We start from the raw sequence: 72,089 nt of genomic DNA, 5'->3' as shown, positions 1-72,089 counted from the left end.
GAATGGGGCTGTGACTCCACATTTTTTGGAATCACATCAAGCTGAATTTGAGAAGGCACAGATACAGGTGGATGTATATGTGCTGTGTGTGCCCCTTGTGTGGAAACTAGGGTCTTGGCCTTCTTCTTCCTTGAAAAGGCTTTAATTGGTGAATGTGTGGCTTCAGTGTCCCTCCCCCTTTTGTTCTGTGTCCTTGGTTGGGGACTATTTTCAATAGTTACATCCTTTTGGGAGGATGCAACTAGGGATGTGTTAGACTCCTTTTGAACCACCACAGTCTTTTGAGAGACTGTGGCTTGGCTGGCTTGGGTACCACTCACCTCTCCCACCTTATCCTGGGGGGTTTCTTGATGTTCACCCCTCCCCTCACCACTCACACCCTGTTCACTCCCTTCAGGGTTTATGGTAGTTGTTACAACTGTTGTCTTTTGAGAAACAACAGAGGTAGTTTTCTTTGACTTGAGTTTTGAAACTTCAGTTTTGGTGGCTTTGGTAGGAACCTGTTTGGACAAAGACACAGATTCCATTGCCACACTGGAAGACAAAGAAACAATGGGGTTGGAAATAGTAGGAGTTATAGAAGTGTTTACCTCACTTACCCGTGGTGTATTCATGATTGGTAAATATACCAATGGCACCTGGCTGTTGAGGTTCATTCTCAAAAGGTCTGCAAGGACCCTTTTCTCTTGTGCCCAGCATTTGAGTTTATTATTCTCATTTGATATGACCAATCCTTCAGCAACATGGTTAGCCAATAACATAAAGAATCTAGCATAGTAGATGTTATGTGGTCTATTAGCTTTGTTACCTAATCTGGAACCTAATTCTAGCATGACACAGTTGCTAAAATTAAAGTACCTATCAGAAACTAGCATATAGAGCATATTAACAAGAGATGAAGTTATGGCATCAAAATTGCTAATCTTCCCAGAGAAAACCTTAATAAAGGCATCTCCAAGAAAACTCCATTCTTTCCTAAGGCCTTTCCTTCTAATGCTACCTAAACTAGCAGAATCAAAAGCATAGCCTATGGAATCTAACATAGCAGATACATCTTTATCAATGTGTGGTGTTATGGCATTATTCTCAGGCAACTTAAAGCAAGACTGTATATCATCACAGTTAATGCAATAATCCTTACCTTTGAGAGAGAAGGCAATAGTCATATCTGTGGAGTTGAACTCTGCAGTTGTCCAAATCTCCTCAATCACCTCACAGTAGATGGTTAGTGCTTCCAGCATTGAATAGCTCAGTTTGCAGTTTTTGATGAAGTCCATCATCTTGTGATAATCAGAATGGGCTTCATTCTTTTCAACCAAGGCTACGAAATTATTCTTTTCATAAACAAATCCTGTTTGAGACATAATTTTGACTACTGGTGCCATTGTTGTGAGTAGAGGTTGCAGAGAAAAACTTGAGAATTTTGGGAGAGAAGGAGAATGAAAATTGCAAGAAAGCGTAAAGTGAAAATAAGAGTTCAATAGGCTTTTATACTTTCTTGAATTAAAACGTAAATACAATGATACTTTTAAGTAAATTACAGCCGTTCAAGAATAAATAAAACTGTAGAAATTCTAAACTGCCTTTAAAATAAATATATACAACAGTGTATATCTGTATCAACGGTTAAGTAAAGAAATCAACGGCTGTGACTTACTGAAAGTAACTGATGTGACACTTCAACGGATAAGGTAAATAGTTATCCGTTGATGACCAACACTATTTTATCCGTTGAGGGATAAAATTACCAGAAATGTATTTGTCTTTCAACGGATAATGAACATCCGTTGATAGAACAATTTTGGCTTTCAACGGATAGGGAATATCCGTTGATAGGATAGGTATTTCTTAAAGCCAACTTTGTTCTTGCAGCAAATTCATTTCAGGCTTCAATGCAGATTATATAGAGGACATAAATTTATGAATAATTAAGCATACCTAGCTCACTTACTAATCTTGTGAATATTGATTCATCAAGTGGCTTGGTAAATATGTCTGCAATCTGCTTTTCACTTGGAACAAAATGAATTTCCACTGTACCTTTCATCACATGTTCCCTAATGAAGTGGTACTTGATATCAATGTGCTTGGTTCTTGAGTGCTGCACTGGATTTTCAGTAATGGCAATGGCACTTGTGTTGTCACAGAATATTGGAATTTTGTCAACAGTCAAACCATAGTCAAATAGTTGATTCCTCATCCATAGTATCTGTGCACAGCAACTACCAGCAGCAATGTACTCAGCTTCAGCTGTTGATGTAGAAATAAAATTTTGCTTCTTGTTGAACCATGACACAAGCTTGTTCCCTAGAAATTGACAGGTGCCAGTTGTGTTTTTCCTGTCTATTTTACAGTCTGCATAATCTATATCTGAGTAGCCAATTAGATCAAAACCAGACTCTCTAGGGTACCAAATTCCTAGATTTGGAGTCCCTTTGAGATATCTGAAGATTCTTTTAATAGCCACTAAGTGAGATTCTTTAGGGTCAGCTTGAAATCTAGCACAGAGACATGTAGGAAACATTATATCAGGTCTACTAGCAGTTAAATATAAAAGTGAGCCAACCATGCCTCTATAACTTGAAATATCCACAGACTTTTCAGCCTTGTTTAATTCAAGCTTGGTGGCAGTGGCCATGGGAGTTTTTGCAGATGAACAATCCATTAAGTCAAACTTCTTTAAAAGATCATAAATATATTTAGTTTGACTAATGAAAATTCCATCACTAACTTGTTTAACTTTTAAACCAAGAAAATAAGTTAGCTCTCCCATCATGCTCATTTCATATTTACTTTGCATTAACTTAGCAAACTTTTTACAAAGCTTATCATCTGTAGATCCAAATATAATATCATCTACATAAATTTGAACAAGTATTTTAGAGCCATTAACATTTCTAAAGAAGAGAGTTTTGTCAACAGTACCTCTTGTGAAGTGATTATCTAGAAGGAATTTTGACAAAGTCTCATACCAGGCTCTAGGTGCTTGCTTTAGTCCATAGAGTGCTTTCAACAGATAATACACATAGTCTGGAAAGTTTGGATCTTCAAATCCTGGAGGTTGGCTTACATAAACTTCTTCCTCCAATTCCCCATTTAGAAATGCACTCTTGACATCCATTTGATAGACTTTGAAATTGGCATGGGCTGCATAAGCTAGAAAGATTCTGATGGCCTCAAGTCTGGCAACTGGAGCAAATGTTTCATCAAAATCTATTCCTTCTTGTTGAGAATAGCCTTTAGCAACCAATCTGGCTTTATTCCTTATGACAATGCCATTTTCATCCATCTTGTTTATGAATACCCATTTTGTGTCAATAGAACTCTTGTTCTTTGGCTTGGGTACCAGCTTCCATACTTTGTTCCTTTCAAATTGGTTTAGCTCCTCTTGCATTGCTAAAATCCAATCTGGATCCAATAGAGCTTCTTCCACTCTCTTAGGTTCCTCCTGTGATAGAAAGCTACTATACAGACATTCATCTTGAGTAGCCCTTCTAGTTTGCACTTTAGATGTAGCATCACCAATGATCAGTTCAAAAGGGTGATTCTTGGTCCATTTCCTTTGAGGTGGTAGATTAGCTCTAGATGAGGTTGCCTCAGTATTGTCATGATGTGAGATAGAATGTTGATTGGTTGAAACTCCCCCTGAGTTGCTGATCCTTTGAAAGGAATTGGGAGCTCTATCAACTGATGAAGTGAATTGATTATCCATTGACAGACTGTGATCAACGGATGCTTCATTATGAACTTCAACGGATGATGCATTTTGTCTTTCAACGGATGCTGCATTGCTCCTTTTAACGGAAGCTGAATTATGACTTTCAACGGATGCAGCATTCTGTGTATTATCCAAAGGCAGATTCTGAATTTTTCTTGGGATGCCTTCTTCATCATTCTCATCTTCACTATCATCACAATATATCTCAATGTTGTCAAATTTGAGTCCTTCATGATGTCCCTCATCTGTTAGTCCATCAATCTTTTTATTATCAAACACAACATGCACAGATTCCATGACAATGTTGGTTCTTAGATTGTAGACCCTATATGATTTTCCAGCAGAATAACCAACAAATATTCCTTCATCAGCCTTTGCATCAAACTTTCCTTTGTGATCAGATTGATTTCTTAAGATGTAACATTTGCAACCAAAGACATGCAGAAAGTTTAAAGTTGGTTTTATTCTCTTGAATAATTGATAGGGAGTCATGTCTTTTGCCTGATTGATTAGAGAAATATTCTGAGTGTAACATGCACAGTTAACAGCCTCAGCCCAAAAGTAAGTTGGGAGTTTTGACTCTTCAAGCATTGTCCTTGCAGCTTCAATTAGTGATCTGTTCTTCCTTTCCACCACACCATTTTGTTGTGGAGTCCTTGGAGCTGAGAACTCATGCATGATCCCATTTTCTTCACAGAACAACTTCATGGTTAAATTCTTGAACTCAGTTCCATTGTCACTCCTAATATTCCTTACTTTGAAATCAGGATGATTGTTGACTTGCTTGATATGATTGATAATGATTTCACTAGCTTCATCCTTTGATCCAAGAAAATAGACCCATGAAAACTTAGAGAAATCATCAACAATCACTAGGCAATATCTTTTCCTTGAAATTGACAATACATTGACTGGTCCAAAAAGATCCATGTGTAGCAGTTGTAATGGTTCATCAATTGCAGATTCAAGCTTCTTACTGAATGATACTTTCTTTTGCTTTCCTTTCTGACAAGCATCACACAGTCCATCCCTTGTGAATTCCACTAGAGGCATTCCTCTAACTAAGTCCTTTTTGACTAGATCATTCATTGTCTTGAAATTCAAATGGGACAGCTTCTTGTGCCATAGCCAACTTTCAACTGCACTTGCTCTGCTGAAAAGACAAGTAATGGATTTTGCATCTGTAGAGTTGAAGTCAGCTAAGTACACATTCCCTTTTCTAACTCCAGTTAGAACCACTTTATTGTCCTTTTTACTTGTGACAATACAGGCTTCAGAATTGAAGGAAACAGTATTCCCTCTGTCACATAGTTGACTGATGCTCAATAAGTTGTGTTTGAGACCATCAACCAATGCAACTTCATCAATGATGACATTTTCTTTTGAAATCAAGCCATATCCCATAGTGAATCCTTTGCTGTCATCTCCAAAGGTTATGCTAGGGCCGGCTCTCTCCTTAAACTCTGTGAGCAGGGTGAAATCTCCTGTCATGTATCTTGAACAGCCACTGTCCAAGTACCATAGATTCCTTCTTTTTCCCTGCACACAACAAAATCAATCAAGTTGATTTTGGTACCCAAGTTTCCTTGGGTCCAGCCTTGTTAGTCTTTTTCCTAGACTTCATTCTTCCTGCATCTTTTGACTTAGGTAACTTTGGGTCAACCTTGATCTCAGATGTGGTTGGTTGAAGTGTAGGGTTACTCACAGAATCACTTAGCACATTTGATTGAATTTGATAAGGCATGGATTGTGCAAACATGTTATTCCACATAGGCATATTGTATGGCATTTGAGGCATACTAAATGCAGTAAAATAAGGATTATTAATATATGGCATGTTTACAAAATGTGCATGGGGATTCTGATGAGACATAACAGGCATAGCATGCAGAGGTGACATAGACATGTTAGGCATGGAGGGATTTGAAGGCATGGGAGCATTTTTAACGGATTTGCAATTATCAGATAGGTGATTAAAACTTTTACAATGCACACAGCTTTTTCTAGGAGCATACCTATCAAGTGTGTAATTGTTATGTTTAGTAATCCCTACCTTCCCATTTCTTTTAGATTTTCTTTTAATTTCCTTCTTATCCTCAACCAACTTAAGCCTATTTTTCAGCCGATCCAAAGTCATGTGTCCTATATTCACCTTACTGGCATCTTTGGATGTGCTAGCTCCTTCTTTGACAAAGTTCTTGAGAGTTGAATCATTCTTCTTATTGAGATTTTTATTTTTAAAATTACTTGCCTATTTTAATTGATGAGCCTTCAACAGATGCTCCTTTTCTTCCTTCAACGGATAACTTTCATCATCCGTTGATTCCATATCCGTTGACAATCCATCAATTAATTCTAACTCCTTTTTGTTTTTCTTCCAGGCATCCTCACAGAATGATTCAATTCCCTGAACCTTGGCAATCTGAACGCTAACATCCCTAGATGTTTTCCAGGCCTTGATTACCTCTTGCTCACTTTCTAACTGTTTAGAAAGAATTTCTACTTTTTTAACAGCTTCTTCTAGTTCACTTTCAACAGTCAAGCATTTAAGTTTAATCTTTTCAAGCTCAATTACCTGATTCTCTAACACAGCATTCCTATCACTTAAAAACACATTATTCTTTTTGATCCTAGTGTTTTCTTTAGCTAGTGATTTAAGGGAAACACGCAAATGATATAATTCATTGGACATATCATTTATGGCTTCATTGCATTCATGTTTAGAAAGCTGAGAGAGATCAGTAGTAATTACCTGGTTGCTTGATGAACTAGTTTCATTTTCATCAGAATTAGCCATCAGGGCTAGGTTGACATATTCCACATCATCATCTTCATTGACCCCATCTGCTGCCCAATCATCTTGAGTGAGAAAAGCTCTTTCCTTTTGTTTGAGCAAATCAAAATACTTCTTTTTGTAATCAACTTGCTCAAATTTCTTTTTATCAGAAGTTGGCTTCCTACACTCACTTGCAAAGTGTCCACTAATGCCACAGTTGTAACATTTGAACTTTGATTTGTCCACCATGTTTTTGTTTGGCTTAGTGAATTTTGTATTTTTCCTGAACTTCATCTTTGCAAACCTCCTGGACAGAAAGGCCAGATGTTCATCAATATCATCAGAGTCATCCTAACTGGAATTGTCTTCATCCTCAGCTACTTGCTCTTTACCCTTGCTTGATTCTGATTTGCTTGTGCCAATTTTGAGACTTGGCATTGTCTTTTCCTCATTCCTGGCTTCAACTTTTTCACTGTCAGCTACAAGTGCAACTGATCCTCCTTTTCTCTTTCCCTTTTCCAACAGCTCATCTTGCTCCTTCTCAAGTTCATAAGTCTTCAAAATTCCATATAATCTTTCAAGTGTGAAGTCCTTATAATCTTGAGAATTTCTTAGAGAAACAGTCATAGGCTTCCATTCCTTTGGTAGAGACCTTAGAAATTTTAAATTGGAATCCTTGACTTGGTACACTCTCCCATACAGCTTCAATCCATTCAACAGTTTCTGAAATCTGTTGAAGATATCATTCAATGATTCTCCTTCTTCAAAGTGAAAATATTCATACTGTTGAATGAGAAGCTGCATTTTGTTTTCTCTAACTTGCTCAGTGCCTTCACAGATAAGCTGCACAGTATCCCAAATTTCCTTAGCAGTTTGGCTGATGATGACATTGTCAAACATATCTTGATCCAGGCCATTAAACAGAATGTTCATGGCTTTTTTGTCCTTGTGGACTTCTTCAATATCTTCAACAGTCCATTCTGCCTTTGGCTTGGGAATAGACTGTCCAACAGCAACTGTTGCAGTAGCAGCTGTGGCTACCTAGTGTGGGATGTGAGGACCATTTTCAATGCAGTTGATGTAGCTTTCATCTTGAGAGAGAAGATGTAAATGCATCTTCACCTTCCAGTGATGATAGTTATCTCTTTCCAGGATTGGAATCTTTACACCAATATCCTTCTTACTCATGATGTTAGCAGAATAGATCTTTAAACTCTTTGTATGTTAAGAGCACGCTCTGATACCAATTGTTATTCCTAGTGGAGTAACAATGAGATTTACAGAAGGGGGGTTGAATGTAAATCTCAAAACTTTTTCAAGTTTTGAGTAGTTTCTAAGGCTGAGTGTTTAAGTGAACAAATGTGTGTGAATTGCTTGAAGCTAATACAGACATATATATATTCAAACACAAATGTAAAGAACACAAAGAACTTAAAAACTTTTCTAGTGGATTTGTTGTTCCACCAGAGATGTGTTATTTCAGAAAATCTGTGATTCAAAGAATTAAATCACAGCTGCTTCCTAGTACAAACTAGATGATTTTCTCTCTGGATATTTCTAAACAGCTCTGGAAAATTCATCTCTAATTACTAGCTGCTACTTGGTTTATATATCACCAAGTTTACAAGTGAAGACAAAACTGTAAAATACAATTAAAAAGATTCTTCACATGTTTCTTCTTCATTTCTCTATCAAATGCAATTTAGGCTTGGCTGTAGATCTTTGAATACTTCCTTGTTTGCATCAGAATGGAAATGCTGCATTTTCTTGATTCCTCCTAGAGGCTTCCACATTCCAGTTTGTCTCTGTCAACCAATGTGCCTCTATCAGCTTGTGAATTGTCACTATCAACTGCTAATGAACTAAGCATCCGTTGAAGCTTTCATCCATTGATGCCTTATCCGTTGAGGCTTTATCTGTTGAAGTTTTATCCGTTGATGCATTATCAGTTGAAGTCTTTATCCGTTGAAGCACTTATCCGTTGATGGATATTATCCGTTGAAGCATTAGAGACATCCGTTGAAGCTTTGTTTCTTATCCGTTGAAGGTCTTCAATATCCGTTGATACTTCTTCACTTATACAAAATTACAAGGCATGAAATATTTACAATTAGCCCTACTATTTGCATATCCACTAGTAGTCAACATGACTGATAATTTCCTACAACATCTAAGAATTACAACTTGAATTCAGATAATGAAATGTGCTATAATACTAAACTTATTGCTAAGTAAAGCTACTCCTTCAACGGATAGCCAAGATGGTCTTATCCGTTGAGGCTACAAACACTAGATTTCTACTTAAGTGTTTTGTTTAACTTATCATCAAACTAATACACATATTCCTAACAAATCATTTGTTTTCCCATTCATTATGCTTAGTTTTATTTAATGTAAATTAGAAACTCCTTTCTAATTTCATTCACTCTGACCAGAGATTCCTGAACTAGCATAAGTGGATCAGCATTGAACATTCTCTTCCTTCACTGGAAGGGGTAGATCCTTTATTGATCATACATTATCTTCGTGTACAAATTCCTATACCCAGTAGAGCCCTTATAATTGTCCCCGGAGACTAAGAACTAAACCAAAGCATAGTTCAGTGTACACAAGATGACTATGATGACCTCAAGTCTAAGGATACTTATACAACTATCACTATGTCAACAACTACTGACACGTGAGTGAACTCCATCAGTTGTTCAGTTGTGTGAGTCATGTTCAGTGAACTTATTCTATAATAAGCACCTTCATACTAGCTATAGTGTCACCACACAAATGTCTATGAGAACAGACATCCTTCATAATGAAGCAAACATAGTATGTACCGATCTTTGCGGATTACTAATTACCAGTTAGTAATCCTACGACCAGGAAATATTTAAGTTTAAAGTTATCATCTTTTAGGTCTCATTATCATGATCTCATCATAATCCATAAAAAGCTTTACTCTAAACTATGGTATATCTTATTTAAACACTTAAATAGATAAAGCCCGCAATAAAACCAAAACAAGTCTTTTATTAAAATCAATGAAATTAAAACAGATTACATAAAAGTTATTCCTAAATCATCATACATGATTGGACTTAGGACACATATTTTTCACAGTATGCTGGAGAGAAGGCAATTGCATGGAGAATACGTAGATTGCCCACAAACTCTTTGCAGCTTTGCTTAGGTGGACCAGAGTATGCAGATAGGATGTTGTTCGAGTTAGAAATATTCATAACTTTATGTAGAGGTTATGAGTAATAGTGTGAGATCCTGGAAAGTGTATTTGATGTGTAATAACAGATGTAATTGGTTATGTATTGTTTCTAAGATTATAACTTTTATGTGTGAAGGATTGGGGTCTATGATGTGGTTTTATTGGATCATGGGGATTAACACATGTGACAAAGGGTTGGATGGATATGTGATGACTTAGATTCCTAACCCCGAATTTGGGGGTGTTACACAGAATCTCCTACTTCGTATTCCCTATCCTTCCTGGTCTGGTCGGCGTACTTCTTTTGTCTGTCCTGAGCTACTACCAATCTTTTCCTGATGAGTCTCACCATTTCCCTGGTCTGTTGGACTAACTCTGGCCCTAATATCTTGTGTTCTCCAACTTCATCCCAACGTAGGGGAGAGCGACATCTCCTTCCGTAAAGAGCTTCATACGGAGGCATTCATATGCTCGCGTGATAGCTATTGTTGTAAGCAAATTCGATCAGGGGTAAGTGGTCATCCCAATTTCCTTTGAAATCAATGGCACACACTCGCAGCATATCTTCTAGGGTCTGAATAGTCCTTTCGTTTTGTCCATTAGTCTGGGGGTTGTAAGCGGTACTCATGTTTAGTCTGGTGCCTACACATTCCTGGAAGCTTCTCCAAAATCGAGAATTAAACCTTGGGTCTCTATCTGACACTATGGCTATAGGAACGCCGTGTCCCACTATAATTTCCTTCAAGTAAATATCCACCAACTTGTCTACGGTGTACCTTTCATTAATTGGTAGGAAGTGTGTGGACTTGGTCAATCTATCTATGATAACCCATATGGCGTCGTGATTGGTCTTTGTCCTTGGTAAGCCTGTCACAAAATCCATGGCTATATGCTCCCATTTCCATTCCGGAATTTCCAAAGGCCGTAATAGTCCACTAGGTCGCTGATGTTCAGCCTTCACTTTCTGGCATGTCAAGTACTTGCTGACCCACTCAGCTACTTCTCTCTTCATGTTAAGCCACCAATAATATTCCTTAAGGTCACGGTACATCTTCGTACTTCCTGGGTAGATTGAATATTTGTAGTTGTGCCCTTCGTGCAACAGCTCATCCTTTAACTCTTGCATATTTGGAATCCAAATTCGGGACGCATATCTCATGATCCCTTTCTCGTCCTTCTCGCATCTCACTTCTTCACCGGTCAATGTTCCTCTTTCTTCGCTCATCTTCTTTTTCTGACATACTCGTATCTTTTCAGTCAGTTCCGGCACTAGCTTAATCTCAAATAATCCTTCCGTTCCTTTACCGGTCATTCTCACGTCGATTTCCATTTTCTCAAATTCTTTATATAACTCCTCTGATGTCATTATCATCTTGAGTCTTTCCTTCCTACTAAGGGCGTTAGCCACCACATTGGTTTTACCCGGGTGATACAAAATTTCACAGTAGTAGTCCTTAATTAACTCTAACCATCTCCTATGTCTCATGTTCAGTTCTTTCTGAGTGAAAATATATTTGAGGCTTTTATGGTCAGTGTAGATCTCGCATTTCTCACCGTATAAGTAGTGTTTCCAAATTTTCAGGGCAAACACCATGGCTGCTAGTTCTAGATCGTGCATCGGGTATCTGCTCTCATACTCCTTCAATTGTCGAGAGGCATATGCTATAACTTTGCCGTGATGCATCAGTACACATCCTAATCCTTTAAGCGATGCATCACTGTATATCACAAACTCTCCCTTTCCATTGGGAAGAGCGAGCACCGGTGCTGACACCGGCCTCCTTTTCAGCTCTTGAAAACTCTCCTCACATTTCTCTGTCTATACAAACTTTTCTGTCTTCCGGGTAAGTCTAGTCAGTGGACCGGCTATCTTAGCAAAGTCTTGCACGAATCTTCGGTAATCTCCTGCTAAACCCACAAAACTCCTAACCTCTGTTGGGGTAGTTGGTCTTTCCCAATTGGATACCACCTCTATTTTGGCAGGGTCAACTAAAACTCCTTTGCTACTCACCACATGTCCTAAAAACTGAACTTCTCTCAACCAAAACTCGTACTTCGAGAACTTTGCATATAATTTCTTATTCCTCAAGATTTCTAAGACTATCCTCAAATGTTTTACATGTTCTTGTTCTGTCCTTGAGTAGATCAGAATATCATCTACAAAAACTATCACACATATATCCAGGTACTTTTTGAACACTCTGTTCATCAAATCCATAAAGGTTGCGGGTGCATTGGTTAACCCAAATGACATGACTAAGAACTCATAGTGCCCATAGTGCGAAAAGCAGTTTTCGGTATATCTTCCGGTTTGATTTTCAACTAGTGATATCCTGTTCTCAAATCTATTTTGGAAAAATGTACAGCTACCTTGAGTTGGTCGAATAGGTCATCAATCCTGGGGAGAGGGTACCTATTCTTAATAGTCAGCTTATTCAGCTCTCGATAGTCTATGCATAATCTCATGCTGCCGTCCTTTTTCTTTACGAACAGTACTGGTGCTCCCCATGGCGACACACTGGATCTTATCATTTCATTATCTAATAACTCTTGCAGTTGAGAAGCTAGCTCCTTCATCTCAACTGGGGCTAGCCTATATGGGGCCTTGGATACTAGTGTCGTTCCTGGTGCTATTTTTATAGCGAATTCTATTTCCCTGTCAGGTGGTAACCCTGGTAAGTTCTCTGGGAATACAACCTCGAATTCCTTTACTACGGGTATGTCCTGTATATTAGGGACCTTCTTCTTGGTATCTATCACATAAGCCAAATAGGTCTCGTTTCCCTTCCTTAACAATCTTTTTGCTTGTATCATGGTCAGAAATTTCTGTTTCTGTTGTTGACCTTTAAACACTACTTCTTTTTCATTCTGCACTCTTATCTTTACTCTCTTCCATTCACAATTTATTTGCGCTCCGTTACTGGATAACTAATCCATTCCTAAAATTACATCAAATTCTCCTAACGCAAATGGGATTAGGTCACCCTTGAAGACCTTCCCTTCTAATTTCAACTTGCACTTAGGGTGTACTTGATTTACAGGAATCATTTCTTTGTTTGCTATTTCCACTTGTAATATCTCGCGTAAGGGTATGGTGTTAAGTTTTAACTTTTTAGTAAAATCTTGAGATATAAATGATTTGGTTGCTCCAGAATCAAATAGGACATTTGCATGCTCGGAATTTAACAAAAGGGTACCTGCTATCACGACAGTATTTTAAACAGCATCCTGAACAATCATGTTGAAGGTCCTAGCAGCTAGGGGTCGGCTGGATGCATCTCTGCTCATACCTGAGACTGGGGGCTTCATTATCGGGCAATCCTTCCTCATATGTCCTACTTTCCCACATTGGAAACATGTCTTGCTATATTGGGGACAGTTGTTGGCAATGTGTACGGGTTGGTCGCACCTGCAACATTTCAGAGGGGCTCTTTCCTGGGTGCACATCCCAAGGTGTATTTTTCCGCATGTCTGACATTCTGGTATTGGGGCACATGGTTGGCTATGAAATGTTGCCCTAGATTGTCCCCCGCCCTGGCCAACACTCTCGCTTGGGGCCTTTCTGAATCCGGGGCCTCGCGCAGGTTGGGACACCACTCCCCTGACGAACCTGCTTGAAAGGCTTCTTTTCCCGGTTCCTATTCCCTGGCTTCCTATCTTCCTCTTCCTCTTTTCCTTTTCCTTCACACTCTGCTCACTGCCAGCTTCAACAATCGAGGCTTTCTGCATTAAGGTGGCATAGTCTGTCAGCTCTAACACCGCCACTCGGTTTTGGATCCATTGTTTCAGACCAAGCTGAAACCTTCGTGCTTTCTTTTCTTCGGTATTCACGAATTTAGGCAAAAATCTCGACAACTCAGTAAACTTGGCCTCATATCCTGCCACCGTCATCTTATCCTGTTTCAACTCCAGAAACTTAATCTCCATCTGGGTTTCCTTAAACCTAGGGAAGTACTTGTCTAAGAACAGTCGGGTAAATCTATCCCATGGGATTACAGCATCAGTCTCTAGGTTTCGTTTGGACTCCCACCAGTAGTTAGCTTCTCCTATCAGCATGTAAGAAGCAAAAATGGTCTTGTATCGTTCCTCAACACCTATTATCTCGAAGGACTTTTCTATCTCTTTGAGCCAGGCCCGTGCTTCAACGGGGTCGGCAGATCCTAGAAACTCAGGGGGTTTGAGAAATTTGAAGGCCCTAAAGGCAGTGGCTGCAGTCTGTTGGATAGCATGTGGCTGTGGTGGAATAGGCTGTTAGTTCAGATTTGCTCTTAGCAGTTCCATAAATTCATTCATGGGGTTCCCTCCCTGATGGGTATCCTCAGCCTCTTCTTCTACATATTCTCCTCATCATATTCATTATAGTCCAGGTCCTCTTCACTTTCTTCATTTACTACAAGGTCAGGTTCATTCCGTTGTTGGTTAACTGATTCTACGGGCTGTGCCCTGGTTCCTCTTCTACGGGGTGGCATTATTCTGATAATGAAGATTTGTCAACATAGTTGTAATTATAACAGTTAGATTAATTTATTCATGTGTAAGCATGTAATTTATTATCTAGCACGTTTTTATAAAGTGCAATAATATGGACATAAATTTCTTGATAACTGCTTAGATATATATTTCATAAGGTCACCCACTTATATCTTGGGGAACAAAACAACTAGCTGAGTTCATACATGCCTGTTATAATACATCACTACTTGTCCTCAATACTGAAATGTAAATACATAAGTCGTGTACCCTGAAGGGCTAGGAACGCTATCTACAACTAGCTATCCTATCAAAATTGGTGACAAGTCACCCAGCCTTCTTCAAGGTCTATATCTAGTCACTAGTCCCTCAGTCACTGTCACTGCGCGTGAGGTCACACACCCTCCTCATCGCTCCTGCCAACATCAGCTCTGCATTAACTACCAGGATGTATCCTCCAATCGCTGTCATCATCATCTGATCCCTGGTACGGAGCTCGATCCCATCAATCTCTCTGCGGGCTATGGTTGGGGAAGCAGCTCTGAAATCCCCTGGGTATCCTAGTCTGATGGCTCTCTCAGCTGTCAATGCCTGGCGTAACTCTGCAATGCGAGCAGATGCCGCAGTAATCTCAGCGTTAAGCTGAGCCACCATCCAGTCGTGTACAACTACATGTATGGTTGTCGGGGGGTGGTAGAGGTGAGTCTGGGTCGCTAGAGGATATGTCGTAAGCCTCGTAGACCTGTGCATATATCCCATCCTCGTCATCATCATCAGTATAGGGCATAGGGCTCTGAATCTCTGGGGGTGGGGTAGGAGAGCGATTAGTCGGGTGAGGGTACATCTCTACATCCCTCCAGCCTACGCCATCTCCCTGGGTCATCTCAACGTCATTAGCTATGGGGACAGGAAGGTCAGTCTCCTCCTCTGGACATCCTTAGTAAGGTCATCATTTGAATCATCAATGGGTGGGTTATCTGGCTCGGGATTAGGGTCACGCTCAGGAACCATAACATCCTCAACAGGGTCAACCTCCCTCATAGGCTCCACTGGTACCTAACACAATAGGCAAGGTGTTACTAACTTAGAGTCGGAATTCCCTTGATGGTAAAAATTGTCAAGACTACCCGTGTAGCCTGATGACGAACTCGACTTGAGCTCTAATAGATTATTTTATTATTCCTATGTCTACGTATTTTATATCCTATCGTTTCCAAGATTTGATAACCTAAGGCTCTGATACCATTTCTGTGGCGCCCCTAAATTCAGGGTCAGGAATCTCGGAGGCCACGCCATCTAAACTACTACAACCACATAACTCACACTACAATATATAAATACTCACGCTTCATGACCCCACACTTATCATACACACACACTTACAGGTTATTGTCTTGGAAACGAACCATTCATAACTAGAGTAATTCAACCATCAAGTGATAATTATTACAATCCAAAAGTGATTAAGTCTTACCGGGGAGTAATCTTTAAATAAGGCTAGTCCGTTGGACAAATATATGTTTCTTGTTTATTACCTTACATAAGTCATACTTATAAATAAGCCGAACTAAAAACAACTAAAAACTAATCCAGCTTATTCGGACTACCTGTGGTACAATACCAAACAATCTACGGAACAGCTGGCCATTTCCTACCTGTTTCCTGGCTGTCGTTCTCATGGCAGGCATCTTGATTCACTGTTGTGTTGTGTCAATTTAAGAAAACAAGTGTGACCAATAATGCCCAACATAATAATGTACAGTATGTAAATGACTATATGATAACTTACGTAAAGCATCATATATGATAATTATGTTTTATTCGAAAATAGTTTTCCTTGGTGATACACACCTTCTTATGAAAACAACTCTTTAGGGGATTTTATTATCCTGCGAATAGCTTAATAGTAAGCCCAGCACCTAGGCTTGGGTTACGGTATTGCATCACAATTCCAATTGGAAGAATTAGGACATTCGTTGGAGCCACCGCATACGATGATCAGTCATACTACGATAAAAGTAACATTTTCTACTAGTAGAAGGACGACACCTTCGTATCCCGGTTATCACCCTTTCCGCATACGGGCTATGTGTCCTCATTTCAGGTATACACACACTTCGCAGGTCCGTAGGTACATATTGTACCGTCTCCTACGGTACCAGTAGTATATCCAATACACGAAGTACTTGGATCCTACCCATTCCTTGTCCTTTAGGAGATCGTATCATATCTCGAGAACTCGAACCACATCGAAGTTCCCCCAAGCATTTTGCTTGTTGATAGGCATAACTTTACTTTATATATATATATATGTACTTCCGAAAGTTTTCGGAGGAAGTACTAAGGATGTGAGTTGACCGTTGTCAACAGATAATTAAATAAGGGGGAAAAGTTTCTCCTTGAAACTATATTCAAAATATTAAATTAGTCAGAATAATATTCTCCAACGATCTGAAATTATTCGAATGATTTTCGAAATTAGAAAGTAATTTAAATCCGGTTCTATGATTTCTAAATAATAAATAAACCCTTTAATAAATAATAATTAATTAAATGATAATCGATAAATATTTAAACCTCGAATGAGTTTACTCTTGTAAAAGAATATTTAAAATAATATTTCTCACCTAGTTTATGTCTATGAAATTAATAATCTTTAATGTTTAATCGGGTTTGAAATAAATAATCATTGGAGTATACTTCTCCCATAATAAAGGAATAGGTATATAATATTTATTATTTGAACAATAAAATATAGTTGAGGGAATATGATCGTTGCGAAGTCGTTTTAATAAAAGTTCGAGGTATTTTAATGTTTCATAAGTGGACGTTGAGTCCCTTTAAAATGTACTATTATGGACTTATAATCGTCCTATAATATCACCGGAATGATTCCCGGGTTTTTATCTTGAAATCCCGACCGACTCTCGGTCTTATTATAATACGTTACCATTATAGCGGAACTAAACATTTCACGATATATACTTATCGTACAACATTGCTATATCATGCAAAATTTAATAACTACGTATCATGGAAAACATGGTACTTATGCAATGATAATAAAACAATCCTTTCACAACACAACAGTAAATGGAGTTGGGTTCGTAAACTTGCTTGGGTATCTCGAGGTGGAGGATGCTCTAGGTTCCGCTCGGAAATCTATTAATCATAAACACAATTTGTTAGGACCCGTTCTAATTTACGGCGACTCGCATGCATGCGCTACTTATTATGTACCCTCTCAACTTGTACTAACATTATTAGTCCTTTAATTCCTTATTACATCATGGTCGCTTCATTTCTCTAAGTATCTTAGGTTCATTTTCATTATCGCCGTCGGCTCCGCTTATGGATTCTACGGTTTCTACGCGCGTAGTCTCAACTCCGATATTTTTATAAAATTGAAAAATCATTATTTTCACTTGATATTTTTATGGAAGTTAGGAAACTCAATATGTTACTCTCTGTAAAAATTTCATGATTTATGAACACTTTTAAGTCAATCCTTTATATTTTCAAAGTTCGTAATTCGTAGCAGTTTTTTTTGCGTAAATCACTTTTAGTAAAACGGCCATAACTTTTGATCCGTAAATCGGAATCAAGCGATTCAAGCGCCTAAACGATCCTTATAACATTCTATCATAATAAGGGGTTATTTTTCAAGAAACCACAGTTTACATCTTCGGGACTTTCTGCAGAAACTTAAAGTTATGATTTGTTCGTTTTAACGGAATTACGTTTACGATCGGGGTTTCATTTACGCCCTAACTCTTAACACAACTATCAACAATCATCATCTCATCATCAACACATAAACTACTCTCAATAACATCATGTTCTTGAGGCAACAACAATCGACCTCACATCTACTTAACTAAATATCAAGATTTCAACAATACCACTTCAAACTAGGTTTACAACTACATACTAAATGGATCTTGAAGATGAATCTTAAATAAAATTGGGCCCAGGATTTTTACCTTTCTTGAAAGCTTGAGATGTGTTCTTGAGGATGGTGGAGTCTTGGAAGTGCTTGGTATGATTTTTGGAACCTAAAACCACCATTGAAATCAAGAAACCAAAGAGTTACTATTCATATTATTCACTAGTAACTTTCTTTATTTTATTTCACCCATCAAACCTTAATAAAAAGAGATGAAAGAATTTTATTACCTTAGTTTGGTTGTTAGGAAGCTTTAGAATTAATGGGATGATTTTACCATGACTATATTTTGAGATTTTGATTTTGAATTCCTCCCTTTTCTTGAAATAGCCGAATGAAACAAGTGGGGAGAGAAGGAGGGTTTTTATGCTTGCTTCCTTGGTTGTTTCTAGGAAATGGGATTTGTGATATCTTATATTGGTTTGATATTCTCCTAGTTTGTATCCTAGGATTTTATTCTTGTTGCAAATCTTGGGGACAAATGCAAGTAGCTTGCTAGTTTACAAGCTAAACTACATGTGCTAGCTTCCTTAGCACACTATTTGGCTAGCTTTCTTGATCATCCTAAGTTTAGCTCACTATTTGATAAAGTAACCATGGTTACTTTCTTACCATGGTTAGTTAGTGCTTTATGTTTATTTAATCGTTTACGCGTTCGCTCGGTCGCTTAAGCATTTTCGTAATACTTACTCGTAAATGGTTCGCGGCGTAATTCATTTCGTATTTATTCCTTATAATTTGAATTATCATACTTGAATATAAATATGTAGGGTTTTAATCTTGTAATTATATTATGATTCCCGTAATCCTCGACGAGTCGTAAATACGGTAGTTTTTCAAAGTTCTTTTTCTTCGAAAACTAATAGCGTTTACATACACTAATTTGGTACGTATAATCATAATATCAACTCTGAAACTCATTTTCTCATGCACTATATAGTGTGGGCTCAAAAGTTTTTCCCGTCCGTCAGGGTTACTATTCATTAACGTTTTACAAGGTCTCAAAAATTCGAGTTATTACATGTATCTTGTGAACTCATCCACAATAACCATAGCATATTTCTTCGTTACAATAGACATGACATTGACTGGACCAAATAGATCAACATGCAGTAGGTGAAAAGGCTCAAGAATTGAAGATTCAGTTTTGCTCTTGAATGAAGACTTTCTTTATTTTACCTTTTGACATGAATCACAAAGGCCATCAGGGGCAAATACTGATTTTGGCAATCATCTCACAAGATCTTTCCTTGCAAGCTCATTTATGTTGTTGAAATTTAAATGAGAGAGCCTTTTATGCCAATTCCATCTTTCTTCAATTGATGCTCTAAATGTTACCATGCCTGTAACCTTTCAGAACCACTTTGGCTGTAGAATTGCTTACAACTTCACAGTGTTCTTCAAAGAAATCCACATGATAACCTCTGTCACAGATTTGACTCACACTTAGCAGATTGTGTTTAAGTCCTGAGACAAGAGCTACTGTTTCAATAATGACATTCCCAAGATTGATATTGCCATATCCCAGAGTTTTTCCCATGTTGCCATCTCCATAAGAAACTCCTGGGCCATCTTTCTCCACAAAGTCTGATAGAAGGGCTTTATTTCCGGTCATATGTCCTGAACATCCACTGTCCAGCACTAAGATATCTTTCCCGTTGCCCTGCAATCACAAAGACCACTAATGGTTAGTTTTAAGGACCCAGACTTGCTTGGATCCTTTGGCCTTTTTAAGTTTGTTAGCATTTGCAGCGGATTCAGTTTCAGAGTTTATGCTAACATGCTGTTTATCAGAACTTATATCAGACTTTGCATCAGACTTTACACTAGAAGGAATTAAAGTAACTTTCTTCAAAGAAGGTTTTATTTGATAATAATCATAATACAAACTATAATATTCCTTACAAGTATAAATGGAATGCCATAAACTACCACAATGAAAATAAGGATTTTGAGGCTTAAACCTAACAGACTGACTCTTAATTCCTGACTTACGAGGTAAAAAGTTTATATTCTTATTCTTCCTGCAAAAAGAAGCAAAATGGTTAGAGTTTCCACAGTTATAAAATTTCTTTCTAGGAGCATTAGGAATAGGCATATAATTATTGCTTTTGTTCACATCTTCCTTTCCATTCCTATTTTTCCTAGATGCCTTTACCTTGTTGACATTCCTAATTTCTTTCAGCTTATGCTTAAGCTGCTTCTTTGTCATTAAGCCTATGTTAACTTCAGCTGGTTTATCCTGTTCTAATTTGTCAGAAGTTGACTTTTCCTTAACTTCTGCTACAGACTCTTTCATCTTTTCAGAATCAGACTTTACAATTTTAGCTACAAACTTAACAGGATTCACCTTTCGCTTAACAGTCTGTTTAACAATAATTGGCTCAATTTGTTCAGTTCCTTTTTCACTTTTATCATCTCCATAACCTAAGCCCTCTTTCCAGTTTCCACTATTTAATAAATTCTGAGTTGTTCAACCAGAGTTAGTCCAAGTCCTGATAATCTCTCTTTCTTTTTCTAACTCAGTTTTTAGAGATTCATTCAATTTTAGCACTTCATCTCTAACATAAAAAGCATCATCTCTTTCTTTCTGAGTTTGATGGAACATAACTAACTCTTTTTCTAAATAGTCATTCCTTTTCTTATAAGCAAGATTTTTAGAATTTAATCTTTTGCATGTTAAAGTTTGATCTCTGTAACTAATAAACATGGTTTTAAGATATAATCTCAACTCAGTAATATCATCAGTATGAAAAGCATAAGTTGTTTGAAGTACCTTCAATTCAGCAGTTTCAGGGCTACCATCAGCATTTGCCATCAAGGCATAATTTACCTCATCTTCAGAATCTGAAGAGTCTGTCCAGCTTTTCTTCTTTGTGACAAGTTCCTTGCCTTTATCACTCTTTCCTTTCTTACAGACATGAGACATATGGCCTCTTTCACCACAATTGTAGCATTTGATATTTGTGTTGTCTCCTCTGTCAGACTTTGCACTTTTGCCTTCAGACTTTCTAAACCCTTTCTTATCAGTACTTACACCTTTCCTGGAAAACTTCTTTCCCTTTCTCAATTTCCTGTAGGCTATCTTTGTGATACCCTTCACCATAAGAGCACACAATTTCATCATCTCTGTATCAGCATCCATTTCAGGTAAGCTTTCGGTTTCCGAATCATCATCATCAGAATATGATGACTCTGAATCAGAATTTGTGATGAGAGCCTTTTCTTTGCCCTTCTTTGAGACAATAACTTAGGAGATTCCTCCTCAGCCTTAAGAGCAACTATCCTTGACTTTTTCCCATGTCTCTCGCTCCTTTGATCCATCTCAAGTTCATAAGTCTTGATAATACCATAAATTTCATCAAGAGTAGTTTCATCAAGAGCATAGTTGTCTCTTATGGTAGTAGACTTTAAATCCCAATTTGCAGGATGAGCTAAAAGGAATTTCAGATTTGAATCTTCAAGATCATATTCCTTGTCCACCAGTGACAGATCATTCAAGAGTTTGACAAACCTGTCATATAATTTAGTTAATGACTCACCAGCTTTTGAGTCAAAGTGCTCATACTCTTGCATCCTTGGAAATATATGAGATGTCTTCAGCCGTGTAATCACCTTTCTCCTTTGGTATGGACTTTGCTGGTTGATCTACAACTGCAACAGAGAGCTTGGTAGGCTTATATGGTCCTTCATTAATCCTATCAAGGTATTCTGGATCTGTAGCTTCCAGAAACATTGCCATCTTCACTTTCCATATGGGATACTCAGAAGGTCTCAGTATGGGAACCCTAATAGTCTCATGTCGACTTTGGATTTGAGTGTTTTTAGTTTCTTCAGTTTTGGTGGGCTTGGTTGGAGTTTGTGCTTCTTCAGACATGATTGTTTGGATCTTTACTGTATGTGTGTTAACAGATAAGCTCTTATACAGGTCACACAACACTGTAGAAGGGGGTTGAATATAGTGTTATTACAATCAAATCGATCTTGAACACAAGTAACAGAAAACAGATATATTCAATATAATAAACTCTGTTACAATGGAACTGTTCTCTCTCAGTGATGAACAAATATCACTAAGAGCTGCTAGGTTATAATGAATAATGTATCTCGATAATGATAACACATATAGTGTAAACCTATGTCTGTGTTTATATAGTACACAGTTACAAGATAACTTCTAATTGATATGGAATATAATTCTGTCTTCTAAAATATATCAATCAGATATCTTATACAAGTCTTCCAGTCTTCTAATTCTTTCCATGCATATCTTTTTTTGTTTTAGTATCGATCTTCTACTGTTAATCAGCTTCCTTCCTTAACTGTAAGTCCTCCCGTACTTAAGTTCTGACACGACCTTAAGTCCTGATATTATGTTCTGACTTCCAGTAAGTACTGATTCCAGTAAGTCCTGATATTTCTTGTTTGTTAAGATCTGAAAACTAAACATGAAACATATTAGACATGACATCTCAAATATATCTAACATGACCTTCTGAAGCGATACAAATATGATTATATCCCGAATGGCCATCCATAAGACAATAATAATCATGCCCAACCAATCTATCAAACATCTGATTAATGAAAGGAAGAGGGAAGTGATCTTTCCTTGTAGCTTTGTTCAGCTTCCTATAATCCATGCAAACTCTCCACCCCATGACTGTTCGTGTAGGAATAAGCTCATTCTTCTCATTTGCTACCACCGTGATACCACCTTTCTTTGGCACACATTGAACTGGGCTCACCCATGAACTGTCAGAAATATGATAGATGATCCCTGCATCTAGCCACTTAAGGATTTCCTTCTTCAAAACCTCTTTCATGATCGGATTTAGCCCTCTATGTTGCTCAACAGTAGGCTTTCTTCCTTCCTCTAGCAGAATTTTTTGCATACAATTAGAAGGGTTGATTCCTTTGATATATGCTATAGTCCAACCAATTGTCAATTTGAACTCTCTATGAATTCTCAAAAGCTTCTCCTCATCGGTACCTGAAAGATCATATGCAATAATAACAGGCAAAGTAGATGTATCACCTAAAAATGCATACCTCAAATGTTCAGGTAAAGGTTTAAGCTCAAGAGTAGGAGCTTCTTCAATAGATGGCTTGAGGCGCTTCGAAGAACTTTTCAACTCCTCCAAACAAAGAGATTCAAAAGGCATATCCATCTTTCGTATCCAGGGAGAAGCATTCAAATATTGCAAGTGCTCATCACCCTCGTCATCTTCACTATCAGAATTCCCCAACAAGACTTTTTCTAAGGCATCGGACCTTAGCAATCGATCGAATTCAGAATTAACCACAATATTGACCATTTCCACCTTAAAACACTCCTCATTTTATGCAGGGAATTTCATGGCATTGAACACATTAAAAGTTACATCCTGATCCATCACTCGCATGGTAAGCTCAGATTTCTGAACATCTATCAAGGTTCGACCAGTAGCCAAGAAAGGTCTTCCCAATATTATGGGAATTTTCTTATCCTCCTCGAAATCAAGAATTAAAAAATCAGCAGGGAAAATGAGTTTATCCACCTTGAACAAGACATCCTCCACAATACCTCGCGGATATGTAATAGAACGATCGGCCAACTGCAAAGTCATGTATGTAGGCTTTGGATCAGGCAAGTCCAACTTTTTGAAGATTGACAAGGGCATCAGATTGATGCTAGTTCCCAAATCACATAGACACTTATCAAATGACACTTTCCCAATGGTACAAGGAATAGTGAAGCTTACAGGATCTTTAAGCTTAGGAGGTAATTTCTGCTGCAGCACCGCACTGCATTCCTCCGTGAGAGCAACGGTCTCTAAGTCATCAAGCTTCACCTTTCTAGAGAGAATACCTTTCATGAACTTCGCGTAACTAGGCATTTGTTCAAGAGCTTCACTGAAAGGTATGTTGATGTAAAGTTTCTTGAACACCTCCAGAAACTTCGCAAACTGCTTATCCAGTTTCTTCTTCTGCAGCCTCTTAGGAAAAGGAGGTGGAGGATAGATCTGTTTCTCCCCTGTATTACCCTCAGGAGGAGTGTGCTCAACAGTAGTCTTCCTTGGCTCCACTTCGGCTTCCTTCAACACTTCTTCTTCAGCCTCTACTTTAGAATCTGGAGTCTTCGCTTTTTAGGATTCGCAACCTTACCAGACCTCAATATGATTGCTTTAACATGCTCCTTAGCTTCCTTCATGCCTGGAACTTCATTATCGCTCAGAAGCGTGCCAAGTTGTCGATTTAGTAATGCATTAGCAGTTTGCCTGATCTAATTCTCCAAGGTCTTGATAGACACATCTTGGCTCTTGCACATGAGCATCAACTCCTCCAATTCATATTTTTCATTAGCTTGAGGTAACTGCTAAAGTTGAAGGTGTTGCTTTGGGACATATTGCGTTTGCTGAAAACCAGGAGGGTTATACTGCCTTGCTGTATATGGCTGATAAAATTGTTGCACCGCATTCTGATTGTTGCTCCAGCTAAAGTTAGGATGATTTTGGTTGTTTGGATGATAAGTGGCTGGAGCTTGTTGTTGTGATCTCTGAAAGTTGCTCATAAATTGAGCTGATTCACTAGAAATAGCACACTGATCAGTCTCATGGGCACCAACACAAAGCTCACAGACACTAGTGATTTGATTAACTACATAATTAGTCAAAATGTCCACCTTCATCGTCAAAGCCTTAAGTTGGGCAGCTATAGCAGTTGCTGCATCCAACTCCAGAATTCCTGCTACTTTTCCCTGAGTCAGTCTCTGGGAAGGATTCTGGTATTCATTGGCAGCCATCAGTTCAATCAATTCATAAACTTCATTGTAGCTTTTAGCCCACAAGGCTCCTCCTGATGCTACATCGAGCATGGGTCTAGAAGTAGCACCCAATCCATTGTAGAAAGAGTTTATAATCATCCAATCAAGCATGCCGTGGTGTGGGCACTTCCTTAGCATCTCCTTATATCAATCCCAAGCGTCACACAGAGATTCACCAGTTTGCTGAGCAAACTGAGTAAGAGCATTCCTGATTGCAGCAGTCTTCGCCATAGGAAAGAATTTATTGAGAAACTTTTGAGAAAGATCATCCCAAGTGGTGATAGACCCTGGTGGTAGAGAATGTAACCAGAACTTCGCTTTATCCCTCAGAAATAATGGGAATAGTCGTAGCTTGGTAGCATCTTCAATCACACCATTGAACTTGAAAGTGTCACATATCTCAATGAAATCCCTGATTAGCATGTTAGGGTCTTCAGTAGGAGAACCCTCAAACTGAACTGAGTTTTGTATCATCTGAATCGTGCTCGAATTGATCTCAAAAGCGTTAGCCGAGATGGCTGTCCTGATGATGCTTGACTGAATATCATTGATCTTAGGCTGAGAATAGTCCATCAAAGCCTTAAGAATTTTTACTTGATCTCCCATCACTACTAAAACTAGTTCCTCTACTTTCTCTTCTTCTTCTTCTTCTATCTTCTCTTCTTCCTCAAAAACTTCGCTTCGTACCACTACAACTTCTTCCTCAACTTTATCCAGAGTTCTCTTACGAGACCGTGAACACGTATGCATACACGCTCGCTAGAGTACCTGAAATAAGACAAGGAAACCGATAAGTAACAATGTCCGAGTCAATGAACTTTAACGATCACTGATGACAGACACATAAACAAACAATTAACACTGCAGTCCCCCGGCAGCGATGCCAAAAACTTGTTAGTCGCTAAACAGGCGCTAATAATTTATGCAAGTATACGCGTTCACAAGTAATATATAATTATTTCTAATTCGTTCCCACAGGGCTTTGGTTAACTATGTAATTTATGCACTTATGCACCGATGATATGGTTATTTTCCAATGCTAAGACGATAACAAATTGGGTTGTTTATAACTACGAATTAAAATAACAATTATAACTAAGAGAGTAAAGAGAGTTGTATATTATATGAGACAAATATGGGATTCTAACTTCATTAAATACTTCATTTAATAGCCTTATTGTTCTTAACCTTAGCATGCAATGGCGATGACACTAATCAGATAACACGAAACTGTTAAACGCCAACTTTAATTGTAGAATAACATACCAACAAACATCCACAAAAGAGATAGAAGCTGAATAGATACCAATTATATTGAGACCCTATATGTCTATAGAATTTGACAACATAAAGGTTTAAAGCACAAGTTATCTATCGTGATTACATAGGGCAAGTAAGATGGTTAAAATTACCTATGAATCATGCATAACAATAACACATGAACCTATGCTAGCATGGCAAGTTCTAAATCCTTAAATTCACTGTCGCTTCATTAAAGATTAACACGCTATCTTATAAGTTCGCGATGCTCATAAGACGAATAAGCACAACCAATACTACGTTATTATACAATCACCACACACTAAGGTATTGAAACAAATTAACTAAAGAAATCCATAAATAAATCCGCTAGAACCTCATGATAACGATTAGCCCATAATCAGACTCATCATCAACGCGGGTTCTGATGAAAGCATGGTATAATAAACGTAGTCTTCATACTGAATAAATAATAAAACCAAGTACGAAACAAAAGTAAGGTTCATGAATAAGAAAACTAGCATCCAAGTTACAACTTAGAACAAAGATTCATAAGTAAAAACAATATCTTCTTCGTCTTCGTCGAATCGTGCTAACATGGTCTTCTTACGGCTCACCTTGTGCTCTGGTATATCCTTCTCTAGAAAATGTCCTTCATTTAAGTATATATAGCAGCCCATGCAAGATAGAAGTCCTCCAATTGTAAATCAACTATAATCAGGATTCTGGGATCCCGACCCGGCGCGGCCGCGCTGGCTCTCTGACAAATTGGCGCGGCCGCGCGCTAGACCAGCGCGGGCGCGCCGAGCTTCTGGAAAAACTTCTGATTTTCTTTAATTTCTGCTGCAATCAAGTTGGCTTCCCGAGCTTTATTCTTTGGATACCATCCTAACACCATATTAGCACCAAAATAATGCTAATTCACCTGATTCTTAGAATAATGCCTGAAATGCAAAAACACTAGAAAACACATTAAAACACCAACGACTTGAGTACAAATGCATCAATTCAAAGTTTAATAGAGAATTATTTATTATTATTTATTAAATAAATTGCTTCTGATTAATACTCCGATTAATCAATCCGATTAATCACCGATTATCCGATTAATCACTGAAAGGTCCCTCCACTGAACAATCCCGATTTCCAATTTTTTAGAACACTGGTTACCTATGATAAAAAAATATTTAATATTATAAAAATATAAATCATAACAATCAACAAAATAATTGATATACATATATATAAATAATATACATATATATAAATGAGATACACACATATACATACATACATACACACACACATTTATTTATATATATATAAGTGCACGTGTGCGTATTTTTTATTTAAATAACAAAATTCTGGCATTTTTAAAATTTCATAGTAAAACTATAATAACTAAATTAAAAAAACGGAGTGACATCAATAAATAATATAAATCAGTATTTTATTTACTCAAAAAAATCAATTTATAAAAGGAGAATTTGATAAAAAGAGAATGTAGCTTATCTAATAAGAATATTATAATGAACTCAAAATGTTATATAGCACATATGGTAGCAACATAGAATTGATACCTAGGAGGTAAGGGGTTCGATTCCTGGTGCATACACTAATTCTACTGAATATTTAACTAAAATTGTATAATAATGACATTTTTATAATTTTTTAATATAAAAGGGAAAAATCATAATTTCATAGCCATTAAAATGGCTCAAAATTTAAAAAAAAATGAGTGACATATATAAATAATGTAAATTAATATTTTATTTACTCAAAAATTAAATTTATTAAAAGAGAATTTGATAAAAAGAGAGAATATGACTTATCAAATAAGAATTCTTAAATGTACTCAAAATGTTATGTAGCACAAATTGTAGCGACATAAAATTGATTAGTTGGAGGTAAGGGGTTCGATTCCTAGGGGATGCATTGTTTCTCCTAATTTTTAATTAAAATTATATAAGGATGGCATTTTTTTAATTTTTTAACATAAAAGGGCAAAATCATAATTTCACAGCCATTACAATGGCTCAATTTGCCCTTAGTCCTCTTTTAATATATAGAAGAGATTTTTAAAAAATTGAAACATCAGTATGGGACTAAACACTAGTCAGAAGTACTGGTCAAACTACTAGTTGACTGTTAAAATAATAAACCACATACAGTTATTTTCTTCTAAAAATTTTATCATATCACTAAAATGTATAGATCTTGACATCCTTAAGGTTGGATCATTCATAAACATTTTTTAAAAAATCAAAAAATCAGTATGTGACTAAACACTAGTAAGAAGTACATGTCAAACTAATAGTTGACTGTTAAAATAGGAAACCAAATACATTTATTTTTTTCCAAACTTTTTATCATATCACTAAAATATATAGATCTTGACATCATTATGGTGAGATCATTCATAAACAATTTTTAAAAAATTGAAACATCAGAATGAGACTAAACTCTAATAAGAAGTGTTGGTCAAACTAATAGTTGATTGTTATAATAGGAAACCAAATACATTTATTTTTTTCTCAATTTTTTACCATATCACTAAAATATATAGATCTTGATATCCTTAAGATTAGATCATTCATACACAATTTTTAAAAAATCGAAACATCAGTATGTGACTAAATACTAGTAAGAAGTACTGATCAAAGTACTAGTTTACTTTTAAATAGTAAATCAAATACATTTATTTTTTATAAATTTTTTATCATATCACTAAAATATATAGATCCTGACATTCTTAAGGTTGGATCATTCATAAAAAAAATTTAAAAAATCGAAACATTAGTATGGGACTAAACGCTAGTAAGAAGTACTGGTCAAACTACTAGCTGACTATTTAAATAGTTAACCATATATTTTTTTTTCTAAAATTTTTATCATATCACTAAAATATATAGATTTTGACATCCTTAAGGTTGGATTATTGTTAGAAATATGTTGTGAACTTGATGATAAGTTAAACAAATCACCTTAGTAGATTTAACTTAGTGAACTTTGTAGCACTCGACGGATGATCTAATATAGTCCCAACGAATAAACTTTACAGTCCCGACGGATGACAGATTAACATCCATCGAGTGAGTAGCTTATGTAATAATAAGAACTGTAGCACATTTTTGCAAACAACATGTATAAGTCAAGTAGATTGCTTAGGGATTTGTAAGTCATGTTGACTACTAGATTGATATGCGGAATAGGTTGATTTAATTGTAAATATGAGATGTCTTGTAATTCTATATAAGTGAAATGGAGTCAAGTGACAAATAGACACCTGACGGATAATCTATAAGACTCCCGACGGATGATCAACAAAGCTTCCCGACAGATGACAAGCATAGACCCGACGGATGATCAAATTCAAATAGCTGTTGACAGTGATAACACAGTCATATATGTCTGGTGTTTGCAAAAGGAATGTGGCAGCCTGTTAAGAAGAAATTTAAGAACAAAGAAGCATTACCATTTCCATGCAATTGTGAAGATATTCAAAGATGCTGGATAGAGTAGTGAAGCAGCATGAGTTAGACTAGATATGTTTTGTTATATTATCTTGTCTTATTATCATGTAAACTTGGTGATATATAAACCAAGTATATCAAGTAGAGAAATTAACTAAGCAGATACATTTTCAGAGAAACACATCAAGCTATATCCTATAGGCATTTCTCTATAGTTTAGTTGTTAAAACTTGTAAGCATCTGTGAGCAATTCAAGCTTCACAGGGTTCTCATTTGATATATATATATAGTGGATACTTTCAAATCCACCAAAAAGTTTTAAAAGCTTTTGTTTTTATTACTTAGTGTATTGATTTCTATCATCTTTTTATTCCGCACAACTGCTAATCAAAGACTATTATATTTATCAAGTTAGAACTGTTTTAAAATCTGAAAAAGTAGCCAGAATTAAATTCAACCCCCCTTCTATAATTCTTGTTGTATTGTTAGGGAATAACAATTGGTATCAGAGCAAGCTCTTGAAGTACAAAGAATGTAAAGATCACAACAAACAATAAGATGAACAAGAAGGATGTTGGAGTCAAAATTCCATTTCTGGACAAAGATAATTATCACCACTAGAAGGTGAAAATGCACCTATATGTTCTTTCCAAGATGAGGCCTATGTGGATTGCATAGAGAGAGGTCCTCGTGTACCAATGAGAGCTGCAACTGGCAATGAACCATCTGTTCTCAAACCTAGGCATGAATGGTCAGACCCTGATATTGAGCAAGTCATGAAAGATAAGAAGGCCATGAACATATTGTTCAATGGAGTTGATGGTGATATGTTTGATAACATCATTAATTGTAAAACAGCCAAAGAGGTTTGGGACACAATCCAGATTATTTATGATCGTACGGAGCAAGTAAGGGAGGACAAGATATAGCTACTGATTCAGCAATATGAGCATTTCCACTGTGAAGAAAGTGAGTCTCTCACTGATAATTTTAGTAGATTTAAAAAGCTACTAAATGCTCTGAAGTTGCATGGAAGAGTCTATCAAACAAAAGACTCTAACCTCAAGTTCCTTAGATCTCTTCCAAAAGAGTGGAAGCCAATGACAGTCTCATTGAGATATTCTCAGGATTACAAGGAGTTCACCTTGGAGAGACTGTATGGCATCTAAAAAACTTATGAGCTTGAAATAGAGCAAGATGAGATGATGGAGGTTAGAAGGAAGAAAGGAGGGTCCATAGCACTGGTTGCTGAGTTAGAGAAGGAGAAAGAGATGAAGGTAGAAGCTGTTGAGTCAACATCAAAGGTCTGTGAAAGCAAGGGTAAGGGCTGGTAACTGAAAATGAAGATCGCTTGAGCCAAGATGACATGGATGATATTGATGAACATCTAGCATTCCTATCTTGAAGATTTTCCAAGCTCAAATTTAAAAAGAATTTTGGAGCAGCCAAGCCAAATAGAAACATGGTGGATAAATCCAAATTCAAATGTTTCAAATGTGGCTTGGCAAGGCATTTTGCCAGTGATTGTAGAAAGTCTGATTCTAGCAAAAAAAGTTTGAGCCTGTTGATTATAAACAGAAATACTTTGAGTTGCTCAAACAAAAGGAAAGGGCTTTCATCACACAGGAGAATGATTGGGCTGCAGATGGAATGGATGAAGATAAAGAAACAAGCTATGTCAATCTAGCCCTAATGGACAAATCTGATGAAACAGAAATAAGTTCTTCAAGCAATCAGGTAATCACCACTAACCTAGCACAGTTATCTAAAGCTGAGTGTAATGATGCAATAAATGACATGTCCACAGAATTATATCACCCGCGTGTTACACTTAAGTCCCTCACTAAGTAAAATGCTAAAATTAAAGAAAACAACTTGTTTTTAAGTAAGAGGAATAATGTGCTAGAATCTCAGTTCATTGAATTTGAGAAATTGAGAATTGAGTGTCAGATTGCTAAGAATGAATTAACTGAGTTCTTGAAGAAAGAAGAGATTTTAAAGAAGCAGCTTGAACGAGAACAAGAAGTGATTAAGGCATGGAAATCATCTAGAGATGTCCATACTCAAATCACTAAAGTTCAAGGTATTGAGTCATTTTGTGATGCAGCCTGGAAGAAGAGTAAATAGAAGCTTGAGTCCAATTTGGTTGAAGGATTTCTTACAGATGTGGACTCGACGGATGATGAAAATCATCCGTCAGATAATCAAAAAGATTATATGTCGAGTGACAAGGAGCCATATCTGTCGGCTATGAGTAAACCAGTTAAAAAAGCTAAGCTAGCTAAGTTAAATGATAAATATGGATCAGTTTCTAAAAACTTTATTCCAGGAGAATCAAGTCAAGTCAGGAAGGAAAAGAAATTAATGTTGGTCATCTGTCCATCAAGCAATTGAATGTCAGATTAGAAAATATTAAGGTTAAAACAGAAGCCAAAAGAAAAAACAATAAAAATGGGAAAGTAGGAATTAACAAACATAACAACTACACACTTGATAAATATGCTCCAAGAAAAATTTTTGTTAACTGTGGTAGTGTAATAATTTGTCTCTTAATTGCAAACTTGCCATGCCTACTCTTATGTCTACACCCTCTTCTTTTTTCAATATGACTGCCATGCCTACCATGCCTATGAATGCTATATCGGCTCAGAATATGAATGCACAATTTGCTAATATGCTATTTGCACCTAATCCTTATTATGCTGTATTTATTATGCCTCAAATACCATTTAACATGCCTTACTGGAATAACATGTTTGCAAATAGCATGCCTTTTCCTGTTAATCAAAATGTGCATGATAATTCTATTTTAATGACTGGTTTCAAAGGTCCAACTCAGATGACTAAGGATGAATCAGAAATTCCCAAGTCAAATGAGATAAAACCTAAGAAACCAAAGAAGAAAGCTAACAAAGCAGGTTCCAAGGAAACTTGGGTACCAAAATCAACTTGATTTGATTTTGATGTGTGCATGAAAACAAAAAGAATCTTTGGTATCTGGATAATGGTTGCTCAAGGCACATGACTGGAGATTCTATCCTGCTCACTGAGTTCAAGGAAAGATATGGCCCAAGTATTACTTTTGGAGATGACAGCAAGGGTTATACTGTGGGATATGGCTTGATTTCAAAAGATAATGTCATCATTGAAGAGGTTGCCCTAGTGAATGGTCTCAAGCATAATTTGTTGAGTATCAGCCAGCTTTGTGATAAGGGCAACTCAGTAACCTTCAATTCAGAAGCCTATGTTGTGACAAACAAAAAGAGCAACAAAGTGGTTCTCACTGGAGTGAGAAAAGGGAATGTGTATCTAGCTGACTTCAACTCATCAAATGCAGAATCTGTCACTTATCTTCTCAGTAAAGCAAGTCAAGATGAAAGTTGGATATGGCACAAGAAGCTATCCCATCTAAACTTCAAGACCATGAATGAGCTTGTCAAGAAAGAACTGGTTAGAGGTCGTCCTCAAGTGGAGTTTATTAAGGATGGATTGTGGGATTCCTGCCAAAAGGGAAAGCAGATCAAAGCATCATTCAAGAAGAAGCTTGATTCAACAATTAAAGAACCTTTGCAATTGCTTCACATGGATTTGTTTGGACCAGTCAATGTGTTGTCCATCTCAAGAAAAAGATTTTGCCTAGTAATTGTGGATGATTTCTCAAAGTTCTCTTGGACATATTTCCTAAAGTCTAAAGATGAAGCTAGTGAAATCAACATCAATCAGATAAGGCAAGTCAACAATCATCCTGACTTTAAAGTAAGAAGAATCAGGAGTGGCAATGAAACTGAGTTCAAGAATTCTGTGATGAGATCATTTTGTGAAGAGAATGGGATTGTGCATGAGTTTTCTGCAGCAAGAACTCCATGGCAAAATGGAGTAGTGGAAAGGAAGAACTAATCTCTTATTGAAGCTACAAGGACAATGCTTGAAGAATTAAAGTTACCAACATACTTTTGGGCTGAAGCTCTGAATACTGCCTGCTACACTCAGAATATCTTTTTTGTTAATCAAGCAAAGTGCATGACACCCTACCAATTATTCAAGAATAGGAAGCCAACTCTAAATTTTCTTCATGTCTTTGGCTGTAAATGTTATATCTTAAGGAATCAAACTGATCAACATGGGAAGTTTGATGCTAAAGCAGATGAAGGAATTTTTGTTGGATATGTTGTGGGAAAAGCATATAGAGTCTACAATCTAAGAACCAGCATTGTTATGGAATCAATACATGTTGTGTTTGATGATAAAAAGATTGAAGGACTGCAAGATTGAGATTTATATGAAAGCCTCAAGTTTGATAATGTGGAGATGATTAGTAATGATAGTGATGATGAAAGTGATCAAGAAACAATGACTAAGGATATTGCAGAAAAAACTACAACTAATGAAGCACATAATTCAACATCTGTTGAGTTACAAAATGCTTCATCCGATGGGAGACAATCTGCCTTATACGCCGGGAGACAATCAGCTTCATCCGTCGGGACACAAAGTGCATCATCCGTCGGAATATCAAGAGAAGCTGAAAGTCAGAATAGATCACCTATAGAAAATTCCCCTTTCTCAAATCAAAGATTCACAAACTCAGGGGGAGTTTATCATAATCAAAACTCAGTCACACATCAAGACAACAATGAGGCCTCTTCATCTAGAGCTAATCTACCTCAACAAAGAAAATGGACTAAAAATCACCCTTTTGAGCTCATCATTGGTGATGCATCTTCTAGAGTTCAAACAAGGAGAGCAACTCAATAAGAATGTCTATATAGCAGCTTCCTATCTAAGGAAGAACCAAAGAAGGTAGAAGAAGCTTTGTTTGATCCTGATTGGATTTTAGCTATGTAGAAGGAGCTAAACTAATTTGAAAGGAACAAGGTATGGAAGCTAGTACCCAAACCTAAAGGAAGGATCCAATTGACACCAAGTGGGTATTCAGAAATAAGATGGATGAAAATGGCATAGTGGTCAGGAACAAAGCTAGATTGGTTGCTAAGGACTACTGCCAACAAGAAGGAATAGATTTTGATGAAACTTTTGCTCCTGTTGCAAGACTTGAAGCCATCAGAATTTTCTTAGCCTATGCAGCTCATGCCAACTTCAAGGTCTATCAAATGGATGTCAAAAGTGCCTTTCTAAATGGAGATTTGGAGGAGGAAGTCTATGTCATTCAACCTCCTGGTTTTAAAGATCCAAATTTTCCAGAATATGTCTATTATTTCTTGAAAGCACTTTATGGACTGAAGCAAGCACTTAGAGCCTGGTATGACACTTTATCAAAGTTTCTTTTGGAAAATCACTTCACAAGAGGTACTGTTGATAAAATTTTATTCTTTACAAATGTTAACGGCTCTAGTATACTTGTTCAAATCTATGTAGATAATATTATATTTGGCTCTATAGATGAAAAACTTTACAAAAAAAATTCCAAATTATGCAAAGCAAGTATGAAATGAGCATGATGGGAGAACTAACTTACTTTCTTGGTTTACAAGTTAAGCAAGTTAGTGATGGAATATTTATTAGTCAAACTAAATATATTCATGATCTTTTAAAGAAGTTTGATCTAATGGATTGCACATCTGCAAAAATTCCCATGGCCACTGCAACTAAGATTGAATTAAACACTACTGAAAAGTTTGTGGATATTTCAAGCTATAGGGGCTTGATTGGCTCACTTCTGTACTTAACAGCTAGTAGGCGAGATATAATGTTTGCTACTTGTCTTTGTTCCAGATTTCAGGCTGATCCTAGAGAATCTCACTTAGTAGCTATTAAGAGAATTTTCAGATATCTCAAGGGAACACCAAAACTTGGCATTTGGTACCCTAGAGATTCTGGTTTTGATATAATTGGTTATGCAGATGTAGATTATGCAAGTTGTAAAATAGACAGAAAAAGTACAACAGGAACCTGTCAATTTCTAGGGAACAAGCTTGTGTCCCGGTTCAGTAAAAAGCAAAATACAGTTTCTACTTCTACAGCTGAAGTTGAATATATTGTTGCTGGTAGTTGTTGTGCACAGTTTTTGTGGATGAAAAACCAATTGTTGGACTATGGTCTACAAGTGGATAGAATTCCCATTTTTTGTGATAACACAAGTGCAATTTCCATCATTGAAAATCCAGTACAGCATTCAAGAATAAAGCATATAGACATCAAGTACCACTTCATTAGGGAACATGTGATGAATGGTACTGTGGAACTTCATTTTGTTCCTAGTGAAAAGCAGCTTGCAGATATATTTACCAAGCCATTTGATGAATCCACCTTTTTAAGGTTGGTAAGTGAGTTAGGTATGCTTAATTATTCTTGAATAATTTCAGATATTTTTGCAAGTTATAATGTAGACAGAAACTTAATTGATTTTTCTATTTTGGATGAAATTTTGGCTAAGTTAAAATTTACATCCCGACGGATGCTCATTATCCATCGAGTTTGATCATCTGTCGGAATATTATTTGTTAATAAAAATCAATTACTTTTCTGGATTATTTTATAACCCGGCGGATAATTGTTTTATTCTCATCCGTCGAATTGTCTCAATCTTAGCCGTTAAAACTCTGAACGTTATCCATCGGGTATAGTTACAGTTTGTAAGTATAACACGACGGATAAGTGACAGAATTTTTACAGTTTAGTTATTTTTAAACGGCTATTTTGGGCTATTTTCATTGGTTACTTTATTTCACTTTATTATTTTTGACAGTTTATTTCGGAGATAGTATAAAAGTAGAATTCATTTTCATTCTATTATTTTATCATTCTCAAATCAATTTCTCTAACTTCCTTTCTTCTCCAAAGCAAATATTCTCTCTACAAATTTCTTATTCTCTAACAGTGGCACCAGTAGTCAAAATCATGTCTCAATCTGGATTTATGTATGAAAAGAACAACTTTGTAGCTCTTGTGAACAAGGAGATTCCACAGTCTGGAGACTTTCACAAGATGATGGACTTTAGGAAGAGCTGTAAACTCAGTTATGCTATGCTGGAATCACCCACAATCTACTGTGAAGTTGTGGAGGAGATATGGATAACTGCCGTGTACAACTACTGACAAGACCATAACTTTCACTCTTAAAGGTAAGCAGTTTTGCATTAATAGTGACATTATCAAAGCATACTTTAGAATTCCAGATAACACCTCTACTATCCCACATACAGATACTGATATAGTTAACAAATTCTATGGGCTATGCACTTTCAACTTCTAAGTCAAGTGAGATTAGGAGGCTAGTTCTTAGAAAGGAATGGAGCTATCTAGGTGATGTTGTGACTAAGATATTTTCTGGTAAAATAAGTAATTTTGATTCTGTTAACATTTCCATGCTTAACATGCTTTATATGCTACTTACTGATAAGTACTTTAACTTTAGTGACTTGATCATGTTTGAGTTAGGTTATAAGTTAGGAGAACTTAATAAAAGAGGTAAAAGTGTCTATTATGCTAGATTCTTTATGATGCTTGCTAAACATCTTTTTTAGAACATTTTTTTGAGAACCCAACCAACAAACTGAATTCTTGGGTTCATGAAAGGAGAGTCATTGCTGATCTCAACAGGGCAAGTCACCATAAAGAGGTGCCCCTCATTTACTTTCCAATCATGGGGGGGCTCAGGTAAGTGAGGTAAGCACCACTATCTCCAATCTTCCAACCTCGCACATTTCTTTGCCTTCAAGTGTAGTTATGGCATCTATGTCAATGACCCAACAGATGCCTACCCAAGCTACCAAAACAACAATTCCTAAATCCAAAGCTAAGAAAGCCCCCTCTGGTTTCTTTCAAAAGAAATCAGTTACAAAATCTACTAAACACAAAGAGGGGAGTGTGAAGGAGAGTGAGCCAGGTGAGGGACATGGTGAAAATTAAAGAAGCCCTAAGGATAAGGCTGGTGAGATTAGTGTACCTAATCCTAGCCACACCACAATTTCCCAACAAACTGTGGTTGTTAATAAGGATATTAGCTCAATTCTAGTTTCATCCTTCTAAAAGGATGTCACCATTGAAACAAGCTCCCAACCAGGAGCACAGACCAAGAGGGCTAGGGACACAAGTTCAACACAGACTTATTCCAGAAAGAAAAGATCTAAAACCCTTGGGGATGCACAGGGAACACACACAGTGAAAAATGGTGCTAAAGACCCAGTCAGTGTACCTTCTCAAAGTCAGATTGATGTGGCTCCAATAAATGTAGAGTCACAGCCAAAATTATTAATAATTGAAGCACCTGAAACACCAAATTCACCCACACACTCACTGGATGTAGACATGATTCATACATCACTTCCAAATTCTCCATCTTTAACTCTATTGGAGAAGCCAAAAATCTAAGCAAGTGAGCATCATCTTTTAGATGATTTGTTGGCTCACTTGCCAATTCTTTCTGAGTCTATTGAGACATCTATGCCCAAATTTTCATCAATATGGACAGAGTCTACAATACTCTCCACTCCAAACTCATTCACTTCTTTTATCCTGGTGGATATTCTTTATCTGTCGAGTAGTGATTGAATCCCGACGGATGTGTCTAACCGCAGTCATCCGTCGGCTAGCCAAACTACTATCTCGACGGATATTCCTCATCCATCGGGAGTCTCTGCTCAACTTCAAATTCCTACAATTATCACAAGTGCAGATGACTTAGTGGTAGTACAATCACTCTTAGGGATGAGGGCAGGGAGTGAATTGAGTGAAAGGTTGAGTTGCTCCCAGGCAAAAGGAGAGAAAATGAGTGAACCAATGCAGACCATTTCTTTAGGTCTGGAAAAAGTGAGTGAGGGGAGTCATATCTTAGATGGTGAAGGTGAGGGTGTGAGAGTGGGTAGCCAAGGGGAGCCCTTGATGCAAAAACAGAGAGAACAAGAGAGAAATGCAGGTACTGGAGAGATAAGGATGGACACCATTGCTAGTGAGTCGATGAATGTCAGTGATGCAGAAAGGGGGAAACTATCTCAGTAAATATATAAAACTGTCATAGAATCTTTCCCCTTGGATGCTGAGACATTTAATCATCCTGTTCCATCTTATCAAATTCTAGCTGGACAGGACAATGAGGAGGCTGAAAGGATGCTCAACTTAGTGCACACCACTCAATCTATGCAAAGAGCAAAGGATGCCATCACATCCATGCCACCTAGAGCTGATGATGAGGTTGACTATAGTACTGGTGAATCTGCAGATTTATTTGGAGATGATGGTGATGATAGTGAAGAGCTCAAGGGCATAGGGGGAGAAGCAGGCACCAGCTCTAGATCTGGCATGCCATCATAGGCATTATCCAAGGACTGCGATATTCAACACTTCAAAACCACTCTCATCCATCAAATCTAAGAAACACATAATGCTCTTCAAGCCACAACAAATGCTAGCACCAGGAAGCTCTTACAGGCACATCTCAATTCTCTACAATTACATCAAATCCAGGGTCTTCAACATAATCAAGATGTCACTTCTATCAAAACTGAGATTGATCAAGTGAAGAAGGATCTCTCTAAAATATTGGATGCTAAACTTCCAGATGCAACAATGCTTGACATTAAGAGACATCTAAGGAAGAATTCTGATCTTGCCACTAAAGTGGATTCCCTGGATACAAGGCTGACTGCAATGGAAGTCTCTTTAACAACTATCCATCTTCATCAAGCACAGCAAACTCAATTGCTCCAAAGGTTGGTTGTTGCACAATCTTCTACCTCCAATTTATTTGATGATAACAAAAAGGGGGATAAATCATTAACTCAAGACAGTCAAGCAGAACCAACTAGTGAGGGGGAACATGTGGTAAATGTTCAAATCAGCCAAGTAATTATTTCAGAAATTACTCTGCCAAAGCCACCAGTATTGGACAGCATTGATCTGATCCAAATAGCAGCTGCTAAGCTTGAGTCAAAGACAATTCCCAAGATGCTTGATGTTGCAGCTGTGGAGAAGGAATTAGATGATAAGTGGAGGAAAATAGATACAGAAATTCAACAGAAATTTGGGCCAATTCAGAAACCAGACAAAGTCTTTAATCATCACTTTCAAATCAAGCAGATTTCTGTGAATGAGATGAGTTTGAATTATCTTGAAAAGGGTCAAACTTCTTGTATAAAGTCTCTAAAGGCAAATCTGGTCTTAAAGCCTAAAAGAAACTACTCAAAGTTCTCAGACAAAAATTCTATGGATACTGTGTATGAGACACCTAGGCCAGATGAGAAGAAGCTATTGGCTAGGTCAATTGCATTTTTCAAAGATCCAGCTGATTCAACTGATTCAACACTTAAAAAAAGGATTTCCAAAATCTACATAAATGGTAAGGAAATCCGTATGGTGGTTGGACACCCTCAGTTTGTAGAAGCTAAAAAGGAAGAGAAGGAAAGAATCAGGCACGAAAAGAAGCAAGCTGCCTTAGATGCTAAGAAACTCAAACAAAAGAAGGAGCAAGCTGCTATCTTGGCCAAATTTCAAGATGTGAAGACTACAATTAAGATTTCTGCACAACCATATGTGATTGCTGAACCTCAAGATCAGAAAATGCAACAGGAACCCCAACAGATAAAGAAACCAAGGTACAAGCAAAGAATCAAGAGAAAATTGGACTTTAGTGATTATAAAATAGAAGACTATATTCCCAAAAAGTCTACAACTTTAAATCAGACATTAAAACCCTCAGTGGTATTTGAAGAATTCAAGGTGGTGGATCCAACTAGGAATATTCATGGTGAGCCCATAATTCCAAAGGATGAGCTAGTAGACTGGGATAGTTTGCCAATTCCTGAACTAAACTTTCCTATCTTCAACAAGCCAAAGAAAACAAAGCCTAGAGCAATCAAGAAAGTGAAGCTTGTGACTCTTAGATCCAAGACCCTAACCAAATCTCAACCCACAGTCAACAAGGAAGATCTCTTATACATATGTGACATCAAGGAGTTCTCCGAAATAAACCTCTACTTGGAAGAATTGGAAGAAGTAAGAGGGATTGATGCTTACAGACATCTTCCTGAAAGGCTAGTGTTCAAGTACAAGGGAGGGAAAGAGATCACATGGCCACTTCACAGGATTCTTCAAGAAAGCCAATCTGTACTGATAAAGGTCTATTCATCCTTCAAGAAGAACTTTGGATTCAATATGACTGTAAGGAGAATAGTCCTAAAGAAAATAGAGGAGCTAAGGAGTAATAGAGCCAAAGATGCACTTCCAAAAACTCTATCTATTCCCTTCACAAGAAAGAGAGTGCATTTGAGGCCTTATTGGCTGATGGAATTCATGGATGATAAGGGAGTTAGAAGATTCTTCAGACTGGATGACCAACTGAGTATCTCTAGCAATGAGACTCTTTTAGAAATGCAAGATATGTTGGATTTATCTGAAGCTGATGAACTTGAATTCCACAGACAACTCCAGAATCAAATAGAAGAGAACAACAGGAGGCTTGGGAAGAAATCCAGACCATCAATGAAATAGATTTATCTTCTCAGACTAGAGGAGCACCTTGAAAATGATTGTGAAAACTCTTTGTACACTTTGCTTTGTTCAATTTTCAGTAAATATTGTAGCACTTATCAGTTTTATCTACTACTTTTCAATCTATATCTTTAGGGTGTTTTGTTATCATCGAGTTTCTCTTAATTTATGGCTACAATTCCAGTAGACATAAATTGGGTGAGATTGTTAGAAATATGTTGTGAACTTGATGATAAATTAAACAAATCACCTTAGTAGATTTAACTTAGTGAACTTTATAGCACTCGACGGATGATCTAATATAGTCCCGACGGATAAACTTTACAGTCCCGACGGATGAGAGATTAACATCCATCGAGTGAGTAGTTTATGTAATAATAAGAATTGTAGCATATTTCTGCAAACAACATGTATAAGTCAAGTAGATTGCTTAGGGATTTGTAAGTCATGTTGACTACTAGATTGATATGCAGAATAGGTTGATCAATTGTAAATGTGAGATGTGTTGTTATTCTGTAAAAGTGAAATGGAGTCAAGTGACAAATAGACACCCGACGGATAATCTACAAGACTCCCGACGGATGATCAAAAAAGCTTCCCGACGGATGACAAGCATAGACCCGACGGATGATCAAATTCAAATAGCTGTTGATAGTGAAAACACAATCACATGCGTCGGGTGTTTGCAAAAGGAATGTGGCAGCCTGTTAAGCAGGAATTTGAGAACAAAGAAGCATTACCATTTCCATGCCATTGTGAAGATATTCAAAGATGCTGGAATAGAGTAGTGAATCAACATGAAGTTATACTATATATGTTTTATTTTATTATCTTGTCTTATTGTCATGTAAACTTGGTGTATATAAACCAAATATAGCAAGTAGAGAAATTAACTAAGCAGATACATTTTCAGAGAAACATATCAAGCTATATCATGTAAGCATTTCTCTGTAGTTTAGTTGTTAAAACTTGTAAGCAGTTGTGAGCTATTCAAACTTCACAGGGTTCTCATTTGATATATATATATATATATATATATATATATATATATATATCTAGTGGATACTTTCAAATTCACCAGAAAGTTTTAAAAGTTTTTGTTTTTATTACTTAGTGTTTTGATTTATATCATCTTTTTATTCCGCACAACTACTAATCAAACATTGTTATATTTATCAAGTTAAAACTGTTTTAAAATCTGAAAAAGTAGCCATAATTACATTCAACCCCTCTTCTGTAATTCTTGTTGTATTGTCAGGGAAAAACAATTATTCATAAATATTTTTAAAAAAATCGAAAGATCGGTATGAGACTAAACTCTAATAAGAAGTACTGGTCAAACTAATAGTTGACTGTTAAAATAGAAAACCAAATACATTTATTTTTTCTATTTTTTTTTCAAATCACTAAAATAAATAGATCTTCACATTTGTAAGAAGTACTAGTCGGAAATAATCGAAAATAGTTAAATATATGTAAAAATAATATAAGGTTAATTACAAGATCTAGGATGAATATATTATTACTGTCTATTTACATTTTTTAGCAATATTTAAAAATAATAATTTTATTTTTCTGATTTTTTTTTCAAAAATTATTAAAAAAAATTGTTTTTAAAATTTTGAGCTGATATTTGGCTCCAATTTTTCCCTCTAATTATTCTGACAGGAAAATTTCATTGGCGGGAAATTTATCTCCAATTTTTTTGGCTTGGCTAAATTCAACCGAAATCAGTCATATTTAAAAATAGTTGTATTTAGGTGGTTGCATTAAGGAGGGGCGGCTAAATTCAACTGTTTAGAGTTGTGATAGGTGTCATAATTATATGGTTGTATTTAGGCGGGGCTAAAATAGACCGAATTTGGTTGAATTAAGTCAAGCGGCTAAATTCAACCGTTTCCGGTTGTAATTGAATTCGGTTGTATTTAGTCCGTTGTATTTGTTTCTAAATTAAACTACCTAAATACAACTGTTTTTATATATGACTGATTTCAGTTGAATTTAACCGCGCCTCTTAAATTCAACCAAATATGGTTGTATTTAATCTTAGTTATATTTATACAGTTGTATTTAGGCTTATTTTATTGTAGTGTGTCTTTATTGGAGGATTGAATGTACACAGGGTGCTAGTGGATAATGGAAACTCCTGTAATATACTCCTTATGCAACTTATCATAAAATGGGTCTTCTTAATAAAGAAATGTCAAATGCATACAATGAGTTGTATGGCTTTACTGGAGGCCTGATGTGTGTTGTAGGAAGGGTGAAGCTACCGCTAACTTTGGTGGATGAACGTCTAGAAGAATTTATCTTAGTCAATGGGATATTTCATACAATGCCATAATAGGTAGGCCCTTGTGGAAAGACATGAAAGTAATAACCTCCATTCATCACCTCTCCCAAAAAGTCCCAACTCCAAGAGGAATTGGTTGTGTTAAAGGAAATCAAGGCGAGTCTAGGGAATGCTATGACCAAGTTGTACGTGCAACTGAGCAGACGTATAAACACGTATTATCCGCAAATGGAGGACCTAGTTTGGATAATTGCTACAAACAGGTAAAACCACCAAAGGAAGTTACTCGATAGGTGGGAAAGAAAAGTATGAAGTCCTCATTCAATGCGATTATGATTATCCTATCTCCATGGGAGGCTCCTTATGCTGATATTGTCTTTTCCTCGGGGGTAGTTTCACATGGTGAGATCCTCATGTTGGAAGCACCCCCACCAAAATTCTCTAGAAGATGGTGACCTTTTAATGGAATGGATTGTTGAAGAGGTTAATCCCAGTGATTTTAAAGGTCTTGACAACGCACCTAAACCACCCAAAAAGGGAGGTGAAGAGGTTCCAGTGGAAATTTATTTGGATCCAAGGATGCTAGAGGTAAAGAAGAAAACATGAGTTGTTGGTGGTACAATATCAATATTAGTAGATGAAGCGGACCTAACTAAAGAGCCGAAAGTTGGACAACAGCTGGTAGCATAAGTAAAGGAAGCTTTAGCTAGTTTCTTGAAGGCAACCCTGGATGCCTTTGCATGGTGCCACTCATACATGGTTGGGATAGACCCAAAGGCTATTTGTCGCCATCTTAATATTGATCAGGAAAGGACGGCTGCAAGACAAAAGAGGAGAACCATCAGTGGTGAGAGAGCTACAAATTTGAAGGAAGAAGTGGATAGGTTGCTGAAAGCAGGTTTGGTTAGGGAATCTTACTACCTTGAATGGTTTGCTAATCCTGTTTTAGTGAAGAAGCCAAACGAAAATTGGCATACTGGTATGGATTTCACATATCTTAACTTCCCCTTGTCTCGAATAGATCAGTTGGTTGATGCTACAGCTGGACACGCCTTGCTCAGCTTCATGGATGCATATTCAGGTTATAATCAGATTCCTACGTATAAGCTAGATGAAGAACATACCTCCTTTATAACAGACAGAGGTATTTATTGCTATATTGGGATGCCATTTGGTTTGCTAAATGCAGGTGCAACATATCAAAGGTTGGTCTATCAAATGTTCAAAAACCAGATTGGAAACAAAATAGAGGTTTATGTGGATGACATGTTGGTAAAATCAAAGATTGTAACTGACCATGTAGCACACCTCTCTGAGATGTTGAATATTTTGAGAAAATTATGCATGAACACTGTAATATTCGGGATATAACGTGTAATTATTTTATCATTAAATGATTATTATGTGATTATTATATGAATTTTTGGTGAATTATCTGATGATTGATATTTATATGTAGATGTTTTTATGTGATGAAAGGTGAATAAGTTAATTTTATTATGTCCAGAATGTAATATAGATATTTGTGATATTTTTATGGTAATTTTTGGATTGTTATATGATTTTACAATGTTTTATGAATTTAATATTTATTTTATGAATAATTACAAAAAAAATTTATAAAACCGGGAATCGTCTCCAACTTCAACTGTTTCTACGTTTTTACAACCCGAAACTCTTCGAAAAACTTCTTCCTAACCTAATCTGGTTATTCTGAACATTTTTCGTGTTTTAACTTTTTCAATCCTGATTACGGTTGGACCCATACGAGTCCCAGCGTAAAATTTTCGATACGATAATCATTTCGATAGATCAACAAAACCCGTATTCTCGAAAGATGGGATAATATTACATTATTTTCATATAAAGTGTTTTATAAGAAGCCCAGTTTGGATAATTATCTAATACGGGTATCAAAACGGATTGTCTTTGCAGTTACTTAGCGGCTAAGTAACTTATTTATCGATCCAACACGTAATAATATTCAATAAATTTAAATAGCTCTTTTCTTATTTAATTTTATTCGTATAATCATAATCAATCAGTAGAAACTGATAAAATACAGAGAAAACCCTAATTAATCGTCGCGTTCTTATTTAATTATTTTAATTCAAATTAAGTAAAGATTAATATATGAAATTGATGCATGGATCGCACAGATATTGTTTAATATTATATAATATTTTTAAAAAAATTGAATTCAATTCTTAATTTTGTTCATTTAAAACTCTAAATAATATGACATCATAATTTAGGAGTATGGATAGTATTATTATTTTATCTTAACCCGATTCACATAATATATCAACTAAACTCTAAATATTAATAATTATTTTTAGTTTACTGAAATTTAATTTAGCCCGAAATAACAAATTAGAATAATATAAAACTCGATATAAATTAAAATATAAATTTATAGAAAAAGTTAAATTTAATATAAATTATAATGATATAGAGTTCGATAGGGGTGGCAATATCGGGTATTGGGTCGGGTTCGTGTCGGGTTGGATGTACCTTATTTTTTTTAGCCAACCCGAACCCGACACGACCCGAATTGGGTTTGAAAGATATGACACGAACCCGACCTGGTGAGTACCCGAATTACCCGAAAATTACCTGTTTGACACGAATCCAAATGGATCGGGTCAGACACGACCCGAAATGACCCAAAATTACCCGAAATTAGAAATAGAGGAAGAGAGTAAAATTGTCATTGCAACACTACAAACGACAAAGTTTCAAAGTTTACAACTTTTTATGAATATTCTACTACATAACAAGCTGATAATAAATTACTAATGAAAATGTGCAGCTACTTCCAAATCAGAATCTCTTGTATCTCTATGCTTACATTTCTCTAAATGTTTATGTAGGTTACATGTCCCGTAATTGCTTAGACACACATAAGTCGTACCACATTTTTTACACGAGCACCGTTGCTTCTTATCCGGCCCCAAAGGCAACATATCAAAATCCTTCCATACATCAGCAAGAAGTCGCCTCCTGGAGATTGCACCTGATGCACCCGAAATTTCCACAACCTCGTCATCAGTCTGGGGTTCAACTTCTGGAACAGCGTTAACATTTTGATTTTCGATTTCACTTTCCATTAATCTGCATAAATATATTCAAAGAATTAAGTCACAGATATAACTTAAATAAGAATAGATGTGAAGAAAGAGAGAGAGAGAGAGAGAGAGAGAGAGAGAGAGAGAGAGAGAGAGAGAGATACAGGAGAGGGAAAGAGGAAGAGAACTAATTAGCTATCAAATTGCAAAACTGAGAGAGAAAGGGAGAAGTATACCACTGGTAAAGCAGAACTTAAATCCAGATGATTTAACAAGCTTAGCACCGAGAGCATCAAAACAAGAAGGGCCTTGATGAAGTCTAGGAGATTCAAGTAAGCGATGAAAACTTATTCCGACAAAATCAACTACTTATTCAGACAATGTTCGAAAGATACTAGAGAGATGTGAAGTCTTTGATTACCAAATTGGTGTTTCAGAATAATAAACTAGGGTTTAGGTATCGGGACTTGGGAGAGAGGTGAGAGACGAGAGAGGCGGATTTAGAAATAATTTGATACTAGGGTTTGATTGTAATACTACGACCATGTGATTTTTAATGGACCATATGTTGTGGGCTGGGTAATTTGGACCGGGCCAACATGAAATATAAATGTAAGACATCACAGGTATCTAATATATTTTTAATTATAATATGATATATTAATGAACAGGTCGGGTTCGGGTATTTAGGGTCAACCCGAAAATGACCCGATTTTTTCGGGTAAACTTTTACCCAACCCGAACCCGACCCGAAAGTCAAAAATCTCAACCCTAATTCGCACTTTTGCGGGTTGGGTTCGTGTCGAGTTTCGGGTCGTGTCGGATTTTGCCACCCCTAGAGTTCGATATAAAATAGAATTGAAATTGGTAAAGTAATAGAAGAAGTTGAATTTAATATCATTTAGAATTAGAATTGATCAACCCAATAATTAGAATTAAAATAATTAAATAAAGATAATTAAGTAATTTTAGCGAGTACCGACCGACTACCTGACTACCCAACTTTTAATATTTCGTCTATTATAATATAGTATAGATTATCAAATTAAATTATTAAAATTTCAAATAAATAACTTTTATAAATTAAATTTTTTACTTTAAATTAAATTCAAAAAAATTAACTACGTAATATTAAAGAGAGGAAAATTGTCCTCTTGGTCACAGGTTCGAATCCCACGGGAGGAGAATTTATGATTATACCTCCTGAGTCAGAGCCTGTCGCTTAAATGCGGTTTACCTTGGTTCACGTGATTTGCAGGCTATTGCGTGAGCCCGTAGGGTTTACCCAGTGCGCACCCGAAGGGTAGCGGCTGCGGGTTACCTACGAAAGAAAAAAAAAAAAAAAAAAAAAAAAAAAAAAAAATCGTGCGTTTTACGCTATTTATAAATAATCAATGTTATATTAGTTAATTATTTCAGCGATCCTGTTGAAAATGTTGTAAAAAAAATCAATTAGCAGTAAGATACATAACTTATAATTATCAATGCTCTGTGCGAAAAAGGGGACATGTGATAGTAAACTACATCAATAATTCTTGTTGAATACATATGACAGGTAAGGAATACAGCTTGCCTCTGGCATAGCTACTAATTAATACATAGAGGGATGGTACTTCATCTTCGATTTGCATGGGAAACAAAGGGATAATTCAAATTTCCAAAGAATTGTGTTATTCATAACATAATGTAGTTCCAACAAAATAAATGAAAAGCTCTATAGATCTTTTAAACCACACACCAATCAAGCAGCAACCCCATTGGATTCTGCAGTCATTCAAGGAATTCAAGTCCTGTGGAGCTACTGATCTCATAAATCTTTGAAAACAGCAAAGAGATCACTATGGATGTAGTCGTTATCTACCAAGCTGACCAGGTAGTAACTGCTCTTCACCTGTAAAAACATAGTTCAGATATTGTCAATGAAGAAGTATTCACATGCACAAATAATGACGATAAGGGGAAGAAAAGCTTAATGCAGGAAACAGATGTCTATATACAGGATGTAACACCAACCTCTTCAAGTAAATTCTTTGATGCATCATCCTCAGAGTATAACTGTGCCCAGCCTTTGGACCAAACTTCAAATGCCTCATCCTTCCACACGAGGAAGCTGGAAGGATCCACGACAGTTGGTTGTATGACCTCCTTTGCAGGGAACACACCCCATGTCACAGCATTCACATCAGTTTGCTTAATGTTGGAAATCCAACTCCCTTCTTTATTCACAGCCATGTAGGTGAGGGAAGGGAAGCCCTTGCATTTCTCAACCAGAGTATTCAACTTCTCAGTAGAACAGAAAAACTCGACATAAGCCTTCTGATAGATATAGCCATCTGGGCCACCCCATCCTGCAGGTTATAAAAGAATGAAGCCAATTATGTCACTGACCGAAAATTATTGTGCATCTGAAAAACTATTGAATCTAGGGTTAATTGCATAGTGCATCCCTTTAGTTTGGGCCATTGTCACTTTGGTACCAATAGTTTCAATAATTGCACTTCACACCCCAGACAAGTTTGTGCGCTGCACTTTGCACTCTTTCCGTCAGTTTCTGCCGTTACCGTTAAATAGTACTTTGCACCCTTCATTGTCAAATTACTTTTTTACCCCTGACCTATTTAACGATAATGGCAGAAATTGACGGAAAGGGTGCAAAGTGCAGCGCACAAACTTGTCTGGGGCGTGAAGTGCAATTATTCAAACTATTGGTACCAAAGTGACAATGACCCAAACCAAAGGGATGCACTATGCAATTAACCCTCGAATCTATAGCCATATAGTTACTTTAAAAACCAACACCTAATATTATGAGCTTCGCTAATTTATATTTTCTGGAAGCAATCAGCATAATGAGCAGGCAATTACACTTAGACTATGTGTGCCTTGAGCTATTTTGGACAGTAGAGAAATGCAAAATTATAATTAAAAATCTTATAATGCTGCAATACAAGATTTAGATCTGCTTACAAATCAGATTGACACACAAGGAAGATGAATACTTAAGTACAAGTATAACTAACCTTTTTTTCGGATCCAATTTCGTTGAACTACACACACATACTTAAGTACAAGTATAACTAACCTTTTTTTCGGATCCAATTTCGTTGAACTACACACACACACACACATATATATATATTTACCATTACATATGCATGTTTTACAGATATAGATATTATGACCAGGTTTTAAAGATATAGAAATTATCACACAATTATGCAACTTACCAATAGACGGAGAGTCAGATTTTGCTCCATTTACAGCTGGTTGGCTGTTTATGGTGAGAAATCCCTTCAAGTTAATATTTCCAAGCTGTTCGTTGATAATTTTTGTCTCTGGCTGAAGCCCATCTAGCTCTGACCAAGGACAGCTTCTCAGTTTCCCCAGGCAGTAATTGTTAAATATCTGATAGATAAACATATAGAAGGACATGAAATTTAAAGCTAATACTTAACTTAATCAACAAAAATAGGATAATCAGTGACTAAAAAGATACCTCATTGATATCTTCAACTTTCGCCAAAGGAACAACCCATTCTTCATGAAGTTTCTTATCACGTGAACGTGGTTTCATGAACTGGTACAGAAAAAAAAACATTAAAATAGGGGAACAGAAATAAGTGCAATTGTTTTTCCAAGAACTGATCAATGTTTATGAAGGGGCAAAATGCATGTAAATTGATAGGTTTGCAAGAAAAATTGTTCATGAAATAAGTATTTAGTAGTTCCTTGTAATGCAAATTTGTGGCAAATAATTCTTCCTAAGCTTGAATCTCGAAACAAACATACATAGCTTTGGTGGCTCTAAATTCGGTGATTGTAAAAAAAGAAATAATTTTGCAACTCTACATACGTGAACGTGGTTTCATGAACTGGTACAGAAAAAAAAACATTAAAATAGGGGAACAGAAATAAGTGCAATTGTTTTTCCAAGAACTGATCAATGTTTATGAAGGGGCAAAATGCATGTAAATTGATAGGTTTGCAAGAAAAATTGTTCATGAAATAAGTATTTAGTAGTTCCTTGTAATGTAAATTTGTGGCAAATAATTCTTCCTAAGCTTGAATCTCGAAACAAACATACATAGCTTTGGTGGCTCTAAATTCGGTGATTGTAAAAAAAGAAATAATTTTGCAACTCTACATATTTTCCCTATTGGCCAAAAAAATTTAACAATCTCATTTTTATCCTCAAACTGTCATGCATATAGGCATTTTGATATAACTGCATGCAACAATCAAACTTGTGTGGCCTGCATGTTTATTTCAGTTAATTGTAGTTCTTGTTGAGTTTAAACATAAAACTGAATCAGACTTAAATTCACTAGCACAGAGAGTATGTTCTACATAAATTATACTAGTCATTGTTACCTGATGATCTGCGAGGGCACTATAAGAGGCATTGCGAGAATCGCCCCATCGACCATGTGGGTATTGTTCCCAACCTATGGTCCTTGATATGTAACTTTTTGGACGATTAGCCCTGGATTAATTGGACACAAAACATCAGATGTTTATGAATCGTGAGCACGAAAATAAGAAGAATATTTAATGTGTCTTTGCTCACACATGCATGACTTGGTGAAACTGTGGTGCAGAGATCAACATATGTAACTCCAAACATACTGCTTACCAGAATATTGGGCGGACATCTTCTTTCACACGGAACACGTTAGTTGGCCGTCTCCAAGGTAAAGTCCTCGAAATTTTGGACTCTTCAATCAGCCCCAGATTCTGTGCATGCATTAGATATATGTGAGCACATTGGTTATTTCAGATTAATTATTTTAAATTTCTAAAGAGATATGTAACTATAATAGGATCTAATAGTAACCATTAATATCGCCAAGGCTGATTTCTCCATGTTTAATGTGTAAAGATGTAATGTTTTGATCCCAGAAGCCATAATTCTCTTGCACATTTCTGTTCCAAGGTGAATTCCGTAGGCTCTAACAGCTTCTTCATTGTCTTTAATGGACTCCAAGGCAGCTGTAACATCAGCCGGTATCTGCAATACTTCCATTCTATTAAAGTACACACGAATTCATAAACATATGACTACTGCCAAAACTAATATATGGTATGCAGTGTGATGGATTTCCATCTATTCTAATAGGCCTTTTATTTCGGTCAAAGTTTTACTTTAAAGTTGAAACTTTCTGCTTCTTCCCATGCATGCTAAATAGATATTATATTTCCTTTAAACACATGTGAATGATGTTTTAAACCCTTATACATATCAAAACAAATTCATTAATCACCACAAGCACCAAAGCAAGAAAGAAAAACTACTATTTTTTACTGTAATGAGCGAGTTTTCTGAATGATTTCTTCCTGTATTATAACGTTGCCTTGACAAAAATTTAAACTAAAGGATGAAAGAGATGATTTTTTTTTTTTTGGGGGGGGGGGGGGAGAATATAATCAAGTGAGCACACAGGTACACTTTATCCTAAAGTAAATTACACCCTACATAGCCTATCCGTTCAAGTACAGTAACTTGATTATTTCCCTCTAAACAGGGTAGAATCTCAATGCTAGATATGCACTCTTTCTTGGTCAGGATTGAAGTGATCGACATAGAACCAATCATAAAACCTGTCCTACCTATTGTTCATTATTGTGAAGAGTCATACCTTGGTTTTGCAAAATCCAGTCATACGGATGAAACCCTTATAATTGTTGATTGGCATGATGCCAGGGACTATGGGGATAGTTATTCCAATTTGCCGACAGTCATTTACAAACTTAAGGAAAATATCAGTATCATAGAAAAGTTGGGTGACAATGACATCTGCACCAGCATCCACCTGTGACACAATCATGCAATGTGTATCAAGTACCCAATAATATCTATATTCTTTAATATTAACTTTAAATTTCTAAATTGAAGAAAGTGGACTACTACTTCTAATTGCTAAAGATCTTTGTTTAATATTCACATATCACAGTATAAAATACAATCAATTAGTGTCTACCTAATGTTTACACGATAACCAAAAAGTGCAGGGTAACTAGTTATAATACTTATGATGTATCATCCAACTATCTTCATTTTGAAAATCGTATGAAAATTCAAAAATACAAAGAGTCATTAGAGCCATCAAAATTAACTCTTATCTCATTTTTCAACAAATTTTTATAAGCAAATTACTATCAACTATCTAGGCTTGGGACCTAAATTAGATCTCTTCGTGGTAATAACCCCCCATAACAATGATATCTACTGCTTCTACTTTTGACTGAAACATTATTAAAATTAATTCTAAATCAAAAATTGGTTGTTATACATGAAATCCTGGTAAGGTTATTTTATATTGTTTCGAATTGTGATAAGGTGACTTGGCCTAGACTGCGGGAACCTGATTTCTTTGAGTTAATAATATGGAGTGGAAGAAGGCTACAGAACATCAAGCAGAAGACTAAAAGATAAAACTTCTTTCCATCATTTTAGTGAATTGCTTGGGAAAAATACAACTTATACATTTTCGGAAATGGAGATTAAAAAAGAAAAAAAGAATTTGACCAGGACTGAGATAAGATGTATACCTTTCTTTTGAGGTAGGCAAGGTCATTTTGATAACTCTCCAATGTAGCCACACCATTGCTTTGAATAACATCTGGATGCGCCTCTGCATAAGTAAATTAAAAGCAACATCACATTACAAATCTTGAATGAATTTAGTGTCAGAAATGATAAAAATCAGCATAATACAAATTATTATATCTACAACTGGTTACCATTGTCGATTTGGAACAATGAAAAGATTAAACAAGATAGATTAAAACTGGGAGGAGTAAGGGAGAAACCTGGATAGCCTGCAACAGTAATGCCGAAGTAATCACCGTACTTGGATCGAATGTGCTTCACCTAAAATACATATATAAAATACAGAAAATTAGCAACACAGTTTGACATTAGCAACACAGTTTGACATAATAGGGAAAGGAGCATGAAAAACAAAAGTGAGAACAAGTGTCATCAAAAGATAATTGCCCTACATGGTGTAACCTCAGAACAACATGGGAAAAAGAATATATAATGAAAAGATTAAATAAGACCTGTTTAAAAACTACACATTGAGTACTAAAACAATTGACCATGCATATACCTAACAATTTTAAAATTTACAAGCAGGCATAAACAGAATTATAAACAAAATAGTGAAAGTAATTTGAAGTTGGTACTGAAAAAATCTATAAAACTTGAAAAAGCATATGCCTTTTAGCACAAATGAGCACTTGGCAAATGAATATAAATTTTACAAGAAAACTCCAACAATTACAGTGACACAATTGAGAGAGAGAGAGAGAGGAAGATAAAGAGAGAGAAAGATACAGACAGAGAGAGAGAGGAGAGAGAGAGACAAGAGAGAGGGGGGATGTAATTGAACTTACAAGATCAAGAGCACAAGAGAAGCCACCCTGAATCTGAACAAACTTATCCTGACCATGAGGAGGATCACCGCGAAGAGCAAGAACATTTTGAATACCATTAGACTTAATAGAATCAAGAGCATGATCAATCTTATCAACAGGCATGTTGGTACAAGTGAGATGCATCATAGTCTCGACACAAACCATGTTCTGCATACGATTAGCAATCTCAAGAGTAAGATCAGCAGTAGAACCACCAGCACCCCAGGTAATATCACAAAATGTAGGATTGTGTGAAACCATTCTCTCCATTCTCTCAAACAAATTCTCAACACCTTCTTCTGTTTTCGGTGGGAAGAACTCGAAAGAGAACACCACTTTGTCATCCCCGTTAGAGGAGGAGGAGGAGGAAATCTCACGAATCTTGTCAATCACCTTCATCCTGTGGAGTTAGATGAAAGATGAGATGAGATCTTTGTGGTGGGAGAAGAAGAAATGTAGTAGAAATATGTTCTGGGAGGATTGGGGGTAGATCTAAAGGGGTGTGATTATATATAGGGGGGGGGAGTTTGGAGTGTGAGGATATGGAAGTGGGTTTCACCAACCACCGACGACGATCAATTTGGAGATTTACGATTTTACATCCCCCACCCAGGCCCCACGCCAACAACCCCCCCTCTTCCTTTTATTTTCTTTTCCCATTTCTTAGATTTGCCCCGTTGGGGTTGGGCTGGGCTAACTCCTCGCTACAATTCATGGGTTTCACTACACTCCGTGTTTTGCACACGGCTATTTCAAAAATTATTTAATAAAATTAATAAATAAATTTATAATTAAAATTGAATAATATAATTCTGAAAGATTAAGTTATTTATATAATAAATATATTGCATCTACGTATTATGATAAATTTATTTAAGAACTATTTTCGTTACATAAGTTATTTTTATGTTATATATTTTATGAGATTAATTCTATAAATAGATCTGTCAAAATTTAAAGTTTACTTCAAATTTGTATTAAAAACTTACCATAAATAACATAATTCATATTTATAATTGTATTGCAAAGTTTCTATAATTAAAATGGGTCATAATAAATATATGGATCTTTTATAAACCTAATATGGATACCAAACCTAAAAATGGATAGTCCACTGGGTCAAATTAAAGTTAAAAATTATATCCGAGCCAAAATATGGATACCAAATCTTAGGAAATGGTTATCCAGCAATTTATAATATATAGATATACCTTATAATTCGGATAATCGGTTCAGTTTCGGATCCGAATAATTTCGGATCGAATCTATTTTCGGATTATGATATATTTAAAGATTATTCGAATCAGATCGGATGTGATTTGGTTCAGGTCTAATTTGGATAAAAACTGAATTAAGATCGGACAATATTTGGTTTGGATTAAATTCGATTCAAATATTTACATATCATAACTTATTATTTTCCAATTTGTGAAACTTAAAAAATATCATTTTTTGTTTAATTTAGTATTTTTAATATAATATAATGTACTTTTACAAGAAAATATGATTAAATAAGTATGTTACCATAAACATAAAATTGTTTAAAATATGAATTTTGCTTATTTCGCGTCATATTCGGCGCGGGTAATATATTATTCGGTTTTCATCGATTTCAAGTTATAATTGGATCTATTATTTCGGGTAATTTTTTGATCGATTTAAATCGGTTTTCGGATAATTATCGGATTGTATTATTCGGATCTCGGATCGGATCTCGGATCGGATCTCGATTTTATGAATTTCAATTCGGTTTTTCGGATCAAAACTCATTTTGCCAGGTCTAGTTTCACATATGTGGGTATAACCAACTTACAAGTTAACAAATACTGATACAGTGGAATCTCGATAAATAAATATTTGATAAACGAATAATATTGTCAAATGAATATTTTTTCGGTCACAATATAATAGAGAAAATGCATTTTTAATCTCTACAAATGAATAATCTTGATTAATAAATAAATAATTTCGATCATAATGGTATTCATTCATCGAGATTTAACTGTACTATGATACAATTTACTTGTATATATAGAGAGAAACTAAATTGGGTTCAATTTAATTAAACCGGAAATTTTCCATTTTAAAAATCAAATAGAGATCCCAATGGTATTCATTCATCGATATCTAGTTAATATTCCTTTATTTTAATATTCATATATACATGAACATGAATAAACCTTCAACTTATCTCAGACATTTATATCGGAGAAATCGGCAAAAGACTGAGTACAACTGGTACACCACACCATCAAAGATTATGGAGACAAATAAATCAAACACCCGTAACATTCAGATATATGCTTTTCTGAATAAAACATGTGATAAACCTACAATAAAACTTGGAGTTTACACAAAGATCAAGGGTTAAGATTAACTGGACAAAGTTCGTATTACAAAAAAAATTGTGATCCATGAGTTGCCGATATTAAAGTAGTGGGAAATGACAATCAGCTGTAGAGAAAAGTCCTTAACCTATTTTTGGAAGAGTTTTGTAATATAGTCAATATAAGTATTATAAAGCTCTCATTTATATTTCTAGCCTGTTAGATATATTTGATAATGTCATGGCTGATATGATTTATGTTTAGTTTTCAGATCTTACTTAACAGGTCAAATCAGTACTTAACTGGGAATCAGTACTTATACTGGAAGTCAGGACTTAAGGATATCAGTACTTATATTATCAGGAGATAATCATCAGAAGTTGGATATCAGAACTTAAGTGCTGAAGGACGATCAGATAAGGACAGTAGCTGATTAAAGGAAAGAAGATCGAGATAAACATAAGAAGAGATATGCATGAAGAAGGAATTCTATGAAGAATAGAATACTTGGAAGAAAAGATATCTGATTGATATATTTTAGGAAGCATAATTATATTCTATATCAATTAGCGATTATCTTGTAACTGTGTAGTATATAAACACAGACGTAGGGTTTACACTATAAGTGTTATCATTATTCGAGAAGATTATTCACTGTAACCCTAGCAGCTCTCGTGATATTTGTTCATCACTGAGAGGTAACAGTTCCATACTGTAACAGAGTTTATTGTTTCAATAAAGTTTGTTTTCTGTTACTTAAGATATTAAAGTTCGATTTGATTGTATTTTACACTGTATTCACCCCCTCTACAGTGTGTGTGACCTAAAAAGTGGTATCAGAGCCTATCTGTTAACACACATACAGTTAAAGATCCAGAAACTCCAACTAAGCCTACCAAAACTGAAGAACCTCCAAAGACACAAATCCAAAGTCGGTATGAAACCATCAGAGTTCCCATACTGAGACCATCTGAATATGCCATATGGAAGGTGAGGATGACCATGTTTCTGGAAGCTACAGATCCAGAATATCTTGATAGAATCAAGGAAGGACCTCACAAACCAACCAAGCTCGCTGTTGCAGTTGCAGGTGAAGCAGCAAAAACCGTACCAAAGGAAAAGAGTGATTATACTGCTGAAGATATTGCATCAATTGCTAAGGATGCTAAGGTACGACACTTAATGCATAGTGCCATTGATAATATAATGTCAAACAAGGTAATCAACTGCAAGACTGCTAAAGAGATATGGGATGCTCTGGAAACAAGGTGTCAGGAAACTGATACGATTAAAAAGAACAGGAAGACAATACTCACTCAAGAGTATGAACACTTTGACTCAAAGGCTAATGAATCATTGACTGATTTATATGATAGATTTGTCAAACTCTTGAATGATCTGTCACTGGTTAATAAGGAGTATGATCTTGAAGATTCAAACCTTAAATTCCTGTTAGCTCTTCTGGAATGTTGGGATTTGAAGGCAACAACAATAAAAGACAATTACAATCTTGATGAAATAACTCTTGATGAAATTTATGGAATGCTCAAGACTCATGAACTTGAGATGGAACAAAGAAGCAAGAGGAAAGGAGGAAAGTCAAGGACAGTTGCTCTTAAGGCTGAAGAAGAATCCCCCAAGGCAGCTACCTCAAGGAAAGACAAGGGTAAAGCTCTTTTCACAAAGTCTGATACTGAGTCATCAAGTTCTGAAAGTGATGATGACTCGGATTCTGAAAGCTTGCCTGAGACTGATGCTGATGAGGAGATGATGAAGCTGTATGCTCTTATGGTGAAAGGAATCACAAAGATTGCATACAGGAAGTTCAGGAAGGGAAAGAAGTTTTCCAGGAAAGGCATAAGTTCTGATAAGAAGAATTTCAGAAGATCTGAAGGCAGAGGAGGAAAGTCTGATAGAGGAGATTATACCAATGTTAAATGCTATAACTGTGGTGAGAAATGCCACATATCTCCTGATTGCAAGAAGGTAAAGGGTGACAAAGGCAAGGCTCTTGTCACAAAGCAGAAAAGCTGGACAGACACCTCAGACTCTGAAAGTGAGGAGAACTATGCGTTGATGGCAAATGCTGATAAAGAAAGTGCTGAGAGCAGTTCTGAAGCTGCTGAAATAAAGGTACCTCAGACTACTTATGTTTTTCATACTGATGATATTAATGAGTTGAGAAGATATCTTAAAACCATGTTTGTTAGTTATAGAGATCAAACTTTAACATGTGAAAGATTAACTTCTGAAAATCTTGCTTTTAAGAAAAGAAATGATTTCTTAGAAAAAGAGTTAGTTATGTTCCATCAAACTCAGAAGGATAGAGATGATGCTCTTTATGTTAGGGATGAAGTGCTAAAAATGAATGGATCTCTAAAAACTGAGTTAGAAAAGGAAAGAGAGATAATCAGGACTTGGACTAACTCTGGCAGAACAACTCAAAATTTGCTAAGTAGTGAAAATTGGAAAGAGGGCTTAGGTTATGGAGAGGATAAGAATGATAAAGGAACTGTAGAAATTAAGCCTGTTGTTAAGCAAAAGCCAAAGTTAAAACCTGTTAAGTTTGTAACTTTAAAGTCTGATAATGATAAATCAGAAGTTAGAGAGGGATTAACTTCTGACAAACTAAAACAGGAAAAGACAGCTGAAGTAAACATAGGCTTAATGACTAAGAAGCAGCTTAAGCATAAGCTGAAAGATGTTAAGAATGTAAACAAGGTAAAATCACCTAGGAAAAATAGGAATGGAAAGGAAGGTGTGAATAAAGGCAATGATTATAAACCTGTTCCTGATGCTCCTAGGAAAACATGTCATAACTGTGGAAGTTCTAACCATCTGGCTTCTTTTTGCAGGAAGAATAAGAACATAAACTCCTTACCTTCAAAATCAGGAGTTAAGAGTCAGTCTGTTAGATTTAAACCACAAAATCCTTGTTTTCATTGTGGTAGTTTATGGCATTCCATCTATACTTGTAAGGAATATCATAGTTTGTACTATGATTATTATCAATTAAAACCTTCTTTGAAGAAAGTTTCCATTGTTCCTTCTAGTGTAGATTCTGATTCAAAGTCTGATAGTGTAAGTTCTGATAAGAAAAATGTTAACATAAACTCTGATGCTAAATCTGCTGCAAATGTTAACAAACTTGATAAGGCCAAAGGATCCAAGCAAGTCTGGGTCCTTAAAACTAATCATTAGTGGTCTTTGTGATTGCAGGGCAACAGGAAAAATATTCTAGTTCTGGACAGTGGATGTTCAGGACATATGACTGGAAATAAAGCCCTGCTATCAGACTTTGTGGAGAAAGCTGGCCCAAGTGTTTCTTATGGAGATGGCAACATTGGAAAAACATTGGGATATGACAATATCAATCTTGGGAATGTCATCATTAAAGATGTAGCTCCGGTCTCAGGACTTAAACATAATCTGCTGAGTATAAGTCAAATCTGTGACAGAGGTTATCATGTTGATTTCTTTGAAGAACACTGTGAAGTTGTGAGTAAATCCAAAGGCAAAGTTGTTCTAAAAGAATACAGGCGTGGTAACATTTATGAAGCTAAGCTTTCAACAAGTACTGATGGTTCTGCAATCTGTCTGATGAGTAGAGCATCAATTGAAGAAAGCTGGAATTGGCACAAGAAACTCTCTCATTTAAATTTCAACAATATAAATGAGCTGGTCAAGAAAGATCTTGTGAGAGGACTGCCAAAGTCAGTATTTGCTCCTGATGGCCTTTGTGATTCTTGTCAGAAGGCCAAACAAAGAAAATCTTCATTCAAGAGCAAGACTGAATCATCAATTCTTGAGCCTTATCGTCTGCTACATGTTGATCTATTTGGTCCAGTAAATGTCATGTCTATTGCAAAGAAGAAATATGCATTGGTCATAGTGGATGAGTTCACTAGATACACATGGGTGTATTTCTTGCACACAAAAAGTGAAACTGCATCTATCTTGATTGATCATGTCAAACATCTGGATAAATTGGTCAAAGATTCTGTGAAAATCTTAAGGAGTGATAATGGCACTGAGTTCAAGAATTTGATAATGGAAGAGTTCTGCAAAAACCATGGAATAAAGCAGGAATTTTCTGCTCCTGGAACTCCACAGCAAAATGGAGTTGTTGAAAGGAAGAATAGAACTCTCATTGAAGCTGCACGTACAATGCTTGAAGAAGCAAAGCTTCCAACCTATTTCTGGGCTGAAGCTGTGCAGACTGCTTGTTTTACTCAAAATGCAACACTCATTAACAAGCAAGGAAAAACACCATATGAGATGGTGAAGAAAAAGAAGCCAAATCTGAAGTACTTTCATGTATTTGGATGCAAGTGTTTTGTTCTCAAGACTCATCCTGAATAGCTATCTAAGTTTGATCTAAAAGCTGATGAAGGAATCTTTGTTGGATATCCACTTTCCACAAAAGCCTTCAGAGTCTATAATTTGAGAACAAAAGTGGTCATGGAATCTATCAATGTCTCTTTTGATGACAAGAAGATTACTGGTCTTGAAGATTTTATTGACCATGATCAGCTGAGATTTGAAAATGAAGACTCAAATTCTGATACTGAAAATCCTGACAGTCTAAGTCCTGATACTATAAACTCTGATGGATTAAACTCTGATGTTATTGAAACTGTGGTGACTACGTCAAAGGAAGATGCACCTATGCAGGGGGAGCATACTTAAGATCATACCACATCTCAAGAAACATCAGAACATACATCTGGCTCTTCAAGTTCTGATTCGTCAAGTTCTGATAAGCCAAGTTCTGATAATGCTGAAAATCTAAATTCTGAAGAATCCAACTCAGAGAGCATAGTTTCAGGGGGAGCATCAGAAAATGAAAATGAAGACAGCATGGATTATGGGGGAGCATCCAGTTCTAGAGAAAACCTTCCATCTGCAAGGAAGTGGACTAAATCACATACACCTGATTTGATAATTGAAAATCCTGATGCAGGTGTCAGAACTAGAACAGGTACTTCAAACGAATGTCTTTACAATTCTTTTCTCTCTCAGTCTGAGCCAAAGAAAGTGGAAGAAGCCCTTCAAGATGATGATTGGGTGCAAGCAATGCAGGAAGAGTTAAATGAATTTGAAAGAAACAAAGTCTGGACCCTAGTGCCAAGACCAAAGAATAGATCTGTTGTTGGTACAAAGTGGGTATTCAGAAACAAAACTGACAGTGATGGCATAATTACAAGGAATAAGGCAAGGCTGGTTGCAAAAGGATATTCTCAACAGGAGGGAATTGATTATGATGAAACATTTGCACCAGTTGCTAGGTTAGAAGCCATAAGGATATTTTTGGCTTATGCTGCTCACAAAAAGTTTACTGTCTTTCAAATGGATGTGAAAAGTGCTTTTCTCAATGGAGAATTAGAGGAGGAAGTATATGTTGAACAACCTCCAGGCTTTGTAGATTCCAAACATCCAGATTATGTCTACAGGCTTGATAAAGCACTTTATGAACTTAAGCAAGCTCCTAGAGCATGGTATGAGACCTTAGCTCAGTTTCTTCTGGAAAGTGGATTCAACAGAGGAATAATAGACAAAACACTGTTCTACCTCAACCATGGAAAGGACTTACTTCTGGTCCAGATTTATGTTGATGATATCATTTTTGGGTCTACAAATGACAGACTTTGCAAGAAGTTTGCCAAACTGATGCAGTCAAGGTATCAGATGAGTATGATGGGGGAACTTAGCTATTTTCTGGGCCTTCAAGTCAAGCAGAATGAAGAAGGCACTTTTATTTGTCAAACTAAGTACACCAGAAACTTGTTGAAGAAATTTGGAATGCATGATTGTTCAAGTGCATCCACTCCCATGGCCACTGCAACAAAACTGGATAAGGATACTGGTAAATAAGTAGATGTTACTGATTACAGAGGTATGATCGGCTTTCTACTCTATCTAACTGCTAGTAGACCTGATATCATGTATGCTACCTGTCTTTGTGCAAGATTTCAACAAGATCCAAGAGAACCTCACTTAACAGCTGTGAAAAGAATTTTCAAGTATCTTAAAGGAACAGCTGATCTGGGATTGTGGTATCCTAGAGAATCAGATTTTAAACTAATAGGTTACTCAGATGCAGATTTTGCAGGTTGCAAAATTGATAGGAAAAGCACAAGTGGAAGCTGCCAATTTCTTGGAGGCAGATTGGTTTCTTGGTTCAGCAAGAAACAAAAGTCAATTTCCACATCAACTGCAGAAGCAGAGTATATTGCTGCAGGAAGCTGTTGTGCACAGATTCTTTGGATGAAGAATCAGTTACTGGATTATGGGTTAACATATTTCAAAATCCCTATTTACTGTGATAATCAAAGTGCTATTGCTATGACAGGTAATCCAGTTCAACACTCTATGACAAAGCACATCAGCATCAGGTACCACTTCATAAGGGAACATGTGGATGAAGGTACAGTGGAATTGCACTTTGTTCCAACAGATCAACAACTAGCAGATATCTTCACAAAACCATTGTGTGAAGCCACTTTTACAAGATTGGTAAATGAACTTGGAATGGTTTCAGGTTCTTTCTCTAAATCTTCTTAGTTTTGTTCTGTTATATCAGACTTTATGATCAGTATTTACAGAATTTAATCTCTTTGTGTATTCTATGCTTAATTGACAAATGTGTTTAAGTACTGACTGTTGTCTGATATATGTTTCTAAACTCTGATAAGTGATATGTCTGTTTAAGTAACTATTCAATCCTATGAGGATAACTGTGCTAGATGCTGACCTAGTAGTCTTCAATAAACAAAGGATCCCATGTAAGAAGTAATTATTTCTGTGGAAATCTATTGACACAAGCAAATTCTGATAATTGAGCTTAGTTGAGTTTACTTTGTCTATCTTATTACTAAGTCACAAACTAGAATAATGTTACTCATCTGTTAAGTTCTGATGCTAGTAAATCTGCTGAATGCACTAAGTGCTGATAAACCTCACTTATCAAAAGAAAAAGCAAAAGGATCAAAGAATAAAATCAGGTACTCCTTTGAGATCTAGAGTAAAAATGTGGAAGGGGCGACCCAAGTGCATTGCTGGTATTAAGTAAATATGCATTAGAAAAGCAAAATATTTTCTTGGTGACTTTTCACACTCTATGATTACTAGAGAAATACTCTGATAATAGCATAAATTCTGATAAGCAGTCGTGACTCACTAACACTGAGAAGCCACTGTGAAATGGAATTTAAAAAGATGCATAAAATTAGCACAAAATAGTTGAGGTGGACTCAAGCATGAACTCATTCAACAGTAGGTTTCAGAATAATGACAGCTCTTTAGCAAAGTTTTAGTTATGCCTTATTTCTAAGATGTACTGAAGTGAATCAGACTTTACTCTTTGTCTGACATTTAGCTTAATGCACACACTAATCACTCCATATGAATGAAGAAAATTATTGTGGTGATCTATGTTATTTTAGAGGAACAGTCATTGTGTCACATTGCACAAATTCTGAGGACAAGTTCGGGGTGCATGTTCTGATGATTAAGTTCTGAAGAATATAAATCAGAACTTGTTTGAGGACTTACTAAGATAGGCATTCCTTTTTCGAGTTAAGAAATTATGTTCTGATGACTGTTAAGTTCTGATATAAGTCTAAGTTCTGATATTACAGTCTAATTCTTTACTTGACTTATCTGTGGATAAAATTTGATAACAGTCTCGGTTCAGACTGGAATATGTTGAAGTGGAAGATTAATAGTCACTATGGTTAGGGTTAGTGGTACTCGTCCTTGAACAGTCAACTTTTACTTGCTTCTTGTGTGCATTAAACCATGTTTTCTCTTTCCAATGAATATTTTTCTTTTTCCAAGTCTGGGGAGACGAGGTAGAATTAATTCTACCCGTCAACATTAAATTTCTTTGCGTCTCCTGGCATTCTCCTGCCTATATAAGCAACCACTTCCCTTCAGCCTTCCCATCAAATCTTTTCTCACAAACTTACCTGCATACTTTTTCTATCAAAAACACCATGGTCAGATACAACATGTTTTTGAACTATGAAACCTTCAATATGGAGCTAAGCTGTGCCGATTGGCAGCATGAATGGCACGTCACTGCCATTCCTGATGAGATATGGGAATCTGTCCCACAGGAGGTACTCACCCACCTCCTGTTCTTCTATATGGATTACCATCGCCATCTGGAGCGATTGGAGGAGGAAAGGCTGGAAGCTCTCCGCCAGCAAGAGCGAATCATTCGACTCGCCATTCTGTTTGTCGAGAGTAGGAAGAAGAAATGATTTATTTTCTTCTTCCTGTTTTTCTTCATCATCAGCCTTGCCCTGCTTCTTGAGCTAGGACTAAGGCTGTTGACGTTAGGTTTAGCAGCTTAGGGAAATCTTGTATAAATTCTGATGTAATTTCAATTTCATGAATGTATTCTCTTGATATATTAATGAAATTTGTTTTTGTTTCAAGATTTTGTCTCTGAGATATTTTGTAATGCATTGATAAATCCTGATAAATATTCATATTCTGATGACCATATAAATTCTGTTTTAATTTAAGTTCTGATTTTACTTTATCAGTACTTACTCCTTTGATTTATTTTGGTCATTTTCACTTAATTTATTTTCAGAATATTAATGTTGCAGTGAAAAATAATTAAATAAGTGGGAACGGTTTCAATTTTGAATTAAAACTGTTTCACCTTGATTAATGGAATATCTGGGTAAGTGGAACGGTTTTTCCTTGAAAAACGGCAAGTGGGTAAGTAATGATTACTGCTTTCTCGTGCCCAGTAACTATCCGTTATTATTGCATGTCTGACAGGTGTCCAACGGTTACATATTTTTTTTTAAAAAAGGAGTATAAGTAAGACAGAGAGAAGATTTTTTAATCTTTTATTTCCTTTCATACTTTTTCTCTACTTGCTTTTACTCTCTTTCTTTTTCTCACGTTGGTTTTTCATACAGACATTTTATCAAACACCTAACAGGGACTCTTAAATCTCAATTTTTCACATGGCACCTAAGGATTTAATCATTGATGGAGCTAAATTTGTTCCAAACAACTATGCTGCAATTCTTGATCATGCTGAAGCTCCATCTGAATTGCATTTTGTGCAAGATCTTCTTGCACACAGTGAGATTGGGTATGCATTGACCCAGCCTTCAGTCTTTTCGAGCCAACAAGTTCTGATATTTTGGCGGACTGGGCACTTTGATAATGGTGGTACACATGGCACTCCCAGTATTGTTTTCGAAGTGGGTGATTCTTCATATGCAGTCACTCCTGGTACAATACGCAAGGCTCTACATCTCCCAGAAGGATGTACCTTTTCAATTCCAGAGGAATCAGCTCTTCAGGATTTAATGGCCCATTTGGGGTATGAACAGAGTTTGGCAAAGCTTGGGCAGTTGAAACGGGCTCATATCAGAAGAGAATGGAGCTTCTTCTTCGACTGCATCACTAAAGCTTTTGGGAACAAGTGTTCGAATTTTGATGCTATCCCAATTCTGAGTCAGCACATCGGGTATGCTATTATAAACCAAACTCATTTTGATTTTGCAACTGCTATAATTGGTTTTATTGGGGATAGGATGACAGAGGATAGGAATGTTGTTTACTTTGCTAGATTCTGTCAACTTATATATACTTTTTGTACTGATGAACCTCAATTAGTCAGTTCCTCAACTCCACCTTTTAAGGTTGCAAAACGTTACTTTAATGACCTGATAAATGCTGACACTAAGAAATCAGTGGTTAGACCTTTACAGATTCCTCAGTCTGTAAAACAGATCTTAGTAAATGCTGATCCTGATACTTATAGCTCTGTTTATTCTGATGTCCAACCAACAACAACCACCCAAACACCACAACAACCATCAGCACATAGCACTCATTCTCCTCAAACAACCCTCAGGCAATATATCAAATCCTATCTCTCCACTTCACAGACCGTTCAACCCTCATCCTTAGCACCTACTGTGAAGCCTTCATCTTCCAAACCTAAGAGGACAAAGACTGTTCCTCAAACACTTCAGAAGAAAAGGAAGATTGCTTTGAGAGATGAATCTGATACTGAGGAACAGGTTCCTTCTTCAGAACCTGTTGTTAAAGAAGCTGAGAAAGTGACTTCTCCGAAGGATTCTGGAATTGGGGGATCTAGGCTTCTCAAGAGGCTTAGAAGAATGATAGTTCCTGAAACTCCCAAGGAATCCAAATCTTCAAAGAGATACAAGAAACAGAGGGCAAAAAGACCCGTTTCAGATGATGAAGAAGCAGCAACTCAGGAAGGGGATCAGGAATCTCTAATCTCACAAGAAAAGGAATTTGCTAAAGTCACTTCTTCTCCATCAACTCCATCTCAGGAAGCTGTTTCTGAAAAGGTCAACACACCATCTGTATCTCCTGTTGATCCAGGTACAAGTGCTAATATTAATGTTCACAACTTGGTTGTGCCTGAAGTAATTCTGTTAGAAGCTCCAACATCATATAATCCATCAACAACACCTGTTACTGATGCTATTCAAACTCCAGAGTTATCTACTACACCTTCTCTGCATCTAGATGCTGATGATCAGAATTTAGGTGAGCATCAGGATATGGCTGTTGATCAGAACTTAGAACCAGATCAGCAATTAGAGGATGCTGAAGCCTCCATTGCTACTCACATTATTGTCTTATCCGAAGATACTGATTCTGTAAGTTCTGATGTTGCAAATGCTGGAGATACTGGTGATGCTGCTCCAAATGCAGATGCTGATGTAGCAGGTCCTTCAGGACATGCTCCTCAACAAACTATTCTTAAGTCTGAACTTGTTAAGAAGTTTGTTACCAGGGAAGCACCAGTGCCTTGGAGTGAAACTCCTGCAGGACAGGAGTGGACTAAGGAGTGGAACTCAGTTTCCTGTGTTCCAACCGAAAAGCATCTTGCTGAGCACTTGACTAAAGCTGATGAAATATTAAATTCTGATGATTTCAAAACCCAGCTTAGAGTCATTGCATTGAGTACTAAACATCTACAAGGTCTTCATTCAACTACTCATGCAGAGCTACACAAGATTCAGGAAGAATTCATCAAACAAGAACAAGTTCACAAGATTGATAAGAAAAAGTTCTTCCAACCTACCTTTGACAGGATTGCTTATATTGAGAAGATTCAAGAGAAACAACAAGCTCAGATTAATGATATTCTGACAAATCAAGCTTCTCAGCAATCTCAACTTACTGAAATCCAAGCCTCAGTGGAATTGCTTGTCTCTCTTCTACTACCTGCTAATGCCAAAAAGGGGGAGAAAGTAATTAAGTCCAAATGCAAGACTGACAAGACACTAAAAGGGAAGGATAATGAAAAGGATGATCAAGGATGCTCTGGAATGGGTAGAGGTCATAGTCAAGGTAGAGGTTCACATCAAGAAAAGCTGAAATCACAAGTCACAGGACAAGTTCTGATACTGGGAAAAGAATAAGTTCTGCTACTGGTAAAAGGATAAGTTATGATGAACTTTTAGATCTTGATGAGGAAATGTCAAGACAGTTATTTCTTCAGGAAAATCCAGGAATGGACTTGGAGAGTTTAATGGAAGAAGAAGCCAGACTTAAATCAGAGAAAGTCACATCTAAATCTGAAGCTTCTGGTAAAAAGCCACTTCCAAAACTCAAAGGCATTGTGATCAAAGAAAGGACACATACTGAAGCAACATTGGCTAAATCACAACCGCAGATAGATCCAAGATCCAAGGGTAAAGAAAAGGTTGGTGAACCTATCAAGGTTTATGTGCCTCCTGAGGATGAAAAAATTACTGATGAAAAGGATGATCTTGCTCTGACTTCAAGAAAAGTTCTTAAAATAACCTCTGACATGGCTCAAGTTGTTCAGAGTCAAGATAAAGTAAGTTCTGATATTTCAAAAAAGCAAGTAACCTCTGACACAGCTCAAGTTAACTTGATATCAGAAGATAGACCAAAGACACTCCTACCAGGATTCACTAAAGCAAAACATACTCAACCTTTGAAGACTGCTGCAAGTGGTTTTGAAGCAAGAGTAGTTACTGGAAAGGAAGCAAGAGATAAAACTGGATTGGGAAGTGCTGATGAAAGAAGAATACATAATACTACCAATGATCCAACTTCCTTGAGTGAACCAGGTATTGGAGCAACTCCTGAGAGATTGAATCAACTGGAATCTGTACAAATGGTTTACCATACCTACTTGAAAGAACACATCTTGTTGTACTTCATGACAGATGGTAGGGTTTATTATATAAGGCAAAATGCCATTCCATTGAAGTATTTTGAAGAATTGGAGCATGTACTATTCTTACTTCAAGTGGATGACAGATTGACAGGAACTGCTGCAAACTATTTGAAGGATCAGATTCAGAGACAGAAAAGGCTTTATTCTGTTAAGTCTAACAGCACATATGTTCCAAAGTACAGAGATCACAAGGGTGATATAGTTGAAATGAAGCCCAACACTGCTAAAATTATAACTACCTTTCTAGGTTACAGGGCTGTGGAATTCAATCTTGAGTCTGATAAAGCTTATTTGATCAGACTGGATCAAGATATAAGAAAAGCAAAGATTAATGATCTCAGGGCTGTAATCTTTCAAATTGGTGAAGATAATGCAGAGCTTAAAGATGCTAAAAGGAGGATGATTGATGAACTTAGATATGCTGAGAGATGTTTGTTGAAGAACTATCTCAGAACAACTCCTGACATCAGAGAGATCGGAAGATGAAGCCAAGTCAAGATCTATAACTGATTAAATTCTGATATTTGTACAGACTGAAGCTGTTATCAGAAGTTAAATGTTGGTAAAGCTTTAAGGACTGTAAGTTGTAGTTATCTAGTCTAATTCTCATGCATTTGTACTTAATGTTTTTGACATCATCAAATATCTGTTAAACTTGTATATTATGCTAATTTACAAGTTGGGGGAGATTGTTAGATATATTTGATAATGTCATGGCTGATATGATTTATGTTTAATTTTCAGATCTTACTTAACAGGTCAAATCAGTACTTAACTGGGAATCAGTACTTATACTGGAAGTCAGGACTTAAGGATATCAGTACTTATATTATCAGGAGATAATCATCAGAAGTTGGATATCAGAACTTAAGTGCTGAAGGACGATCAGATAAGGACAGTAGCTGATTAAAGGAAAGAAGATCGAGATAAACATAAGAAGAGATATGCATGAAGAAGGAATTCTATGAAGAATAGAATACTTGGAAGAAAAGATATCTGATTGATATATTTTAGGAAGCAGAATTATATTTCATATCAATTAGCGATTATCTTGTAACTGTGTAGTATATAAACACAGACATAGGGTTTACACTATAAGTGTTATCATTATTCGAGAAGATTATTCATTGTAACCCTAGCAGCTCTCGTGATATTTGTTCATCACTGAGAGGTAACAGTTCCATACTGTAACAGAGTTTATTGTTTCAATAAAGTTTGTTTTCTGTTACTTAAGATATTAAAGTTCGATTTGATTGTATTTTACACTGTATTCACCCCCTCTACAGTGTGTGTGACCTAACATAGCCTAAGAGTATGAGAATACAGAGAGAACTCATTGAACATCTTGAACTTCATATTTCCTTCACATGTAAGCTTTGAGAAGAAGCTCTGAAATCATCCTTTTGACTCAGATATTGTATCATTTTTAAATTAATTAATATACAAATCAGTTTAGAGTTATATTTGTGTGTTCTTGCTTCCATTCATTTCGTACTTTATTCTTTTAATGTTTTAAAATATTTGTTGAAGAAAAGGCTTAACAGTGAAAATGAAATAAACAAGATGAACAACTTAAACTATTTCGACTGGATTTTAATTAGTTCAATCAAAGGGGTGTTTATTTTTCTTAAATAATCAGAGCTAAAAATTGCTCATCTATTTTTTTTAAAATACTTCTACTAAAAATGTTTATTGAGCTCTGTGAGAATTTACAAGTATTTTACACACTTAAATTCTCTCTACTACATTGCTACTCTCCTTTATTTATATTTTACAAAAGATATTATAAAGTTACTGACTCAGCATATAAGAATTTCCATTAATGCTAACATTTATCAGTACATCCCTTCTTTTTCCTTGAATATTTCATCAAATATTACATTATTTCATCTATTATTTTTAACTTGTTCAAACATAACTTTGTCTGGATTATTTTCAAAAAAAAAATCTTCTGGATATGTTCCTTTCTTCAAGAAATTCTTACTAAGTTAGTGTTACTTGACGTAGCTGCCAAGTTGCATGTGATCATGTAGACTTTGTTTTATTCTCTATGATAGGCAGCTATTAACTGCTATACGAGGTTAATCTATGATTTGCTCATGCATCCATCGATACTCTAACTCTAATTAACCGTTGATAAATTTCTTTTGACATTCATTGACTAATCATGATCATTGTTTTTATAATTTGATTGATGAGTATTTCAAAATCAAATATGTGGCGCCCTCCAAACCCGGGTCAGAAGTTTGAGGTCCACACACACACCTTAATTATAACCTGCTTATAACAATAATAAATATAATAATAATATATGCAATGACCCTACTTACCAACCACCACGGACCGCAACAGGTTAAAGTATGCACACAAGCCAAACACACTAATATATTACAAACCGTTCAAATCCCAACTATTTCAAATTCAAACTGAGTATTAAACATTATTACAAACTTTTACAAACTTAAATTATTCCAAAAGAAGCCTACTAGCTCAGCTTTCTCAACCTGAACCCCTAGCTCTCGCGCTGGACTGGGGATCCTCTTTACCAACTGGTTCCTTTTTAACTGGAAAGAATATAAACAACATCGCACAAATGAGCTAACTAGCTCAGCAAGTCACAATGACAAAACTGAGAATAATGATCATTAGGTGAATATGGTTATGATATCAAGTGAACAATGGATTATAATTTAGAATTGGATATTATACTTTTAATTTAAAAACCAAGGTTAGGCTGCTGATCAGTCACGCACTAACCCCGAGCAAGGCACACAGCATTGCTCTAACTACTGGATCCAAGGCACACATTGGCCTAACTTGACCATTATATGGTCTGACCACGAATCTGGTCCACAATTTTATAAAAACAATCCAATTCTAACATAATAACAGAATATGCAATAGTAAACAATAACCGAAATCATTAACAACAATAAATGTTTAACAATGAAAGGGTTTCAATCCTTGTAAGGATCAATAAGGCAATTTAAAAGCTTGGATGCTGGGTAATGAAAGAATTGGATAACAAAGGAATCAACGTTTTAAGGTTTCAAGGATTCGATCTTTCAAAGTATAAGATACCATGGGTTGAGTATATAATAGTTCATTTCAGTGTTTGGTATTTAGTTTGTATGTATTTGTAGAGTAGTATCGTAGATTTGTGGTTCTTGTTTGGGTATACAATAATCAATGGATTAGAAAGAATATGATTCATGGCTCAAGGACAATAACTGAAATCAGGATTTAGGTTTCTGTGCTTCAAAGCACTTGCAATATCACATGATTATCAAGTACTACAATATCTCGAGAAAGTTCAGAACACTTGCCTGGTATTAGCTTACTACACTGCACTCGCTTCCAATCACAACCGTTTTACTCCTCAACTACCTGTTTCCATTTCCTATATCTTGCCTCTTCTGCTCACATATCATAAGCATCTATCAATAATTTACTCATGGAATTATATTCAACACATACTTCTATCTACCCTTCGTTTTACCCAAATCCGATTAACGGATTGAAAGTTATGCAATAATCAAGTAAACACCGAATATATAGACCGATAGTCAATTAACAAGTCACATATAACACATAATACATCACGTAATCAATGATATATTATTTATAAAGAAGTCTCGGGTCATAAATA

The 72,089-nt window shown here is 36.2% G+C and overlaps 1 protein-coding gene, 1 long non-coding RNA gene and 1 other non-coding gene across 3 annotated transcripts; 1 reads left to right on the top strand and 2 right to left on the bottom strand.

The window, feature by feature from the left end:
* Positions 1 to 25,035: 25,035 nt before the first annotated feature.
* LOC141701240 (small nucleolar RNA R71) lies at positions 25,036 to 25,142 on the top strand. The gene has a single exon (XR_012566725.1). It is a non-coding gene; the product is annotated as a small nucleolar RNA R71 (small nucleolar RNA).
* A 20,944-nt stretch (positions 25,143 to 46,086) lies between these two features.
* LOC141701239 (uncharacterized) lies at positions 46,087 to 47,691 on the bottom strand. The gene is made up of 2 exons (XR_012566724.1): positions 46,702 to 47,691; positions 46,087 to 46,511 (listed from the first exon to the last, which is right to left on the bottom strand). It is a non-coding gene; the product is annotated as an uncharacterized LOC141701239 (long non-coding RNA).
* Positions 47,692 to 47,957: 266 nt separating this feature from the next.
* LOC141701238 (methylenetetrahydrofolate reductase (NADH) 1-like) lies at positions 47,958 to 54,464 on the bottom strand. The gene is made up of 11 exons (XM_074504922.1): positions 53,864 to 54,464; positions 53,276 to 53,336; positions 53,015 to 53,097; positions 52,102 to 52,275; positions 51,300 to 51,473; positions 51,099 to 51,199; positions 50,837 to 50,948; positions 49,962 to 50,042; positions 49,693 to 49,870; positions 48,479 to 48,813; positions 47,958 to 48,356 (listed from the first exon to the last, which is right to left on the bottom strand). The coding sequence occupies exons 1-11, from the start codon at positions 54,281 to 54,283 to the stop codon at positions 48,273 to 48,275; spliced, it is 1,803 nt and encodes a 600-aa protein (XP_074361023.1). The 5' UTR covers positions 54,284 to 54,464; the 3' UTR covers positions 47,958 to 48,272.
* Positions 54,465 to 72,089: the final 17,625 nt, after the last annotated feature.

This window comes from Apium graveolens, unplaced genomic scaffold (genome assembly GCF_009905375.1).
Source record: "Apium graveolens cultivar Ventura unplaced genomic scaffold, ASM990537v1 ctg3620, whole genome shotgun sequence".
In the NCBI taxonomy this organism is placed as follows: Eukaryota; Viridiplantae; Streptophyta; class Magnoliopsida; order Apiales; family Apiaceae; genus Apium; species Apium graveolens.
This window is presented reverse-complemented; position numbering and strand designations above follow the sequence as displayed.

Coding starts and splice junctions, on each gene's coding strand:
- LOC141701238 (XM_074504922.1), bottom strand. CDS start 54,283: ATGAAGGTGATTGACAAGATTCGTGAGATTTCCTCCTCCTCCTCCTCT. Junction 51,200..51,299: donor CAGCCTTGGCGATATTAATG/GTTACTATTAGA, acceptor ATGCATGCACAG/AATCTGGGGCTGATTGAAGA. Junction 50,949..51,098: donor GATGTCCGCCCAATATTCTG/GTAAGCAGTATG, acceptor CAATTAATCCAG/GGCTAATCGTCCAAAAAGTT.